At 55.5% G+C, this 70303-nt stretch overlaps 1 protein-coding gene across 2 annotated transcripts; it reads right to left on the bottom strand.

The window, feature by feature from the left end:
- Nucleotides 1–2871: 2871 nt before the first annotated feature.
- Nucleotides 2872–51490, bottom strand: TCERG1L (transcription elongation regulator 1 like). Of its 2 annotated transcripts, none has more exons than XM_050976552.1 (12): nucleotides 51275–51490; nucleotides 50192–50372; nucleotides 39492–39656; nucleotides 23456–23581; nucleotides 18761–18855; nucleotides 17592–17680; nucleotides 14859–15013; nucleotides 11687–11753; nucleotides 10527–10662; nucleotides 7577–7666; nucleotides 5820–5938; nucleotides 2872–3744 (listed from the first exon to the last, which is right to left on the bottom strand). In XM_050976552.1, the coding sequence occupies exons 2-12, from the start codon at nucleotides 50262–50264 to the stop codon at nucleotides 3588–3590; spliced, it is 1272 nt and encodes a 423-aa protein (XP_050832509.1). In that variant the 5' UTR covers nucleotides 50265–50372; nucleotides 51275–51490; the 3' UTR covers nucleotides 2872–3587. The 2 variants fall into 2 exon arrangements, with proteins under 2 accessions (XP_050832509.1, XP_050832508.1); XM_050976551.1 differs by having other exon boundaries at nucleotides 11687–11756; nucleotides 51275–51488.
- Between the last annotated feature and the right edge of the window lie 18813 nt (nucleotides 51491–70303).

The raw sequence follows: 70303 nt of genomic DNA on the forward strand, positions 1-70303 counted from the left end.
CCAGAATGCTCAGCTACCCAAGGCACTGGGGCAAGGAGATGATCTTTAAGGTCCCTTCCAGGCCAGACCATTCAATGATTTACCTTGAAAATTATCCTCAGAGTTCAATATTGGCAAATTCTTCACTTCTGTTAAAGAAGGAGAAGGAAAAGGGCTGGGGCTGTGGTCTGCAGTGGAGGTGAGAGCACAGGATCAGCTCTCTGACTGTTCATTATTTAAAAAAAGAACAAAAATAAAGCCTTGCTTCTCTCCCAAGGCCAAGCCCTGCTGAGCCCCTGGATGAGGAAACACAACAATCAAAAAGCACTTGGAGGCTCCTCCCTCCCTCACAGGAGAGGAGGGAAAAAAGTTCAATTTAGAGCAATTTTGACGAATGTGAAGCACCAAGTCAGGGCTGAACCCAGTTCCCTGTCTGAGAGGAACTTCTCACAAGCTCCTAAAAGCTCCAAGCCAGCTCCAGGTCCCTCTCTGGGAAGGGAAACTGGGAGAGACTGGGAATGCAGAAATGATGTTTTCCTTGGAAAGGGGACGGAGTTTTCACTCCCAGTTTCTCCCCTTTCCCTTCCCAGTGTGGAGATTTAAACCCAGCAGCCTGAGGTGGAAGGAGCCCCTGGAGAAGGGCCTGGATGCAGGAGAGCCCCGAGGATGGGGATGCAGTGGGCAGGGGCAGGAGCAGAGCAGGGACACTGCCCTGAGCTCCAGCCAGCTGGAATTGCTCCCAGCAGCACCCCCAGAGCCTTCTGTGCATCCAGAGCAGTGAGCTGCAGTCTCCTGGGAGCTCTGCCACCATTTGTGCTCATCTCTCTGACTTCATTTCTGCTGGGGATTAGCTCTCCCAGCAATGATCACAGCCACAGGGATACCTGCTCCCAGGGGGTGCCATCAAAGCAATATTTACCAAAGCAAACCCAAGCAAAGAAAGCAAAAGATGAAGAACTAAGCTAAGAAGAAAACCAAAACCAGTCACAAAGTACTTCAAAAAGAGAACCAAAATGACTTTAACTCTTGCTCAACCACTAAAAAGCCTCATTGGGAGGCTGAAAAGCAGAGAAAAAAACCATCCCAAGCTGACCAAAACCTCCCAAAATCATCCTTTGCACGTCTGCACGTTGCCCACATTGTGCACAGTTTGTTCCCTCAGGATTTTGCATTTCTCCAATGAAGTGAAGAAAAGCCACATTACAAATTTCCCTTTGATTTTTCCTCCAGTTTATCTCGGGTTCAGACCAGCCAAGGGTGCCAGCACACAAACTGCTCCTCACATCACCCAAGCAAAGCCATTGTCAGCATTTTATTGGCACCTGGAGCCAAAAGGAGCAAGCTCGAGCCCTTGGCAGCCCACTCCACCTTTGTCACCCACATGTTCTATGAAAAATCCTCTCCTTAGGATTTTTCCCTCCTGAGAGAGGCCTCAGGAACAAATGTAAACAATTCTTATCTGCTGCTGTGGGATGCAACGGGGGAATCTGGGATTGGCCTCGTCAGGCTGTTTCCAATTAAGGGCCAATCCCAGATCACCTGTCCAGCCAGTCTCGGTCAGAGACAAGACTTTGTTATTCATTCCTTTTCTATTCTCAGCTTAGCCTTGTAGTGAAATCCTTTCTTCTATCCTTTCAGTACAGTTTTAATATATTATTTATCATAAAATAATAAATCAAGCTTTCTGATACATGGAGTCAACTTTCTCGTCTCTTCCCTCATCCTGGGACCCCTGTGGACAAGACCACACACCTTAATGTAGCTTTTAATGCCAATTTCCCAATTTTCAGTGCCTCATCCTGGGGGAGGCAAACCCTGAGCTCCCTCTGGAGATGCCCTGGGCTCACTCTCCTCCCTCATGATCCAACTCCAGATGAAGCTGCTCTCCATGGCCTGGCCTGGCTGTCTGGGCAGCTTCCAGGGCTGCCTCCCAGGGCTCTTGGTTGAACTGAAAACCATTAAAAACCACTAAAAACCATTAAATCCATTTTTCCACCCTGAAAAAGGAACGAAATGCAGCCCCCCAGAGGCCCCAGGGCACTCACCTGAGCAGGAGCACTTCCAGGAGATCCCTCAGGGATGTGAAACCAGGGAGCAGCTGGAGCCTGGGGAGCAAGGGGAGCTCCTGAACTGGCCTGGGGCAGCCCTTTCCCTGGTCCCTGCCCACCCCAGAGGCAGGAATCCCTTCCCAGTGTCCCACAGCCCTGCCCTCTGGCACTGGGCAGCCATTGCCCCTGGTCCTGGCACTCCCAAGTATTCCAAGCTCATCTTTCCAAGGCAGCAGAAAGTTCCTTTATCGCCTTGATTATAAAAATATCCAGCACACACCCAAGTAAAAATTACTGGGAGTCAGGGAAAGTATCCCCCTCACTCCAAGCAAACAGAAGTCTGTGGATTTAAGGAGCAATAACTTAAAATTTAGGTCTCCTGAGGAAAAGAATCACAATCAGAGCATCTTTGGAGCAGCACAGGATCAGAGATCTCCTGATGTTCCTCCAGCCCCATCCTACCTGTGCAGCCAGAGTGACTCTTTTGTTCCCAATATCCTCAGATTTCCAGAATCTGCACACAAATCTTGACTGGCAGGAGCCCCCTCTGGTTTCCATCTCTCCAGTAAAAATCACCAGCCCTGTGTTATTTTCCCCATTATTTCCTGGAATCCCAGAGTGTCCTGAGCTGGAAGGGACCCACAGGGATCCAGTCCTAACCCCTGGCCCTGCACAGACACCCCAACAACCCCCACCCCATCCCTGACAGCATTTCCCACTTGAGTTCTGGCAAAAAAAAACCCAAACTCTTCAAAACTCTTCTTTGCCCCTGAAATCCCCCTGAAAACAGGCTTGAAATGCTTCTTAATTACAAAAGTTAAATATTTATTTATACAAATATGATGAGAAAAATCTCATGCAGACTCTTCACACACAGGAACAGAACCCAAATCCAACTGGGATGGCTTCACCACAGAACTGGGGTTGGAAGGCTGAGGGGAACCCTGCCCACGGCAAGGTCTGGGCCGGAGAGCTCTCCTACGGAACATGTGCCAGGATTTCCACACTCTTCACCAAGATTTACAAGGAATAGCTGATTACTACTACTCAGGGACTGGACAGAGACGGATGAGCAGCGGGAGCGGGTCCTGCAGACCACCAGACCCCACTCACTTGGTGGAAACGCAGAGGTGCCAAAAGATTGCTTGAGATAATTCCCCTAAATGATGGAAATGCCTTGAGATTGCTCTGGATGGCATCTGCTTCTGCTTAATTATAAATCTGCATCGGAGTCATAACTTGTGTATATTACAAGTAATTTGCATAATTAAAACAATTAAGGGATCGACATATCATGGCAATTAGAAATGCATCAAACTCTGGATGTTGTACAAAAGAGAGCTTCAATATGAAACATTAATTCTTTGAGAACAGAATATCCTTCCATTATTCCTGCAGAACGGCCTTCCCACTGCAGTGGGTGCTCCCCAAACTCCCTTCAGAGCAGCTGGCCCTGGGACCTCCCACTCCTGGAGGTGCTCTGGGGCCATTCCTCCTTCCCTGGAACCCCTTCCCACTGCCCAGCCGGGCACGTGTCTTTATGGCCAGCTCCACTTGCCCTTATCTCATTTTCCGCAGCCTTATCCTGTTTTCCTTGTCCCTCTTTTTGAGGATGAGGATGAACTGGTTGAAGAAATGCTCCTGGTCCTTCTTCTTCTGGACGAGGCGGAAGCGCTGGTCCCGGCCGTGCTTCTCGGCGAACTCCTTGAAGGTTGTCCTGTGGGCAAGGGGAAAGGGCAGTGGGGCTGTGCCAGCCCAGGCTCCTGCCCTGCAGCCACCCCAGGAACCAGCCTGGGGAGCGTGGGACAGGAACGGGGTGGAGAGTCCTCCTCCTCCTTCTCCTCCTCCTTCTCCTCCTCCTTCCTTCTCCTCCTTCCTCTCCTCCCTCCTCCTCCTCCTTCCTCCTCCTCCTTCCTCCTCCTCCCCCTTCCTCCTCCTCCCTCCTCACTGCCTTCCTCCTCTCTCCCATTCTTCTTCCTCGCCTCCTTCCTCCTCCTCCGTCCTCGCCTCCTTTCTCTCCTTCCTCCTTCTCCGTCCTCCTCCCTTCCTCCTCCGCCTCTGCCCCTCCGCCTCCGGCGCTTTCCCCGCCTTCCTTCGCCTCCTTCCGTGCCGCCTCCTCCTTCTTCGCCTCCGTCCACCTGCCTGCCCCTTCCTTCTCCTCCTTCCTCCGCCTCCGCCTTCGCCGCCTGCCTTCCTCCTCCGCCTCCTCCCTTCCTTCTCCTCCTTCCTTGCCGCCGCCTCCTACCTCTCCGCCTTCTGCCGCCGCAAAGGCTTCCTTTCCGCCTTCCTTCTCCTCCTCCGTCTCCGCCTTTCGCCTCCTCCTCCGTCTCCTCCTCCTTCCTTCTTCTCCTCCTTCGCTTACTTCCCTCCTCCTCCTCCTTCCTTCTCCTCCTTCCTTCTCCTCCTTCCTTCTCCTCCTTCCTTCTCCTCCTCCTCCTTCCTCCTCCTCCTTCTTTCTCCTCCTCCTCCTCCTGCTGCTGGGGTGGAGGAAGGCGAGCCCGCACCAGGGCTCTGGGCAGGGGGCAGCCAGCAGGGGTTAGGATGGCATTGCAGAAGGGTTGAGGCTGGCAGGAGCCTGCTGAGCCCTCAAAGCCACGCTCACAGGGCAGGGACAAGGAGGTTTTATTTCAGCCCCTGCATCGTTTGTATTTCCAAGGCGAGCTCTCTCCTAGCAGGGTTTCCTACCTTCATTGCCTTTCAGGCTGCATGCCCAGCTCCTTTCCCCAAGGTGACTCTTTGCTTTTTATTGGAAATATTTGGGATTTATTCCTCTCATTGTGTGCCTAAATCAAGGCAGGGAAAGGAGCTTCCTCAGTGCTTTGCTGCCACAGTCGGCTCCCAAAACCCTTCAGGGGTGAAATGCTCCTGGCCTCTGGGCCAGCACAGCTTTTCCCCTGGGCACTGGGAATATCAGTGCTGGAAGCAGAGTTTGGGAGGGACAGCAGCCCAGAATATCCCTAATTTCGTTGTAAAATGTTTCCTGTAATTAGAATTATTCCAGCCCCACGTGCTGTTTGCATCCGTGTGCCCACGCAGGTCGTGCTGAATAATTATCTGCATGTTTTATCAGAGACAGCAGTCATGTCTTTGTTCCAGCAAGTTAACAATATTTATAATATAAACCCCTTTATTTTCATGTACTTTACAAATGAGAAAGCACTGCCCTAAGCACTGCCACTGCCACTCTGTGAGTCTGGATCCATCACTAGAAAAACAAAGTAAGACATAGATTGTGCCTTGCACGCTGTATTTTAATTTAATCACAGAATTGTGGAGCCACAGAAGGGCTTGGGTTGGGAGGAATCTCACAGATCATCTTGTTCCAACCCCCTGCCATGGGCAGGGACACATTCCATGAATTTAATGGCGTGGCATTAACAGGAACTTTGAGAAATTATATTTCTCTTCCACCAAAGCCCAAGACTAAATGCAATTTCTGAGTAATTACACCTGCATGTGTAATATGGATGAGACTGAACGCTGTGGTACTGATTTTCCATAAGTAATGTGTGTTCTATAATCACTGCATATACAGGAATATAAAATAAATGTGCTGTGCAAAGTGCTGCACATTCTGAGGGAGAGGGGAAGGGACAGAGAGGGAGAGTGGGAGACACAGATGGAATATTTCCTCTCCCAGGAATACAACAAAATACTGGAAAATATCAGGCAAGAGATGCCACCCCAGCACTGGAACTGGCATCTTCCCCTTGCTAGGAAGAATTCTAGGCTGAAAAGCTCAGCCTAAATGACAAAGCTGAGCTTCCCAACCCTTCCTAAGGCAACACCCACCTTGGGGATAACTTGGATTCTTCCAGAAGCTTCTTGAATTCTTCCTTGGCCAACAGGAGCTTGTTCTTCTTCTCTTTGTACTCCTCCCTGACCCGGGTCTTGACAAACTGCTCGAAAATCTGGCCAGGGAAGGGAGCCAGGACAAGGAGTTATGGACAAAGCCTGGGGGGTTTGGCAAGCCCAGGGCCTGCAGTCCTCATCTGCCTCCCCAGGTGTGCAGGAGTTTTTATTCCATCACCTCCAAGGACTGGCCCTCTGGCCTGGCTGCAGGTGGGCATTTCATCAAAGGGAGCAGTGCTGGCATTGATCCCAGAGCCCCAGACTGGTTTGGGTAGGAAGGACTCAAAGCCCAGCCAGTGCCAGCCCTGCCACAGCTGACAAAATGATTCCATGGCTCCAGGGAATGTCTCTGACTGACTCATCATGCCCAGGTGTTGTCCCTGCCCATTCCCTGAAATAAACCCCAAACTCCCTGCTCAGGCTCTTCAGCAGCACTTTCCATCCTGGCAGCTCCTCATACTTTTTCATTCCTGTATATCCTTATTATTTTGGTTTGCTTTTTTTTCCTTAGGAAAGGGGATATTGGAAAGGGAGCAAATGAAGATGTATGTGCCCAGTCCTGTGGTAAATACCTACAGGAAGCTCTCTGGAGAACCACGGGACAATATGGAATAAGTTCATTTTTCATCCTGTTTATTTAAAAAATGGGTGATTCAATATTAAAAATTATTCCTTCTACAGGATGACAAAAGACTTTTAAGGGAAAGAAATAACCAGAGAACAGCACTTTCACCTTCTCTGCAAATCCCTACATCTCACCTGAATTCTGTAGATTCATCTGCAGACTTTGGAACCCTTGGTGATAATTAATGGCCAAATTGCCAAGGCAGCAGAACCCCACATCCCTTTGGAGCTCCCCAGAAAAACCCAATCCTTGCAGAGAGCCCCCAGCCAGGCCCCAGTGCCCTGTCCAGTGGGGTCAGCACCAAACCCTGCCAGACTCCTGGGAAAGGTCCCAAACAATGGAAACCCAGCAGTGTCTCTGCACTATCCCAATAATCCAGGGCAGAACCATTCCTCTGGGGCCATTTCCCTCCTACAGCCAGGTCCCCATTCCCAGGTCCCCCATTCCCATGTCCCCCATTCCCAGGTCCCCCATTCCCAGGAGCTGTTCCTGCACCCCAAAGGCTCCTGTGATCAAACCTTGGAGCACCTGCTTGTCCAAGGAGAGAGCCCTGGGAACCACAGAATATCCTGAGTGGGAAAGGACTCACAGGAATCACAGAGCCCAGCTCCCAGAGCCCCAAACCCCACAGAGCCCAGCTCCCACAGCCCCAAACCCCACAGAGCCCAGCTCCCACAGCCCCAAACCCCACAGAGCCCAGCTCCCAGAGCCCCAAACCCCACAGAGCCCAGCTCCCAGAGCCCCAAACCCCACAGAGCCCAGCTCCCACAGCCCCAAACCCCACAGAGCCCAGCTCCCACAGCCCCAAACCCCACAGAGCCCAGCTCCCAGAGCCCCAAACCCCACAGAGCCCAGCTCCCAGAGCCCCAAACCCCACAGAGCCCAGCTCCCAGACCCACAAACCCCACCCTGTGCCTGGTGATCATCCCCCCGAGGGGCAGAGCCAAAGCTGTGAGTGTCCCCAGGGAAATTCTGATGTGATGGAATTCTTTTGCCCTCGCAGGAGAACTGCTGCAGGACCCTGGCTGGTCAGGGGGTGCTGGCTGCAGCCAGGCCAGGCTGGGGCACTCACCTGCTTCCTCTCCTCGGGGTTGAGCAGGAGGTAGCGAGGGTCAAACACGATCTTGTGCAGCTCCTTCTCCCACGTGGAGAACGCCGACACCTGGGCACACACAGCAGGGCAAGGAGTGAGTGCTCCCGAGCTGGCAGCCCTGGGCACCATTCCTGGCACGGCTGAAGGTGGATTTTAACCTCTGGCAGAGCTCTGGTGGCCCCCCAGGGCCAGGATGGGTTTGCTCCTCAGCGAGGCTCTGGAGATGCTCTCTCCCCAGCTGTGCTGGTGGCACCTGCAGCAGGCAGGAAATGCCACTGGTGCTGCTCCTTGGGCAGCAGAGGCACCTGTGCCCATGAGAGGGACAATTCCAGCTCCAGAGCTGGAACTGGTCCCGGCTGAGGCACACAGGGAGAGCTGGCAGTGAACACCCCCAAAGCACCACAGCCACTGGGATGGGAACGTGCCATCCTGCAGGGCTGCTTCCAGCCTGGTGGAGTCATGGGATCACAGAGCACTTTGGGCTGGAGGGCACCTCAGAGAGCACCCAGATCCACCCCTGCCTGGGCAGGGACAATTCCCACCAGCTCAGAACATGCTACAGCATCCCTGCTAATTCACTGGTGACAGAAGAATCTGAAGGAAATAAAATATTCTAATCACTCCAACTAATTACAAAAGAGTGAATTCACTAAAAAAAAAAAGAAAGGATGTGAAGTGTAATTAAACAGTAATTAACACTCCAGCAGGAAAGCTCTGATGAAGCAAAGTGGCTTTAAGTGGACTCGTTTTCCTCTCAGAGTGGCTTGAGAGTGGAAAATCCAAAGCTCAGGCAGCCTTTGGGGTCTGAGACCTTTGGGGTACCCAGAGCCCAGGCTGCCTTTGGGGTCTGAGACCTTTGGGATCCCCAGAGCCCGGGATGCCTTTGGGGTCTGAGACCTTTGGGATCCCCAGAGCCCAGGCTGCCTTTGGGGTCTGTGTCCTTTGGGGTACCCAGAGCTCCCCTCCCTGTGTCCCCCTGTCCTGAGCTCTGGGGTTTCCAGCACCAGGAATTCTCTTTTCCTGGTGTCTTTCACACTCTCCTGGCCATCAGCTTTGTTCCCTGCACAAATCCCCCTCTGAGCTAGGCTAATTAAGCTCAGACTAGTTCATCACATAATCATTCCAGCTGATGATTTTGTGCTTAGCAATTATTACACTGCACATTTGGCAAACATCACCTAAAATAACCTGGTATTTCTGATTTCATTCCAGGTACACTTCACACACAAATCCCCCTCTCTGCCCAGGATTAAGAAGGGAGAACCTAGAGAAAAAACACCCTCTGGAATCCTTTCAGAAGCCTTGAGAGCAGCCCAGCAGGGAGAAATTTCCTGGAAATGCTGGCTTAGAATGTGGATATTTTGATGCTGGGTGGGAGAGGGAGCCAGGAGGAGCCTTAAATTTTCCTCTTCCTCTTAAATTTTGTGGAAACTTTGAAACTTCCAGAAGAATATCCAGATTACATTTTCACAGAGGAAAACCCACCCCAGACTTCAGAACAAAGAGTGCCTGTGTCTTGGAGCTCCCCCAAACCCCCTCTATTTTTAAAATGTTACAATAAATATTCTTCTCTTGACATAATTTCTGTAGGAAGCTGCAGAACTCCACTGGCAAACTCCATCTGCTTCGAGCTCTTTGTGATTCCATCCAGCAGCTCCTTGAGGAGGAAAGGGCAGGGGATGGCCATTAAATAATCAGATTTAAATGGCATTAATGGTCTCCCTGTGCTTCAGCCACGCCAAGCAGCAGCTGCTGAGCTGGACAGTTGGAAAATGTTCAGGGTAAAAGCAAAGGAACCTCTTCTCTCTCCATTTTTAAACATCAGCAAACCCAAACAGTGAATTTTCCAAATTTCTTTACTTTAGGAGCAAGTCTTACATAGGAACACCTGAGAATCCTGTTCTAGAACACCCCTAATCCTTCCAAATACTGACTCATTGCCCCCCGAGTTCCCACCTGCCAGCAAAGTCCTCACCCAGGGCTCCTTCATGGCCCTTCTGCATTTCTGCAGCATAAATAACAAGCTGTATTAATAAAGCAGCTCTGGCGTGGGATAATTCATTGCTGAGCTGCTGAAGCTCTAATTATCCCCCTTTAAAGCCTGCTGATTGCTGGGATAAATTTTATAGGCTTTAGTGCCTGACAAGAGCCACCTTGGGCTGTATTTCCTGCAGGAGTGTCATTCCCTTTATGGGATGCACGTGGCAGTGTGGGGAGGCAGAGGATCTGCAGCCACTGCTCGTTTTACACCTCCCTGTCCCCCCAAACCCAAACCCAGAGCATTCCCTGCTCTCAGCACAGCTGGAACCATCTCCAGAACATCCTTCCCCAAGGATCTGGACAAGCATGAATGGCTTTATGCTGCTAGAGGGTTGGGTTAGATGGGATTTTGGGCAGGAATTGTTCCCTGGCAGGGTGGGCAGGCCCTGGCACAGGGTGCCCAGAGCAGCTGGGGCTGCCCCTGGATCCCTGGCAGTGCCCAAGGCCAGGCTGGACACTGGGGCTGGAGCACCTGGGACAGGGGAAGGTGTCCCTGCCATGGCAGGGGTAGCACTGGGGGAGATTTGGGGTCCTTTCCATCCCAAACCACTCATGATCCCACGATTTTGGATGGGCAGTCAGTGAAATTGGCTCCCCAGAGCTGGAGTCCCCGGGTTTGTGGTGATGGACACCCCAGAGCTGACCAGGACAGCTCAGTGCCCACAGCCCCACGTCCCTCTGAGCCCCTGGCCTGTGGGAGAGCTGCTGCTTCTGGGCATCCCTGGGGTGTCTCTGGGATTTGTCCCAGTTCCCAGGGGTGGCAGTGGGGACACCGACGGTGTCACCAACCCCAGGGCTCAGGGACAGAACCCCAGAGTGGTTCCTGCCGTGGCTGGGCCAGGGCATGGCTCCAGGGCTGTGCTGTGTCCCAGGAAGGGCTGCTCCTTACCCCCCTCTCCAGCAGCATGTCCCTGAAGTGGGTGATCCTCTCCTCCAGGGGCGGTGAGATCCGCGGGGCCGAGCCTTCCTCCCCTGCCTGCTCCTCCTCAGCGCCGGCCGGGCCCGCGGCCTGGCACTCCTCTGTTCTGGACAGGGCAACACAGACAGGGTCAGCCACGCTCCCTGCACGGGGACTGCATCCTTTGGGTCCTTTACTCCTCCCTGGGACACCCCAGAACCTCCCACGCTCGCAGCTGGGCACCAAAGCCGGGCTGGAGGAGCTGCAGCAGCTCCTGCTGAGGCAGGGGGGTCCCCCGGGGCCACCAGAGGGACCTGACACCCACAAAGGGACAGCTTCACACTGCCCTGCCAAGGAGGGGGGACCAGAAAGGGGGCAGTTTGTCATGCCAAAAATCACAATAAAGGATCCAGTCCAGCACAGCTGTAATAACCCACTGATGCCTCAGGTTTGGCTTTTCTGTGTTTCCCATTCTGTGCTGCTTTAGTGAGTGGGTCTGGGTTCATATTATGGGATGGTGAGCTCTGTGCCCAGAGCAGGGAGACAAAACAATTCCTGCTCCAGCTGGGCACCAAGGACAAATGATCCCAATCCCAGCCCAGGAGCACAAACCCCGTGGGCTGGAGAGAGAAAAACAAGCAGGGTGGGAGTGCCTGGGCTAAAGCTGGGCTGGGACAATGAACTGCAAGGTGGGAATGGAGCAGAGCTGATCCCAGGGAGAGACCCCGTGCCCGGCCGGGCATTTTGGGGCCATTTTGGGTCATCTTGGGGGCAGCCCTGGCTGGGCTCTGGTGCTGCCCAAGGTGGAGCCATGGAGGAGATCCTTGGAATCAATCCCTGCTTTATTCTGTGACTCTGTCCAGCCCCTGCTCTTGGTCAGCCCTCTCGAGGCCTCCCCAGCACAAAGGCTGTGCCTGCCCCCTCAGAAGGACACCTGGCACAGAGCTGGGCAGCCTGCACAGCCCAGAGCTGCATTTTCATGGTGCCTCCAGGAGAGTGTGAGGGGAAACAGAGAATCCTGGCCCTGGTGAGGACTGGACACCCAGAGAATGCTCCCATCATTCACCCACACAGATCCAAAACTGCTTTCACTTGCCCTTCTTTGTACCAGCCCTTCCCACTGTTAGAGACAAGGAAACTTTAGAACTCACTTATTTCTCTTGGTTTTGATGCTCAGATCATCATTTTCATCCCCTGGACAAGAGCTAACACACTTGTCTGCTGAAAAGAAATAAGTCATTATCAGATTTGAACGAGATAAATGGGAATACAAATTCCTCAGATTGACTCCTCTTCCCTGTCTCTGCTGCTCAGTATTTCCTGGCTTTCACCCCCACAGAGGGTTTTAGAAATAACAAGTATTTTGTAAAATCCTCAGAATTGCCTTCCTCCAAATAGAAGCCACAGCAATAAAGTGACCGTTTCCAGTCAGCAAAATTCCTCATTTTTCATTCATGACATGATTGCTTTAAATCTTATTATTGTTTCACCTGACCCTCCCTCCTCCCTTCCCTTCAAAAGGCACCTGAAGACATTCCTGCAAAGACATTCCTGTGCAAGCAGCCTGAAGGATCTCCTGGAGGTAATTCTGTCCCATTTCTCCTGCTGGGATCAGCCAGTCTCAGGCTGCTTTCCCAGGAATTCCAGCAGCACCTGGCAGGGCTGGGGAGATCCAGCAACCCCCAGACTCCTGAGGCTGCAGAGCAGCTCCAAGGCCAGGCCACCCCAATGTTCACAGGTCCTTGAGGGACTCAGAGCTTGGATTTTCAGTCAGACAAGGGAAACAAATCTGAATTCTGAAACCTTTTCTGCTCCCCTCTACCCCTGCAGCTCTCACCAAAACCCCCAAGGACAGTGCCAGAAGTCAGATCCCTGCAGTGGCTGCACTGGAGGGTCCCCAGCACGTGGGCTGGCAAATATTCATGTGCTGGATCCAGGGATGGGCTTCAGCCTCTTGTCTGAGTCCAAAGGGCCCCAAATCCCTGGGGGAATTCAGTCAGTGACAGCAGCACTCCTGGTTTCAGGAGGAGTTCTACAACTGTGTCCAGGCCAGGCTGGACACTGGGCTGGGAGCACCTGGCACAGGGAAGGTGTCCCTGCCATGGCAGGGGTGGCACTGGGTGGGATTTGGGGTCCCTCCCAACCCAATTCCATGATTTGGTGACTCCATAATGTCCATTTTCTGTTCAATAGCTGGAAAATCCTCCTCAGCCCGAGCAGCTGAGGAAGAGAGCCCAGCAGATCAACTGCCCTGGGCCCTGGAGGAGCTGCCCTGCTCCCCAGCCCCACGGCACAGCCTGACGGGAGCCCATCAGGGAGGAGCCACATCAACCTCCTGGAACAAACACCTGGGGGAGGAGGAGTAATTGAGAAATGAGCAATTTCTCATTTATGCCCAAATTTAACAAGCACTTGATCCTTCAGCAGAGACAACCCCGAGCATCCCGTGGGTAACTTTGCTTGACATCTTTTTTTTTTTTTTTTTAAGATGTTTGATTTGAAAATTCTAATTAAATCTCAGCAGCAGCCACTCAGCTAAATAAATGTGGGAAGATTGTTGGGAACACGCAGCTCGTTTGTGTTATTTATTTACTGGAGATTACAAGCTAAGAGAAGAGGTAACAAATAATCCCCCTCACCTCAGAGCTAATCTATACTAATTATGAACAGCTCCAACCCTGAGCAACCACAGGGCCCAATTACAGCAGGGAGGATTAAGATATTTAACAACAATGGAAGTCATGGCCATAAAAAACCAGGAGCATGAATCAAATCTTTGTGGTAGAGATAACAAATGGAGAGGATGGAGCACAGCAAAAAATAGATTTTTGAAGTGGCACCTCTCAGCCCTGAGTTAAGACTCTTTTGTTAATTAATTACAGAGCAGGAACAATGATAGAGACCATGAACAATGACCCTCAGCTTTGTCTCTGGCCATCCCTTGGCAGGAATTCACTGAGCTTGCAGCTGATCCTGCAATTAAAAGCTCTGTTTTTCTCCTGAAGAACGAATTTCAGCAGATAGGCTTTGGAGGAGTTTCATCCACAGCTAAAGCTCTTCAAGCCATACACAAAAATTATACAGCAATGTACACACAAGCACCTGCTGTGGAAATTCAGAGAGGAAAAATGGAATTACAGGCTGTGTCATCTGGAGGACACAGACAGAACCCTCCTTGGAGCTGCTTTTCTGCTGACAGAGAAGCTGAAAATGGCTCACTTTTATCTCCCTGCATGCACAGTGCTGGTTCTGTGGGGTTTGCAGGGGTTCTGTGGGGATTATAGCAGTTATTTGGGGGTTTGCAGGGGTTCTGTGGGGTTTGCAGGGGTTCTGTGGGGGTTATAGCAGTTATTTGGGGTTTGCAGAGGTTATTTGGTGTTTGCAGTGGTTCATTAGGGTTTGCAGTGGCTCACTGGGGTTTGCAGGGGTTCTGTGGGGTTTGCAGGGGTTCTTTGGGGTTTATAGCAGTTATTTGGGGTTTGCAGTGGTTCATTAGGTGTTTGCAGTGGTTGATTAGGGTTTGCAGTGGCTCACTGGGGTTTGCAGGGGTTCACTGGCAGCTGTCCCCCTGGACCAAAGCCAGTGGCCACCCCTGGTGGCCGGGGGGACAGGGCAGGTCCTGCAGCAGCCTGGCAGTGCCACCACCCCCATTCAGTTACAAAACACAGCACTTGGAAACAACCACTAAAGTCCTGCTTTTTCCCCACTCCCCACCAAGGAACAAGCAGCAGCTGGAGGATGTGACTGTTCTGTCACCACCAAAGCCAGAACATCCGAGAATCCCGAGCAGCCAGCCAAGGGCAGGAGCAGTTGCAAGGAGGACAGCTGCCATGGCTGATGTCCCCAGCAAGGGACAGCCCTCCAGTACAGGCAGTGTGGGAGCCTCAGGGGCACTGACACAGACACAGCTCCCAGGAGCAGGGAGCCTTTCTCCCAAACCTCCCTGCTGGGATTTCCTGCTGCACAGCTTGGCTGGGTGATCCTCAGCCACGGGGAGCTTTGGGAGCAGGGAGTGATGCTGCTGCACACCCTGAACTCGGGCAGTGAAGCGCACTGTGCCTCCTGAGAGGGACTGCAGCCAGCAGAGACCCAGCTCCTGCAGGAGGCCTCCTGCTCCTTCTCTGCAGCAGGGAGGAGGCTCAGAGCCCAGCCCAGCATTGCAGGGAAAACAAGGAGTTTGTGACAAACCTCGATTTCCCTGCATGGGGAATGTCCCCAGGCTGCCCTCTTTAACTCAGGGTCTCACACCTCCAGGAGCACACCCAGCCCAGCTCCAGGGGCTCCTGGGGCTCGGGGAGAGGGGAACAAGGCCAGGTTGGTTACTTGCTGCAGCCTCCAGCTTGCGCTTGTGCGGGGGGTCCTCGAGCAGCCGCTTGATGTCCCCGCGGTGCCTCAGGTCCAGCGGCCGCTCCCACACTGACAGCTGCATGCTGGGGTTGAAGAAGAACACCCGGTCATCTCCAGTCCACACCACACACCTGCTCCAGGAGACACACCAGCCTCAGAGCCTGGCCAGAGACCAGGAGCGTGCCCACAGCGGGGGCACTGCAGCCCGGGGACACCTGGGGGCACCTGGGGGCACGTGGGGACACCCCAAGCAGACCCCTGGGACAGCCCAGGCACACCCAGAGCACACCCCAGGGACACCCCAGGGACACCTGGGGGCACGTGGGGATACCCCAGGCAGACCCCTGGGACAGCCCAGGCACACCCAGAGCACACCCCAGGGACACCCCGGGGACACCCTGAGCAGACCCCTGGGACACCCGGGGGCATCTGAGGGCATGTGGGGACACCCCAGGGACACCCCGGGCACACCCCGGGGACACCCCGGGCACACCCCGGGGACACCTTAGGCACACCCTGAGCAGACCCCTGGGACACCCGGGGACACTGCAGGGACACCCCGGGCACACCCCAGGGACACTCCATGGACACCTGAGGACAGCCCAGGGACACTCCAGGCACACCCCAGGGACACCCCGGCCTGGCCCTGCCCTGCCAGCCCTCCCCAGCAGCCTGGGCAGGGAGCTCTGTCCTCCCCCACCCACGGGCACAGGAAGGGCTGAATCAGCCCAGAAAAGGTGAAATATTCTGGCAGGGAAGGGCAGAAGAACCAGGGGGGCCATGGTGCTCCCTTGAGGATCCCCACAGGAAAAGGCATTCCAGGTTCCACGTTCCAGGGGCAGGAGCTGGGGCACTGTGTGACACCTGCCTGGATGCCATGGGCTGGCACGTGGCCATGGGAGCCTCACCTGCTGTGTGGTGGGGAAAGGGGCAACCACAGCACCCCCGTGCCATCCCCATGGCATCACCATGACATTACCATGGCAACTGTGTGCCATCCCATGGCATCCCAATGACATCCGTGTGCCCTGTGCCATCCCCATGGCATCCCAGCCAGCCCCCACCTCCTGTGGCAGGTGTCCCCAGCCCAGCAGCCTGCCCCAAGCGTTTAGGATGGAATTAGGGCTCTGTTTGGGATGTGCCAAACGTGACTGAGCTGTGCAGCCCCAGCTGCAGCCCCTGGGCTTGGCCAGGGCAAACCTGCAGGGCAGCAGTTCAGCTCCTGGTCCTGACATTCATTTGGAATCAGCCAAAATAATATGAAAATAACTATTGCACCATGCTTAACAGACATCCAAAAACCTGGAGATGTGCATCCTAAATTTATATGTAAATAAACAAACAGAATTTCCATCCCAGGCTGGTGCCTCCTGAATCCCAACGAGAGCTAAACCCCCAGCTAAGGCACACACACACTGCTGGGAGGAAAACGTGGCTGGCTTTGAAGCAAAAATACCTGGAAGCAACAAACCTTACAGTTACCAGCTCTGGTGCTTAGTTGTTATTAAAAGCAGGGAGCAAAGCTGGGTTTAAAAAGACCTGGTCCAGGTAAAGGACTGGAAACAGGAGAAGTGCTCCCTCAGTGCAGGAGGAGGAGTTATAAAATAACCCAGCACAGCCCCTGTAGGACAGGTGAGATCCCAGAAAACTGGCTGTACAAACCCATGGGAGGCTTGGCATCCTGGATTCAGTGACATGCATGAGGTAAATATCCTTAATCACCTTTCTAACTCATTATCTAAGGAACTCTATATAATACACAGTACTATACTATACTACTAGTACTATACTACTCCTGTACTATGCTGTAAATACTGCATGAACACTTCATGTTTCCTTCCCTGCACAAGGGTTTGGATCACAAACCCCTGGCTCTCTCACATGAGAGGTTCCTTCTCAGAACTGGAATGATTTGAAGAGTTCTGGGCTGTGGGAAGCTCTGTTCTCCCAGAAACCCTGAGCCCCTCCTGGAGAGCACCACGGGCATGGGCAGAACAGGCCAAAGCAGGCTCCAGAAACACCCCAGCTCTTGTGAAAGGAAGGGGAGATCCAGGAATTCAGGTAGAGAGCCAGGCTGGGCTGGCAGGGTCAGATGGATCCCTGGATGTGCCCACAGCCAGGCTGGATGGGGCTGGGAGCAAAGGACCCATGGGTGTCAGCCCCGAGGAATAAACTAAATGAACTAAACCAGTATAAACTAATTATTCTAGGGGTAAGGGAGATATAAATCCTCCTATCAACCATTCAGGCCACAAAGTGCAGAGAGGTTGGTCTGTTTAAAAATGCCACAAGAGCTTGACCCAGCTCCTGCTGTCAGTGCTCGGGGCATGAGGACCACGCGGCACAGCCTGTGTCAGACAGACAGACAGACAGACAGACAGACCCTGCACCATGCACGGCAGGCAGGGTCACCCACTGCCACCAAGGAGCTGGGACAGGCAGGAGCTGGCCCTGGAAAGCAGCACCACCTCTCACAAGTGCTGCTTTCCCCCTCTGCCCCAGCCCAGTGCCAGCCCAGCTGGGGCACACAGGGTTAACAAACCCTGCAGAGCCCGGTTTGGCTCCTGCTCCCTCCCACACCCTCCTCAGGCCCTGGGGGATGGAAAAGCTCTGCCAGGAGCTCCCAGCCATGCTGCTGAGGCCCTGGCAGTGCTGTCCCCCTGTGCCAGCCCAGGAAGGCTCCTGGGGAAGGGCCTGGCAGCTCCTCACCACGGCGATCCTGGCACTGGGGCCGATGCCACGGGCTTGTTCCCGCTGGGAGCGCTGTCAGCCTCGCTCAGGAGCTTGAAGGAGTGATCCTGGGGACACAGAGGGATGGGTCAGCAAACAGAGCAGGTGCACAGAGCTGCTCCGGGGGTACACATCCCCCCTGGCCTGCAGGGGGTCACCCTGTGGCCAGAATTGCAGGGGAGGCTTTATGGACAGCCAGCTGCCTCTGGAGCAGCCCAGATAAATGGGGATTATAAAAACGCCTCCCCACTTCGAGCAGCACACATGGAAAAGCAGCCAAGCAGTTCTGTCCATGCCAGCAGCTCCCATGGCACAGTGGGTGAGGGACAACCCCGAGGGTGGCACCCCCCAGGCCAGGAACCAGCCCAGGAGCAGGGGGTGCTCCCCAGGACCAGGGGGGCCCTGTGCCAGCCCTGCTCCTTCCAGCAGCTCCTCTGGGACATCACCATGGCAGGAGTGACTGACTGTCCCCCAGCTGTTCCTCTGTCCCCAGCACACAACAAAAACAATCTGGAGCTGCTGGAGAGAGTCTGGAGGAGGCACCAAATGATCCCAGGGTTGGAGCCCCTCTGGAGCCAGGCTGGGACACCTGGGGGGGCTCACCTGGGCAGGAGCAACTCCAGGGAGAGCTCAGAGCCCTGCCAGGGCCTGAAGGGGCTCCAGAAGAGCTGGAGAGGGACTGGGGACAAGGATGGAGGGACAGGACCCAGGGAATGGCTCCCAGTGCCAGAGGGCAGGGCTGGATGGGATATTGGGAATTGTTCCCTGGCAGGGTGGGCAGGCCCTGGCACAGGGTGCCCAGAGCAGCTGGGGCTGCCCCTGGATCCCTGGCAGTGCCCAAGGCCAGGCTGGACACTGGGGCTGGGAGCACCTGGGACAGGGGAGGTGTCCCTGCCATGGCAGGGGTGGCACTGGGGGGGATTTGGGATCACTTCCAACCCAAAGTGCTCTGGGATCCCATGGGGACCAAGGCAGCCCTGAGTGTCCCCCTGATGCCCTGACAGTGCCAGAGCTCCTGCACAGCTCCAAGGGAAATTAAATCCATGGCTCCTTAAATCCCACAGCAGGGAAGGATCCTGAGTGCCCAGCCCAGCCCTGACCCCAGTGTGTGCAGCTCAGGGTCCCAGGGGCTCTGGAAGAGGACACACCTTGTCACTGTCACTGCCTGTGGGGACACTCTTCCTCTCCGTGCGCAGGATCAGCGTCGGGGGGCAGGCAGCTCTGCTCGGGCCCTTGCCACGCTCTGTGAGGGAGAAGAGCTCTTTTAATGTGGAATGAACAAACCTACAACCAGCCAAAACTGCTGAACAAACCCCAGACTGCTGCCCGTGGCTCTGAGCCTCCTCCTGCCACTCCTGCCCTGTTACAGTCCCCGTGCCCAGGGTGCATCTCCTCTGGGGACACCCCATAGACACATTCCCAGAGCTCTGCACCACCCTGGCTGCTGTCCTGAGCCACCAGGGGACATCCTCTGGGACATCCTCCTCAGGCACGCATCCCCTGGGACATCCTCCTCAGGCACACATCCCTTGGGACATCCTCCTCAAGCACACATCCCTTGGGACATCCTCCTCAGGCACACATCCCTTGGGACAGCCTCCTCAGGCACACATCCCCTGGGACATCCTCCTCAAGCACACATCCCCTGGGACATCCTCCTCAAGCACACATCCCCTGGGACATCCTCCTCAAGCACACATCCCCTGGGACATCCTCCTCAAGCACACATCCCCTGGGACATCCTCCTCAAGCACACATCCCTTGGGACATCCTCCTCAAGCACACATCCCCTGGGACATCCTCCTCAAGCACACATCCCCTGGCTGCCCCTGGATCCCTGAAGTGGCCCAGGCCAGGCTGGACATTGGGGCTTGGAGCAGCAAAGGTGTCCCTGCCATGGCTGGGATGGGGATGGGGATGGGAATGGGGATGGGATTGGGGATGGGATTGGGGATGGGATTGGGGATGGGATTGGGGATGGGATGGGACAGGATTCCAGCCCAAACCACTCTGGATTCCATGGAGCAGAGTCACCTTGAAATGCTCCAATAATTATTTCAAAATTCCTGCAGGTACAGAACAGGGCCTCATTTGAGTCTGCTTCCCTTGGAATATCTCAGAATAATACCACATTAAATCCATGGCATTTTGCTCAGAAGATGGCTTTATGGGAGCAAAAAAGAAGATTTACAAACCAGAGCCCATAATTTCCACATTAAAGGAGCCAGGAGCAGGCAGCTGCTGATACACATCAAAAGGGGCTCAGAATTCATCTTCCCTCCCTGGATATCTGGTAATTGGGAATCAAAGCCTTCCCAGGCACTCTGGTGCTCTGGGCACAGGAGGTGACACCCGGTGCCAGTGCCTCCTCCTGCCTTGCTGCTGGGAGGGGAAGGGCAGCCCTGAGCAAGGCCTGGCACAGAGGGTGCCAGGGCCACTGCCAGGGGAGCAGCTGTGCCCCAGGAGCACTCAGAGGGCACAAGCAAAGGCCAGGGGTGCCAGGGGTACTTTCACACTCACCATTGACTTGAGAAGCAGCCATGATTTGATCCCTGTGAAATACAGGGTGAATTGCATCCCACAGGCACGGGGGCTCGAGAGACAGGAAACATTCCCTGCCTTGGGAGCTCTGATACAAATCATGGGGTGGTTTGGGCTGGAAGGGACACTAAAGCTCACCCCATCCTGCCATGGCAGGGACACCTTCCCCTGTCCCAGGTGCTCCCAGCCCCAGTGTCCAGCCTGGCCTTGGGCACTGCCAGGGATCCAGGGGCAGCCCCAGCTGCTCTGGGCACCCTGTGCCAGGGCCTGCCCACCCTGCCAGGCAGGAATGCACAGATGTCAACTGCAGATGGAAACTGAGACAGGAGCAGAGCCCAAAGCACAGAGCTCTGGCAGCTCTGGTTTGTGCAAAGGCAAGTCCAACCCAGAGCAGTTGCCTTGGTCACTGATCAGTGAGGGTGAGGACGAGGCTCAGAGCAGGGAGGTGCTGCTGTGGGCACAGAGCCCCTCTGCTCCTGAGGGGACACTGCTGCAGCACCAGGCAGCCTCTGCATCCTCCTGGGACAGCTCCCTCTCCTTTTCCCTCCTGGGAATTCTCCCTCTCCTTCTCCCCCCCTGGGAATTCTCCCTCTCCTTCTCCCCCCCTGGGAATTCTCCCTCTCCTTTCCCTCCTGGAAAAGCTTCCTCTCCTTTTCCCTCCTGTGAGATCTCCCTCTCCTTTTCCTCCTGGGCATTCTCTCTCTCCTTTCCTTCCTGTGAGATCTCCCTGTCCTTTCCCTCCTGGAAGGCTCCCTCCAGCCCAGCCAAGGCCCCAGGGACACCCCTGGGTGCTGCAGCCATGGTGAGCTCTGCAGCAGGCAGCTCCTCAGGCATTCCCGTGTGGAACACGCTGCCACAGCACTCTGGGCAGTCAGCACGTAGAAAAGAAGATGGGAATAAAAAAATAAAAAAAGAAAAAGCAAACAACCAATAAAATAAACTAACAAAGGGAAGCCCTGAAGGCCTGTGCACAGCAGGAGCCATTCAGTTTTACACCTGCAGTTGAACACTGAGTGTTTGCCCGCAGTGCAAGGAAAGAGGAAAATATCCAAGGCTGTTCCTCCCTCTCCAGGCTCAGGGATCCCCCCTGGAGGGGGGCTGGCTGGGCCAGGGAGGAGCCCCAGGGCCCCCCTGCTTCCCAAGGGAACCCCATGAGTGCCTCCCCCACCCCTGGAGACCTCCCCTCCTGTGCCCAGCAGCACCAGGTGTTCACTGGGCACCCCTTCACTCTTTGCTCATTCATTACCCTCTCCCCCACCCTAAGTGCTCAAACTGAGCTGCAGCCTGACAGTGGAGACATTTCCAACTCCTTTTTCACCCCAAAGTCGGGAGCACAGCCAGCACTGGTGAGTTCTGCTCGCTGCTGGAGGGTGAGGGTGAGATAAAGGCTCCTGATGAAAGAGGCTTCTCCCAGGCTCCAGGCAGCACAGGGACATGAATAATTCACAGCATGGCAAGCAAAGGTGAAGCAGCAAAACTGCCTTGGGTATTGCACAGAGGGTGTCAGGTGTGATCACAAACATCTCCTTAAATGCAGAATTAGAGAGGGAGGGGAAGAGGGAAGATGGATTCAATGCCATGAGGAGCTGTGGACAAGGCATAGTCAAAATTTGTTTTGTAAGAGGCCAAACCTCCATTAATCTCAAAAAAGATTAACTTTGACTCTTAAGTGCTCCCAAGCACTGGATTTATTAACTACACACATCTCACACTGGGGTTTATCCTCCCCCAGAATCTCCACAGGCCAGCTCTGCCTGTCCCCACAACCTCATGGCTCTGCTGTTTGAGATCAGCCCAAAACCTCCCCTGACTGATCCCCAGCCCCTCCTCTGCTGGCTCTTACTCAGTCCAAGTGTGGGATCCCAGCTCTGGTCCCACCAGCCAGGTCCTGTCCCAATCCAGGCACTGGGATCCCAGCTCTGGTCCCACCAGCCAGGTCCTGTCCCAATCCAGGCACTGGGATCCCAGCTCTGGTCCCACCAGCCAGGTCCTGTCTCAATCCAGGCACTGGGATCCCAGCTCTGGTCCCACCAGCCAGGTCCTGTCCCAATCCAGGCACTGGGATCCCAGCTCTGGTCCCACCAGCCAGGTCCTGTCCCAGTCCAGGCACTGGGATCCCAGCTCTGGTCCCACCAGCCAGGTCCTGTCCCAATCCAGGCACTGGGATCCCAGCTCTGGTCCCACCAGCCAGGTCCTGTCCCAATCCAGGCACTGGGATCCCAGCTCTGGTCCCACCAGCCAGGTCCTGTCCCAGTCCAGGCACTGGGATCCCAGCTCTGGTCCCACCAGCCAGGTCCTGTCCCAATCCAGGCACTGGGATCCCAGCTCTGGTCCCACCAGCCAGGTCCTGTCCCAGTCCAGGCACTGGGATCCCAGCTCTGGTCCCACCAGCCAGGTTCTGTCCCAATCCAGGCACTGGGATCCCAGCTCTGGTCCCACCAGCCAGGTCCTGTCCCAGTCCAGGCACTGGGATCCCAGCTCTGGTCCCACCAGCCAGGTCCTGTCCCAGTCCAGGCACTGGGATCCCAGCTCTGGTCCCACCAGCCAGGTCCTGTCCCAGTCCAGGGACACAGCTCCTGCCTGCCCATGCTGGTTTCCCTTTAACTCTTTCTTTGCTGCTCTGAGCACTCCTGCTGTGCCCTCCAAGTGCCCCTTTCCCCTCTCAGAACAAATCTCCTTGAGCTGAGCTTTTCTCCTTCCTGCAGCAAACAGTGCCCACCCTCCCTGTCATTGTTCAGGGCATTTGGAGTGGGAGCAGAGGAGCCCAGACAAATTCTGTGTTGGTGTGGAGTTCAGGACAAACTCATTCCATGGCTGGATTTCCAGGCACACAGCCACCCTGCCCACGAGCTGCTCTTTGCCACTGCCCTGGAAATCACAGAACCACAGCCTGGTTTGGGTTGGAGGGACCTTGAAGCCCATCCAGTCCCACCCTTCCACTGTCACAGGCTGCTCCAAGTCCTGTCCAACCTGGCCCTGGATCCCTGCAGGGCTGGGGCAGCCACAGCTTCCCTGGGGTGGAGGGTCAGGTGGGTTATACCTAAACTGGTCCCTGGAAACTCCTGACAAACACCTTTTTTCCCCAGAACAGGTCTGGGAAGGTGCCCTCAGGGCCCCGTGGTGCCTCCAAGGTGAGTGGCAGCCCCTCCTTGGCTGAGTGGCCCCAGGTCAGGCAGAGGAAGCAGCAGCCCAGCACACCCCAGGAGATCTGGGGGTCCCAGCCCTGCAGGACAGGGCTCAGCCCGGCTGCAAGGACACAGAGCATGGATCCATGCCCTCCCAGCCATGGGGACAGCACCCACCTGCTCGTGCCTGCTCCAGCAGGTTGGTGGCCATGAGGGTGACGGCGGGCGCGGCCACGGCGGTGACACGGGCGACCTGTGCTGGCACCAGGGGCCCCACGGCAGTGTCCAGCCTGGAGGCAGAACCTGTGAGCAGACCACAAGGGCAAAGTGGAATGTGCCCTGGTAAACAACAATTCCCTTTAAAACCCTCAGCTTTTGTGCCCAGCCCTTGGCACGCGAGGCCATGGCAGCGCTGGGCACGGTGCTGCACTGGCAGCTGCACTGGGGGATCTCAGGGAGCCTTTCCAACCTCAGTGATTCAGGGAATTCATCTGCTGAGCACATCTCCTGCCCCCACTGCAGGGTTAAAACAAGGTTTGTGCTCAGCTCAATTCCTGGCCACGATGCCCACGGATCTTCAGCCAATGAACAGCAGCAGAAATTTAAAATAATGAAAATGTGGCCCTGAAAGTAAGAATGTGCCAGCATAGATCAATGCCCTCCCAGCAGGTCACAGCAAGATCGGTGTTCTCATTTTAAATAACACTCCTCTGGTTTCCACTGTTACTCATCACAACTTCTTGGTGTCCCACTCTATCCACGGGAAATCATTTTGCCAATACTTTAAAAGTGCAGCTTTATCCAGGGCTTCACAGTCTGCTGGGACAAGGCCCAAAGCAGAAACTCTCTGATTTTTTCATGTGCATCATTCATGAGGAGCCAGGAACCCAGGGCTGCTGCTAGAAGCAGGCCAGTTAAACCAGGCTCTCAGTCCTGCAGAATAACTCCTGCCTGCTGCCACATCTGAGGTCCAGCCTGGAGCATTCATTCCCAGTGAACTGGGAAGTTTTCAGGAGCTGAGCCACACCAGAGCCACCCAACCCCATCTCCTGGCAGGGTAAGCCAGGTGGCCCAGCAGCAGTCCCCATGTCCCATTTCCCAGCCACCACTGCCAGTGCCATTTGTTGTACATTCATGGCTGTACGTCCCATCCCTGCTTAAGGCAGACAGGGAATATCACAATTCCCAGCACAGCCCAAGCTGCAGGATTATCAGACAGCTCCCATCCCAACTTCTGCACACCCTGGAATAGGATGGATCACTTCTGAAACCTTCAGTCTGTTACAAAAGCCCACTGACACACTCAGAACGCTCTCATGGATCTGTGTCCCCACAACTCCAGGTGCCACAGCACAATATTCCAACTCAGAACATGGAATCCCAGCCTGGTCTGGGCTAGAAAGGACCTCAAATCCCACCCAGTGCCACCTCTGCCATGGCAGGGACACCTTCCCCTGTCCCAGGTGCTCCCAGCCCCATCCTTGGGTTCTGTGAGTTCTCTACAGCCAAAACTGGAATGATTTCCATAACTTGCATAATTATCCCTGCAATTGCAGCCCGCACTGGAGACGAGCTCTGCTCCTTCCCCACCTCGGCTTCTGCCGCCTCTCAAACGTGACGTGCCATTATATAATTTCAGCTGCTTCTTTATGTTGATTTATTACCCAGCCCAGGAACAATATCAGTGCATCTTCTGATGTGATGGAAGCAATTATCCCACGGCTTCCATCCACACCAGAGTCAAGTATATATAAATATATATTTATATACACATAGATATGCATTTCATACATGCAGATGGAGCTCAACTGCTTATTTTAATTATAACTGCTGCTCACCAAATAAGCTGGAATGATTTAAGGCAATCTTAACCTTTAAGGAATAAATATTTATGCTTTGGAGCTCTTTGTGCTTATGAAGAGCAGTCTTTGCAATGGATGGCTTTGGAATACAAACACAGCCTGGATGGAGTTGAATGTCACGATGCAATATCAGCCTCTGCTCTGAACTGAACATAACCTGGGCTGGAATTACACCTGAGTGTGAACCCACACTCTGGTGCTTTATGATTAAATTCAGGCCGCTTTTACTCTAAAACAATCCTGAGGAGGGGGAGGGAGGAGGAAAGTGTTGTTCCCTGTGAAGTTCTGGGTGCTTGCAGAGCCAGGCAGGCTGATGAGCCATCACTGCCTCTGGAGAACATCTGCCCATTCCTGGGATCCTTTCAGCCACTTCCCTGCATCTTCCACACACAGCCACCCTAGGCACAGGGGAAGAGGTGACAGGGACAAGCTGAGCAGGGACAGGAGGTGCTGACAGGGACAAGGTGGGCAGGGACAGGACAAGGTGAGCAGGGAGAAGAGGAGGTGAGCAGGAAAAAAGTGAGCAGGGACAGGAGGAGGTGACAAGGACCAGGTGGGCAGGGACAGTTGCCTGCCCCATTCCCCAGCCCCTGGCCATGCTGGCATTGAGCTGCAGGCAGTGAGGTGGCTGAGACTGGGTGCTGGGCACTGCCCCAGCCCCTCCTGGCACCGAGCTGCAGGCAGTGAGGTGGCTGAGACTGGGTGCCGGGCACTGCCCCAGCCCCTCCTGGCACCGAGCTGCAGGCAGTGAGGTGGCTGAGACTGGGTGCTGGGCACTGCCCCAGCCCCTCCTGGCACCGAGCTGCAGGCAGTGAGGTGGCTGAGACTGGGTGCCGGGCACTGCCCCAGCCCGTGGGATGTGAGGAGTGCCTGTAAGTGCCAGCTCTGCGTGGGGAGCTGCAGGAGGCAGCTCCAGGAGCCAGCATGCCCTGCCTGGTGCTGCAGGGAAAGCGCAGCTCCTCACAAGCAGAAGTGCCAGCATTCCCCGCTGCAGTCACTCCTGCTGCCTCTCCAGGGCCCCCGTGGGAGCTGGGCTTGAGCTGGGAGGAAGAAGCAGGGCAGAGCTCAGAGTGCTGCCAGAGAGGAGAAGAACCTTGAGCACTGTGTGATGAGGGTGAGGCATCAGCACAGAGCCCCTGCCCGAGGTGAGGCAGCCCCACAGAGAAGGCCAGCCTGGTGTGGGGAGGGATGTTCCAGGCACAGGAGAGCAGAGGAGAGAGGGCTGCAGGGTGGGGAATGAGGATAAATCCATATCTCGTCCAATTCTGGCACTACTGGGACATCACAGGGGAGGAATTTGTCCATCCCCACCCCCAAGGTGGGGGACAGCAGCACCAGCTGGGATCAGGAAATCCCACAGTCACTACAGCTGGAAAGGACCTTCAAGACCATCAAGTCCAGCCAGCATCACCACCATGGTCACCATTAAACCATGTCCCCAAGTGCCACATCCACTCTGAAATCCCTCTAGAGATGGGGATTCCACCATTCCCTTCTCCAGTGCTTTACAACCCTTCCATGGAAAACCTCCCCTAATTTCAGACCTGGACTGCCCTGCTGTGGCTGGCCTGCCCCTTGAGAGGAGCCCCCAGCTCACCCTGGTGGAAGCCCCTGTCCCCAGGCACAGGGAGGAGGAGTTTGGGACATCCTGGGACATTACCAGGCAGTCTAATGGGAAGGAGCAGTGAGCTCAGCAATTGCAGCCTGTGTCTGACAGGCAGGCCCAGAAATGCACCCAGTCATTTTTATTAGTGCTGCTGTCACCTCCTGACCCCAGAAGGTGCTGGAGATCAGGGCCCAGGGACTTGTTTCATTTAGAAGCACAGTCCATCCTGATTAGGTAATTCAGGGCAGTCCTGCCTATCTGCAAAGGACAAAAGAATACTTTTTTGCTTGAAAAAAAGGAAGAACTGAGCAGTAATAAAAAAAAAAAAAAAATCAAACTACTTTTTCCCAAGCAGGCAGCATCCTTCAGCTCCACACAGCCCCTCAGCTCTGCTCCCCCTTCCCCTCAGGACACACCACGCTCCTCCTCAAGGCAGCTCCTGTTGGGGAAACACGAGGCTGCCCAGGAGCCACCTCAGAGAAATTTTCCTTCCTTCCTCTGTTCCTTTGTAAGGCCCAGACACGTTCATTAAAACATTCAGCACTTTCTGAATGTGATTATGCCCTTCCCTGTGCCTCAGACCTGGGAACGTGTGGTGCTTCCTGAGCAGCAGCTGCCCTTGGCTGCCTGCACAGGCACAGGGCTGCTGGGGAGAACATCCTGGCACAGCTGGCACAGCTGGCACAGCTGCTGCAGGCTCAGCACAGCCACCCTGCCCCACTGCCACCCCAAGCTCAGCCCCAGGGTGAGCTGGAGCTCAGCTGGCTCTCCCTGGGGGATGGAGAGAGCCCCAGCAGTGATTTGGGAGCCCAAACCCACCCAAGTGGGGCTGGGAATGGCCATCCCTGCTTGCCCTTTGTGCTGGGACCCAGCCCAGGGGTCACAGGGCACTGGGCAGGGATGGGCACAGCTCTGAGCCCTCAGTGCCAGCTGGGAACAGAAACAGCAAAGCCAGCAGGGAGGGAGGGACACACCAGGCACACACAGCACTTACACCCAGAGCCCCAGAGTGCCAGGCTGCTGTGGGCTGGAGGGACCCTAAACCCCACCCAGTGCCACCCAGGGACACCTCCCAGTGTCCAGCCTGGCCTGGGGAGTGCCCATACAGCCCAGGGGCCACCTCCATCAGCAGGGAGGAAAAGGGAGGAGAATTTTATAAATCAGACCTTTCTGCTCTCCTACCCAATCAGAACCCACCTCGAAATCAGCATCGCTGCCTTTGGCACAATGACCCAACTGCTTTGCTCTCCTTCATGCAGCTTTCCTGTGCTTTGTGTTTGTTTGGGTTTTCCCATTTTCCAATTGAAAAAAGGATACAGAAATTTCTGCTGAAGAGCTCCTTTCCTGCTGCACTGGAAAGTGACAAAAAGAATTCACTCCTGCCCTGGGGTGGAGCACGGGAGAATGACAAGGAGCTGGGAGGTGAGGGGTGGCAGCAGCAGGGATGCTCATCCCTGGCAAGGCAGAGCAGGGATGGCACAGCCTGGCACTGGCACAGGGGACTCGAGGCCATCACAGGGACTGGGAGAAGCAAGATTTTGGCACAGAAATGCTCTGGGTTTTTTTAGTTTAAAATTGATGGTGTAGAAGCCAAGTCACCCCACCAGATTCCATCAGATGAATAAATTGCCCTGGAAGGAGGTCAGAAAATTAGTGAGGGGTCTTCTGTCTTTGGTGAGATGAAAAATCAAAGCATGAGGCACAGAAGTACAGCTGGAGAGAGATTTATGCCCAGATAAATCAGTGTGCAGCAGAACACAAATACGGAGAGACATCACCGGTCTGTTCCATGGGACACTTCCCACCCTGGCAGTGCCCAAGGCCAGGGCTGGAGCAGCCTGGTACAGTGGGAGGTGCCCCTGCCATGTACTGGGGGGATTTCAGGCCATCCCAACCCACTCCATGCCTGGATCTCCAGCAGATCCCAACCCCTGCAGGCCCCCAGCCCAACCCCAGCCCCTCCCCAGCAGAGCAGGAGCTGCACTTTTGTTTCTGCAGGGTCATTTGGAGCTTTCATTTCAATATGCATTGCCATAACCACTTCAGGAACTGGTGAATGCTGGAGTAAATTGCTTATTGGAGCGGGAAGGGAAGAAAGTCAGCAAGAATTCCTGAAAATCTGCAGAGTCAGGCCTAAGTGGCAATGAGCACCTTCTGCAGTGAGCTGTGCTGAGGAACATTTCCCTCTCCAATTTCTCCTCCTTTAACAACCTGGTTTTTTGCAATTTCCACCAAATGAGCAGTGAAATGAGGGAAGGCACAGCAGCTTCAAAAGCAAAGTGAAATCAAAACAAATCAAATCCCCCCCCAAAGGCTGGAGTGTCACATTAGCCATTTCTTACAGTCCTGTCCTGTACTACTGGTGTTTGAAATATCCCCTGTAAAAACCAGCCAGGGAAACACTCCTCCCTGAGGGAGGGGGACGTTGCAGGGGGTGGGACAGGATGACCCTTGAAGGGCCCCTCAAAAATAAATTATTCCATGATTCCATGGGAGTGACAGCACCAGCAGAGCCCACACCCCAAACCTGCTGGGTTCAGGGGCATGAAATATCCCCCAAAGCCCTGTGAAGTGTCCTGCTGCTCCCTGCCAGGGATAATCCTGGGAAGCCACAGCCCTGATCAGCCTTCAAAGCCCTGCTGCAGCACTTGGGACACCTGGGGAGTCCCAGCTTAAAAATTCCTCAGAGGAATCATTTCAGACAGGGCCTATCATCCCCATTTCTTCTCCTCTGGGGGAATGGTTGCTCAAGGCCCTGTGCCCATCCCAACAAAGCCCTTGTCCACCCTGACCTCCTCTGGTGCTGCCCTTGTGATCCCAGGCAGGAGTTCCCCCCTTTGTGCCAAATCCCAACATTGGTTTTAACTGGAAAAAAAGAAGTTCAAACTGAAGCAAGAAGTCTGTGAGCAGCAGAAGCTAAGAGAAAGCATTTCCCAACTTTTAATGAGATTTCTCATCACAGGAGCTGTAAGAGCAGGACTCACCATGACGGAATTGAACCCGACACATTTAATAACAAAAAGAGCAGGATTATTAAACCCCATTCAAGCCTTGCTTAGAAAAGCAAATGATGCAAATCCTGGCAGGCTCAGCTCGTGTCCCTGGGTGACTGCAGAGCTGAGCCCTGCTCCAGACCCTGCTGGGCTCAGCCCCTTGGCTTCAGGCTGCAAATCCAGCTCCTGCTGGAGGCTTTCTCTGCCTGCTTCTATTCTGGAAGAGGAACAGTCAGGGAGTGTTTGGGCAAGGCTCCCAGGCATGGGGCACTGCTGGGTGCCTGTGCCAGGCCAGGAGCTGGGCTGGGCCCTGGTGGGTCCCCTCCAGCTCAGGCTGTGCTGTGATCCCAGGGTGAAACTCACTTCTCACTTATTTCTAACTGCCCTGATATGGAGCTGAAGTGTGAGACCTTCCTGCTCTGGGTGCCCAGGGAAAGCAGAGCCCAGGGATGGCTTCTCCTTGAGCTTCCTTTGTGCCAAGAGGCACTGGAGAGCAAAAGGCACCAGAATTTATACTGAGAAGCACAAACCATTCCTTTAGGGACACTTCTGGCATTATGTGGAATTGTGACGAGGTGCTCTGAGTTACTGAGCTGCTCTGGCAAGGTGGGAATGGCACCCCTGCAAAGGGATCCATCACTTCCCAGGACAAAGCAGTTATCACCATTTATCTGTCTCACATCTGCTGCTCTTCTTGCATCAATGCCTCTCTAGTGAACATCCCCCTGAATTTCAAAATTCTGCACTGAGACTGAGGCATCGAGCTGGCTTTACTCATTAAAAAGAGATCTTGGCAGAACTGTGCCCAAAAATGAGACAAATCTCTTCTCTCCACCTGGGAGACCCCGTTCCCAAGTGACAATGACAGTGACATTTTACACACTGTGAACCAGTATTGAAACAAAAACCACTGAAATCTTCCCCGGCTGAACTGGGCTGCAGAGAAAAGACAGGGAAAATAAAAAGACAGGGAAAAAGAAAGGAAGAGGGAAAATGGTGAAAAGCCTCCAGCAGGGAGAATCCTCCTTGGCAGGACAGAGCCCATCAGGTGCCCAAGGTGCCACCAGGCGTGGGGAGAGCCTGGACATCCCTGGGGCTGCAGGCTGGCACCAGGGGTCAAACCACAGTCCCTGCCTCCCTCCCTGTGTTATCTCCACACAAGGGACGAGATCACCACCAGGCAATCATTGATTAAACAATTAATTAATTCCCTGGGAGCCCTGCAGAGACATTCACCACGGCAGTGGCTCCCCCAAGCCATAGGTCAGTGAGCTCTGTCCTTCCCAAGCCTCTGCACCTCCCAAAGCCCAGCAGCCCCAGGAGCTGCTCCTCTGGACAGCAAACACTGAGGGAATTCAGAGACCAGAACCCAAAGCCTGAGGGAATGCAGAGACCAGAACCCAAAGCCTGAGGGAATGCAGAGACCAGAACCCAAAGCCTGAGGGAATGCAGAGACCAGAACCCAAAGCCTGAGGGAATGCAGAGACCAGAACCCAAAGCCTGAGGGAATGCAGAGACCAGAACCCAAAGCCTGAGGGAATGCAGAGACCAGAACCCAAACCTGCTGCTCTCCACTCCCTTCCTCTGCAAAGGAGTGCTCCTGCCAGGCACGGGCAGCCAGGAGCTGGATGTGGGATTGTGCAGGGGCAGGGAGAGCCTCCCTCCAGGCAGGGGAGTGCCCCAGGCTGCCCTGGCTGTGGGGCTTGCAGAGCCCATGGAATTCCACCATCCCCTGGAGTGGCCACCCCCATGAGCAGGAGGTGAAGCCAAGCCAAGCTCTGCTGCTCACTGGGGGAAAAACCCCAGACTGTTTATCTTGCAGCCTCAGAACTCTGATCCTCTCCTGGGCTTTGTTTTAAATCCTTTGGGATCATGCACTATCCTGAGCTGGGACCCAAGGATCATCCAGGCCAGCTCCTGTCCCTGCACAGACACCCCAAAATCCCACCTGGGCATCCCTGGCAGTGCTGTCCAAAGGCTTCTGGAGCTCAAGAGTGTAAAACTGCCCTGAGATCTGCCTGGGCCCGCTGGCTCCTGCTGCATTACAGAGCTTCATGGGGCCTCCAAACTGGGAAAAAAGCTTGATTGGATTTTTGGGCAGCTTCTGAGAGCAGCAGCTCCTGACCCGGGTGACCTCCCTGCCCTCCCAGCAGGGCAGGTGGCAGCCAGCCCGGATCAAAGACTCCTCCTGAATTATTCATGGAGCCATCAGTGAATCAGAAATCAGAAAATTGGAAATAAGGCTGGAGGTGCCCAAAGGCAGAGCAGGGATTTGTGCTCAGTGTGGCTGGAGGGACTGGGGGGTCTCCTGGGCTGTGACAGAGCTTCTCCAAGCCCAGGGAGGGGAGGTGGGACCACCCTGCAGCCGAGGGAGCCTCTGCCCACAGCAGGAGAAAAGGGGGGGATGGGGCTGATGAGGATGGTGATGGTGGTGATCACCCCACAGCCTTCATCTCCCACAGCCCTTCTCACTGCTCTGCCCAGTCCCGTTTCCCAACCTTTCATGATTCTTTTCCAGCCTCAGACAAAGTCCAGCAGCAAATTTCCATCTCCTCTCTGGACAGGATGTAATTGTGAGAGAACACACTGAATTATGCAGCATCAGACCCCCAGAACCTCCCCTTGCTCCTGTCACAGCACTGTAATTATTTCTGCATGAACCACTCCTTTGTGTTTTGGAGTGAAATCTTCAAGCACTCATTTCTGGGAGGCTTTGAGTCAAAAATTAGATTTGGAAATTTGAACCCAGCCAGGCAGAAACCTGGAATGTGACCCTTGTGCTCCATTTTTTGGTGGTTTCTGAGTCAGGTTTAAGGTCCCAGGTTCTTGACACCACAGAGGGAACTCAGTGTGGAGCAGGGGCTGGCAGGAGGGATTTTCTGGGGATAACAGAATGCCAGCCTGGTTTGTGCTGGAAGGACCTTAAAGCCCATCCCATGCCACCCCTGCCAAGGGCAGGGAACCTCCCACTCTCCCCAAGTCCTTCTCCTTTTCCCCTTCCACATCCCCACATCCTGCATGTGCCAACAGAGCTGCAAGTGCAATAAAATCCAGGAAATTCCATTTAGTACCCTGGGGAAGCTCCTGTGGCACACTTAAAATTGGGAAATGTAATTAAGTTCCCTTATTTATATTCTGGCCAAGAAGGAAGATTCATTTTACCTCATTTCATTTCTTTGCACTTTAGTGGGGCCTGACTAAGGAACGGGGGAGTCACCCAGGAAACATCCACAGCTCCAAAGCAAAGCTGGGAACAAACACCAGGAAAATCCCTGTGCATCTGGTTCCCACCATCCAGGGGGCTGAACAGGAATGGCTGCTTGATTGGAGGCATAATAATAATAATAATAATAATAATAATAATAATAATAATAATAATAATAATAATAATAATAATAATAATACAAACCCTGAGCTCTTCTCAGCCTCACAGACTCAAAGACCCCCCCATGTCATGCCATGGTGCCCTGGAATTTCTATTCCCTCATCATAAACTCCCAGTCAGGTATTTCTATATTAATTTTAGTTTCCAAGATGAAGTGCAGCAGCAATTTGAATGATTCACAGGATGGTTTGTGGCACAGGGCTTGCTCAGCTCTCAGTCCCATTGGACAGAATGTCTGGAACATTCCAGGGTCCCCCCCTGCTCCAGGGAATGATGAGATTATCCCCGTGCCCAACACACCACGATGAGAATTGCAGCAGGAGGTACAAGACCCTGCAGATGCAAATCCTAAAAGTGGATATTAATCCACTGGGCTCATGGAATTTCCTCCTCCATCAGGTTTAGTTTGGCACTGAGTTTACCCCACATCCAGCCCTGGTTCAAGCCAAACATTGGGAATATATTAGTTGAAATCCAGTCTGTGATTTTACACTCCACTCTTCATTTTACAGCATCAAAGCCAGTCCCCAAATAACTGAATAATAAAGTTGAACACATAAAAAATAATGTCTGCAAAATGCTTTTTTTCCTCACTAATAAGCAAGACAAAAGCACACAAAGCAACCCCACTCCTGTCTTTAACAGGGCCCTCAGCAGGATTTGCTGCCTTGTTCCTCTCTCCAAGTCCCCCAGCATTCCTGCTGGGCACCCCCAGGCAGCACAAAAGCTGGGCCTGAACACCCCCTGGGAATTCCTTGGCATCCCAGCACCCTTCCACCAAGCCTTGGCCACACCTGCAGAGCTCCTAATGCTTTAATTGCATAAATAAATTTCAGCAGCAGCCGCCACCACAAGGTGTTCCCTCAGCTCTGATTAAAACTCAGGGGATTCTCCCAGGAATTCTCATCCATTCATCTTCTTCTGGAGAGAGACAAGCAAGGGCTCCTCGTGGAACAATGCCATTATCCTTCCAAGGCTCGTTCCTTTCCTTCACTCAGTTTGGGTTTTCCTTCTAAGACTTCTGCTCCATTTCCAAGAAATACACCCAGTTTAGTGAGAGCTTTTTAAGCTACACAAATCTCAGTTAATCCGAGTCTCTAACAGAAAGAAAAAGAGCCCAGCCTGCCCCGTGCAGCCCAGGCTCCTGGGAGGGACCAGGAGGACAAACTCCAGTGTCACTGTGACCCCCAAGCCCCAGCAGTGCTGCCAGCCCCAGCCTCACCTGGCTGGGGAAAGCCCACCTGGCAGGGTCTGAGCAGAGCACCTGCTGCTCCTGGGAGTGAAACCTGACTGAAACACTGCCCAGCACTGCACTTCCCACAGCAGAACCCAGCTGAGTGCTTCAACAAGCAGTTACAGACACAGTAAATTAACTCTGACTTTCATGACATTTACCAAGAGCTGGGCACGACTGAGAGGATTTGGGTTGTTTGTCTTTTGTAACTGCCACTGCAGTATTGATATTTTTCCTTTTGTCAATACCTTGCTATTACATCCCAGGCACTGAGAGCCTCTCCTGGAGCACACCGTGGGAGCAGCTGCTTAACCATGAGCCTGGCCTAAGCAGGACTGAGGTGGGGCCTCTTCCTGATGTCCAGCCTGACTCTTGGGTCCTGCCCCTGCTCCCCAGACATCCCAAAGCCTTGGGAATCCCTGCTGGCGCCAAGTGCACTGTGATCCATGAACCCAGTCATGCCCACCATGGATTTGCACCAAGAAACTGCCCATGACTGCCTTTGGATGGTGCAGGAAAATGTGCAGTCCCACAGAGCTGTGCCTGACCTCACCCTGCCCACCCTCCTCCTGCCCTTTGCCTTGGTAACACAAACAGGCTGAATTGTCACACTGAGAGCCATCGCCCCATTGTCACAGGGTCCTGAGTGGGCAGCTCCAGCTCCCAGCAGGGACTCACTGTGCAGGGAGGAGGGAACTGGTACCATTTCAGGGGGCTCTGGGCATTATCTGAGCCCCTGTACCAGCTCACCTTCCCTCTGGTGTGCCAACACAGACAGGGAACCAACACGTGATTTGTGCTGAACGTTAGCCCAGGCAGGAAGTTATCACTTTAATAACTATAAACATTCATTTGCTCGCTTCGTTAGCCAGCATTAGAGCTGGGCACAGCATTTACAGCCAGCTCCTCAGAGCCACCCAGCACTCCCAGGCCAGCCTGTGCCAGTGCCAGGCACGGGGCACACCCAGCAAGGCCAGGGGAGGCTTCCCCAGGAGGGGAGCACCACATTCCTGCCTGGAACTTTGGCTGTCCTCCCAAAATCATTCCTTTGTGCTCACCTATGCCGTGGGGTTCCTGTGCAGGGGAGCTGGGCTAAGGTGAAGTGAGAATTCCCACAGAGAGGATCCCAAAGGGTGGAGGTGAGCCCAGCAGAGACCCAGCTGCAGAGCCAGCAGGAGCCACCCCTGGCCAGAGCTGCAGGGGCTTCCCAGGCTCTGACTCACTGGATTGCAGATGTTAAGGAACTGGGAGGGAGGAGGCTGGCCAGGAAACATCTGGGGAAATGCTGGACCACCAAGGCCAGGCTGGACACTGGGGCTGGGAGCACCTGGGACAGGGGAAGGTGTCCCTGCCATGGCAGGGGTGCCATGCACTGGGTGAGCTCTGAGGTCCCTCCAAACCAATCCATCCTGGGCTCCTGTGATGCCCTGGGGACCTTAGGCTGAGCTCAAGGGCTCAGTGGGACTAACCCCACAGCCCTCCCCAGCCCTGGACCCCTCCCAGGCCCTGTGGCCATGCTGGGACAGTCTGTGCCTCTGCTGGGAGGAGCACAGGGCCCTCCCCAGCCCATGAGCCAGCTCTGAGTGTGCTCTAGCCTGGCTCAGTCAGCAGCCCTGCTGAGGAGGGACTGACAGACACGGACAGAGCTCGGGCACAGAGCTGGCACCGAGAGCTGCCCTTGGCACACAGCACTAAGGTGCTGAGAGGAAAAGGCTCAGTCACTTCCCAGCTGCTCCGTGGCAGCCTAAACCGCCACATTTAAACCCTTAAATAATGCTGAGAGCCAGGGAACAGGTGGCAAATGGATTCCATGGCAGATGGTGCCTTTTTTAATATTTGTGCTCACTGCTAATTTACAGAGTCCATAAGCACAGATTCATCTCTTACCTTCTTCACTGCTACCATTAAAAACCTGCATGTGAGGAAAATAAACACCCACTTCTCTATGCAGGAGCTGCAGAGGGGTATTAGAGATTACCAGACACCCCATTCCTTAATTACTGCAGGTAAGTGCTGGTGCTTGCAAATTTAATGCATTTAGGGTTTCCTTGAGCCAGATTTCAGAGCCTTGTGTGGCAGTGCTGGGAAATGCAGTTTCCTCCCCCAGCAGGGCCCAGGAAGATGCAACACAGTGAGGAGCTGCATCTCCACAAGCTCCTGTTTAGTCTTTATGTTAAACCTGGCACAAAATCCACACTCACAGCCAGGCTGCCATGAAATATTTAAGGGAACATTTGCCTGGGAGATGCACGAGCAGCACCACCAGTAGATGCAAAATGAAGAAAGGAAACAAAAGCAATACTAACCCAAAATGGGGCTGCAATTGCATTGCTGGAGCCTTCTCTGTTCCCCTCACTGGTGTGGGAGCAGAGAGCACAGCAATGTGGGGCCAAGGCCCCTCTCGCTGCACAGAGCCTGAGCTGGAGCCTCTCCAGCCACAGATCACTCCATGGACAGGTTCCTCAAGCTTCAATATTTTATTCCATATAAAACAGCGTTTTATGTTGCTATTAAAACCAGGACTTTTATGCTGCCTCTCTCCCACACGTTTATTTCATCATTACAAGTTTTTCCAGGCTCAGCACAGTGACAAAACAATCCCCAAGAGCACCACTGGCTGCAGAGCCAAGGCACAGCAACCTGCAGCAGCCAGCACCTCCCAGCCCTGTGTGCTCAGCCCCATTCCCAGGGATCCAGCTGGGATCCTTCACAGCCTCCTGCAGGAAAAGGCTGCTCACGCCTTTAAATTCCCCAAATATCCTCTGCTCTCTTATAGCTTTGCTTCTGATTTTCCTTCCCAAAATGTGAAATAAACTGTATCAAAAGTGAATTTTTAAAAATGACCACACTGCATTATGCCCACTCACAGTTCCCCCAAATTCCTGGTGATTTGCTTTGAGGGAATTCCAAGGAATTTCCTCTGTGAGGACAGAAAAGCAGCAGAGCCTGGATACCCACCTGCCCTGTGCCCTTCCCAAACCTCCCACCTTGTCTTAACACCCTGCTATTAATTCCCAGAGCTATTAATTAGACTGCCAGGAATTTACTGCAAGGCTGCAAAACTAACCGCAATCAAAGGTCTAAAAAAATGAATATTTACTCCTAAGACTATTGATCAAATTGAGCAAATCCCTGTGATTGAGGCACAGGACCACACAAGGCAGGAACAGGACACTGCTCTCTAACAGAATCAATTAACAGGGGATAATCAATTAACTGGGCTAACCACACACACAATGCTCAGCCTTCCAGGCACCAGTAAACATGGAGATTGAAGTTGGGAATAATGTCATTTTGGGGTTTGAAGTTCATTGCTACTGCATGCCCGTGGCCTTTCATAAGCTTCAGACAAGGGCAACATGGGAAGGTCACTAACCCCAGGGTCACAGTCACTAACCCCAGGGTCACAGTCACTAACCCCAGGGTCACAGGTCACTAACCCCAGGGTTACAGTCACTAACCCCAGGGTTACAGTCACTAACCCCAGGGTCACAGTCACTAACCCCAGGGTCACAGGTCACTTACCCCAGGGTTACAGTCACTAACCCCAGGGTTACAGTCACTAACCCCAGGGTCACAGTCACTAACCCCGGGGTCACAGTCACTTACCCCAGGGTTACAGGTCACTAACCCCAGGGTTACAGTCACGAACCCCAGGGTCACAGTCACGAACCCCAGGGTCACAGTCACTAGCCCCAGGGTCACAGTCACTAACCCCAGGGTCACAGGTCACTAGCCCCAGGGTCACAGGTCACGAGCCCCAGGGTCACAGGTCACTAACCCCAGGGTTACAGGTCACTAACCCCAGGGTCACTTTTTAGGTGGCACGTGGATTGGGACAAACACAGCCTGTGCCCATCCCCACCCTGAGTGCCACCTCCAGGGGACACCTCCAGGGATGGGCACTCCAACCCTCCCTGGGCAGTGCCAGTGCCTGAGCCCCCTTTCCATGGGGAAATTCCTGCTGTGCCCACCCTGAGCCTGCCCTGGCCCAGCCTGGGGCCGTTCCCTCTGCTCCTGTCCCTGTTCCCTGGAGCACAGCCCGACCCCCCCGGCTGTCCCCTCCTGGCAGGAGCTGTGCAGAGCCACAAGGGCCCCCCTGAGCCCCCTTTTCCTTCCTCTCCTCTCCTCTGGGCCCATTTGCTGCTCCCAGCCCTGGTCCCCCAGCCCTGCTCTGGCAGGAAGGGAATCCCTGGGACCCATCCCTCATTAAAGCTCTCCCACCAAGGCCAAACCAGAGCTGCACCCTCTGCACAATTCAATCTCCCTGTGCCTTGCTGCGCTGCACCTCAATTCCCAAAAAGATGGAAGATGCACCCTCATTTACATTTTTCACTTAATTGGCAGATAACTGTTCTAAAAATAGCCCCAGGCACCCCAGATGCAGTTCCAAACATTGCCCTAAAGGCTCCCGACCAGCAGGCCTGCCCAGCCAGGCAGGGATGCCCCCTCAGCTGCCACCTTCAGAAAGGTTCCACTCAGCACCCAGGAAAGAGCCACTTCTGCAGGCACCAGCCACACCTCAGCTCTGGGAAAGGCCCAGGCCCAGCTCTCCCAGCACGCTTGTAACTAAAACCACTCAGAGGATCTGCTGGGGACTTCATCAAGTGCTGTCCCACGGTGTGCAGACCCTCGTGAGAGCCTGTTCCAGCTGAGGACAAGAACGTTCCAGCTGAGGACACGAACGTTCCAGCTGAGGACATGAACGTTCCAGCTGAGGACAAGAACGTTCCAGCTGAGGAGGGTGAACGTTCCAGCTGAGGACATGAACGTTCCAGCTGAGGACACGAACGTTCCAGCTGAGGACACGAACGTTCCAGCTAAGGACAAGAATGTTCCCGCTCAGCTGTGACCACACCACCATAACCTGAGGGTGGGCTGGGGGCTCAGAGGTTTGCCCACAGAACCCCCTCAGGTGAGGGAGGAACCAGCTCAGCTGGCCCCAAATGTCGCAGGGACACATCCATGACAAACATCCCAGAGCTCTGAACCCACACCCAGCCCAGAGGACGCCTCCAGACTGCTCCAAGACCCCCAGTTTAACCCCGGCTGTGCCACCCGTGCCCAGCACTGACCACCACCCCCCGTGCCCCCTGTGCTGCCCAGCCCCTCCCCAGCCCACGGGGACCTTACCTGGGCAGGGCGAGGCCAGCAGTGGCACTTTGATGGGGGACAGGCTGAGGAGCTGGCAGGGCTGCAGGCCCGGGCCCGGCGCGGCCTGCGGGGCCTCGGGCTCCAGGGCCACCAGCGCCAGGCTCTGCGTGCCACCCACGGCTTTAAGGCTGCTCTGGCACCCACCTGTGGGAGAGACAGAGAGAGAGGTGAGATCTCGGGGTCTCTGCTGCTCACAGTGACCCCCAGATGTGTCACAAAGTCTCTGTTCCCAGCCCAGTGCTCAAAGAAGGAGTCAGAACTCTTCAGGTCTCGGTATCAAGGCTGTTATTGTTCCTTATCTATAAAATTCTCTCTCCTGTCCAGCCGAGGTCCCCTCAGCAGGACAGCCCAAGGCACTCTGCCTGCCCTGGGGCAGTGTTATCTCTTTATACTACAAACTACGTGTACAATATTTACAATAACTCCCCAGTACCCATCACCTGTGTCAGACACTGAGCTTCTACCCTAAACCCACCCAAAAGTGCCACCATCACAGCAGAAGGTAGAGGCCAAGAAGAAGAAGGAGAAAGGCTGGACATGCCCAGATTCCTCCACCTTGCCCCGTGAACCCCCATGTTAAAAACCCCAAAAATCTATTTTTCACCCTGTGATAAATTCACTGTCATTCTCCTTAAACTATCATAGCTTGTAATCCTTCATACAAAGTTAGCAATTGTTTTTTCCAAGGGTTAAATCAAAAGCACAAGAGTTTTGAGCTCTGTGCCAAAGTCCCTGAGCCCTCTGGGCAGGGGCTCGAGCCCTCTAAAGCAGCCAGAGGGATTTCCAGGGTTCTGACAGTGAGAGGCAGCTGAGGGGAGAGCAGTGGGGCTGGGGCAGTGCTGTGCTCAGCACTCTGGATTTGGACACTGCCTGGAAGGAGATGGAGCACGCCCCACCTGGCCCTGTGTGCCCCCGGGACCTGAGCAGGGGGGATGTGGAATAAACCTGTCTGGTGGGCTCAGCTCTGGCCTCCAGAGCTCAGGAACCACAGAATCATTTACAGTGGAAATGACCTGCAGGATTATCAAATCTAAATCCTGACCAGCCCCACCCTGTCCCCAGCCCAGAGCCCTGAGTGCCACCTCCAGGGGACACCTGCAGGGATGGGCACTCCAACCCTCCCTGGGCAGTGCCAATCCCTGAGCCCCCTTTCCATGGGGAAATTCCTGCTGTGCCCACCCTGAGCCACCCTGGCCCAGCCTGGGGCCGTTCCCTCTGCTCCTGTCCCTGTTCCCTGGAGCAGAGCCAAAGGAAGAAAGTCAAGGAGCTACTGGAGAGGGTCCAGCAGAGGCCACAGAGATCATTTTGGGACTGGAGCATCTCTGAGATGAGGAGAGACTGTGGGAGCTGGGCCTGGTCAGGCAGGAGAAGGGAAGGCTGAGAGGGGACCCCATCAACCCCCACAAATCTCCCCAGGGGCTGCCAGAGGCCGGTGCCAGGACAAGGAGCACTGGCCAGGAGCTGAACCACAGCAAGTTCCACCCCAGCGTGGGGCAGAACTTCTTTCCCTGGAGGGGCAGAGCCCTGGAGCAGCTGCCCAGGGAGGGGCTGGGGTCTCCCCCTGCAGAGCCATTGCAACCCTGCTGGACACGTTCCTGTGTCCCTGCCTGGGCAGGGTTGGGCTGGGTGATCCCCGAGGTGCCCCAAGCCCAGCTGAGGGCACTGAGACATTTCTGAGGGACCCAGAGCCCCTTTGGTGCTGATGATTCCAAAGCCCAGCTGGTGGCTGGAGCATTTTCTGCCGTGGAACCCCACAGATGTGAGCACATAACCCACAGGGAAAAGGCAGCAGTGACTCACACGCAAACTGTGCAGAGTTATTACATTTAAATGAAAAAACTTAATTAAAAAGTCAAATATTTGAACACAGGGAACACAATCATTCTCAGCTTTCTAAAGTGTAACTGTCTGATGGCAAATCTGAATTTATTCCTTGCTATATTAGGCACCCACTGCTCCTTGGCCAGCCTGGCTGCTCTGCTGTATTCTGCACACAAATCCCTGAGTTTGATAAGCTCTACATCTCATCTCCTTCATCCCAAAAACTCAGCAGGACACTTCATGGAACTCCTGAGACTGGAAAAGCCCTCCCAGCCCAGGGAGTCCCAGCTGTGCCCCATCCCCTCTTTGTCCCCAGCCCAGAGCTCTGAGTGCCACCTCCAGGAATTCCCTGGACACCTCCAGGGATGGACACTCCAACCCTCCCTGGCAGCCCCTGCCAGTGGAACCCAGGGATGTCCCAAACTAAGCTCAAACACCCTTTAGCTCCGGCACGATTCACTGCCCAGCCTGACAGTGGCAGGGAAGACCTCCAGAGCTCAATCTTGGCTAATTATGGTAAATAAACAAGAACAGGAGTGCAAAACTCTTGAGGAGCAGAACAAATCTGACAAACAGCAGCTGTTCCTGCCTCCACCAGAGCTCAGGATTCAAAAATTAAGCAATCATCAGCTTCTTGTGGCATCCAGCAAAGCTCAGCCCAGGTGCAAACCCTGCAGGCACTGGGAGACAACTGAGGCTCCACAAAGGCCCAGCTGATCCCTCTGCAGGCCTGCCCTCACCCTTTCCATGGGCATCCCCGGAGAACAGGGAATGGGAGCTGGGGAGGGAGGCTGTGGGGTGGGGGATGCACCCCCTGAACAACTCCAGGCAGGAGAATCCCAGCAGGGACCTGGGGTGAGATCACAGCATCAGGGAATGGGTTGGGAGGGACCTGGAAAATCACCCAGTGCCACCCCTGCCATGGCAGGGACACCTTCCCCTGTCCCAGGTGCTCCCAGCCCCAGTGTCCAGCCTGGCCTTGGGCACTGCCAGGATCCAGGGGCAGCCCCAGCTGCTCTGGGCACCCTGTGCCAGGGCCTGCTCACCCTGCCAGGGAACAATTCCCCATTCCCAATATCCCATCCATCCCTGCCCTCTGGCAGTGGGAGCCATTCCCTGGGTCCTGTCCCTCCATCCTTGTCCCCAGTCCCTCTCCAGCTCTCCTGGAGCCCCTTCAGGCCCTGCCAGGGCTCTGAGCTCTCCCTGGAGCCTTCTCCTCTCCAGGTGAGCACCCCCAGGTGTCCCAGCTTTGTCCCAGCCCTTTACAAACAATTCTTTCCCAACGAAATAAGCCCTGCATTAGCAAAACAGAAGTTTAGTGTTTTCAGTGTCACCAAAAAAGGTCCATTATTTCCACAGTCATTATTCCTCCATGCCAAGGAACACCTGCAGATGCACTAAGTAACAGGCACACAGGCCAAACAAACCCCACAAATATTTAAGTTTTGATCATTTGGCAATGGATAAATGAAAACAGATTTTTTCCTGCCAGACCAACTGGCAGAAATTAAAAAACAATAAAAAAAAACCAAACCGAAACCACTGTGTCCAACCAATCCAAGTGTTAAATGGAAGCTCATTGTTCATTCACCTGGGAAGTGGAACAGTCCTTCAGGGGGGTCAAACACCTGCCCTCCAAGAGCCTGTGCTCATTCCAATTCCAGCTGTCTGCTGCTGGAGAAACCCACAAACCATCTCCTGCAGCTCCTGTGAAAGCTAATGCTTCTGCAAACACGACTTTGCTGTGCCTTCCTGCAGGGCACATGAGCAGGAAGGTTGTTTACTTCTCATTTGATTCTTTTCTTCTGGAGAGGAGGATGTGATTTCCCCAAAGAGGGCAGGAGAACAGGAGAGTGATGTGAGCTGGGCAGGCACAGCCTGCTCTGAGCTGGGCTGCCTCATTAAACTTGCATCAATGCCCTCATCAAAGTTTCATTGCTCAGCTGAAAGGGAAGTTTGGGTGGTTTCCCCTCCTTTGATGAAGCTCTCTCTCCCTCTCTCCTGGTGAATAACTCCAGGGAGGAAGGGCCATCCCTGGGGGCTCAGTGCTGGGGAGAGCACAGGCAGGGCTCAGCAGGTCCTGCTGTGCCTCAGCTCAGCAGCATCCCCCAGTCCAGCCACCCAAACACAGCCCAGCCCTGCCCAAGGCACTGCCAGCTGGGCCAGGACTCCCCCAGGGCTGGGGGCACGCACCTGAGAAATTCTCCTCACTAACAAACCAGACCTTGCTGTGAGTTCTTTTCAAAAAGGCCCTGAAAGGGTTTTAGAGTTACCATTAATCACTCTGCACTCACAGGGGGAATTTCAAAAGTCACATGCCAGAAAACAGGAGTCAAACTCCATCACTGATATTTCAATGAGGGGAACTTGCAGGATTTTTTCCAGCAATGGTGTTTTCCCCAGGGCTGGTTTTGCCAGGTCATGGTACACCCTGGCAGTGAGGTGCCATCTTCTCTGAATCCCAGAGCCACTGGTGCTGGAAAAGCCCTCCAGGATCAGAGTCCCAGCTGTGCCCATCCCAAACCTGTCCCCAGCCCAGAGCTCTGAGTGCCACCTCCAGGAATCCCCTGACACCTCCAGGGATGGGCACTCCAACCTTCCCTGGGCACATGCAGAGTTCCTGTTCCCAAAATCACCCTCAGCACCAGCCCTGCTGCAACAGGAGCCCCCAGTGCTGGGCCTGCATCCAGCCCAGCCCCTCACAGCCCAGCTGATGGCTTTGAGCAGAATTTTCTGTATTTTTGAGAAGGATCCTCTGCATCATTCAGCTCTGATGTCTTTAAGCAGAATTTTCAGTGTTTTTAAGTTGGATTCTCTTCATCTTTCAGCTCTGATGTCTTTAAGCAGAATTTTCTGTATTTTTGAGAAGGATTCTCTGCATCTTTCAGCTCTGATGTCTTTAGGCAGTATTTTCACTATTTTTAAGTCGGATTCTCTGCATTTTAAGCTCCAGGACTTAAGGCAGAATTAGCTGTCCTTTCCTTTGACCTCAGCTGCATATGGAGCCCGATGGTGCCACTGTCACCCTCAAGCCCCCTGTGAGTGCAGACAGAAGTTCCAGTTGTGTCAAACAGGTGCTGCTCAGTGTGCTGAAAGCTTCTGTGCTTTACAGCCTGCTGGGCAACGTCCTGGCACCTCCTCCTGGCACTGACCTGGCCTTCTGGAGCCTGAGCTGAACCTCCCTCAGGGCTGAGTGGGGGGCACCTCCCCACAGACACCAGAGACCCCAGAAGGGCCCAGGCAGGCACAGGGACACGTGTGAGGTGGAAGGATTCTGCAGCAGGGGGTGATGTGAAAATGTGAGAGAGACAGAAGGGGTGTGGACACTTCAGTGGATAAATTCAGATTTGAAATTCAAAAATTTCATCTCATGTGGAACAAAAGTCTCCTTCTCAACCTGACTCTGTGCCTCTGTTCAGAGTTCCTAAAAAATACTGAACACCCTGATATCCCTGCACAGGGAACAGACACAGGGACAGCCCTGCACAGGGAACAGACACAGGGAGAGCCCTGCACAGGGAACAGACACAGGGAGAGCCCTGCACAGGGAACAGACACAGGGACAGCCCTGCACAGGGAACAGACACAGGGAGAGCCCTGCACAGGGAACAGACACAGGGAGAGCCCTGCACAGGGAACAGACACAGGGACAGCCCTGCACAGGGAACAGACACAGGGAGAGCCCTGCACAGGGAACAGACACAGGGAGAGCCCTGCACAGGGAACAGACACAGGGACGAGCCCTGCACAGGGAACAGACACAGGGAGAGCCCTGCACAGGGAACAGACACAGGGAGAGCCCTGCACAGGGAACAGACACAGGGAGAGCCCTGCACAGGGAACAGACACAGGGAGAGCCCTGCACAGGGAACAGACACAGGGACAGCCCTGCACAGGGAACAGACACAGGGACAGCCCTGCACAGGGAACAGACACAGGGACAGCCCTGCACAGGGAACAGACACAGGGAGAGCCCTGCACAGGGAACAGACACAGGGACAGCCCTGCACAGGGAACAGACACAGGGAGAGCCCTGCACAGGGAACAGACACAGGGAGAGCCCTGCACAGGGAACAGACACAGGGAGAGCCCTGCACAGGGAACAGACACAGGGAGAGCCCTGCACAGGGAACAGACACAGGGAGAGCCCTGCACAGGGAACAGACACAGGGAGAGCCCTGCACAGGGAACAGACACAGGGACAGCCCTGCACAGGGAACAGACACAGGGAGAGCCCTGCACAGGGAACAGACACAGGGAGAGCCCTGCACAGGGAACAGACACAGGGACAGCCCTGCACAGGGAACAGACACAGGGACAGCCCTGCACAGGGAACAGACACAGGGATACGCCCTGCACAGGGAACAGACACAGGGAGGCCCTGCACAGGGAACAGACACAGGGAGAGCCCTGCACAGGGAACAGACACAGGGAGAGCCCTGCAAAGGGAACAGACACAGGGAGAGCCCTGCACAGGGAACAGACACAGGGAGAGCCCTGCACAGGGAACAGACACAGGGACAGCCCTGCACAGGGAACAGACACAGGGAGCCCTGCACAGGGAACAGACACAGGAGAGCCCTGCACAGGGAACAGACACAGGGAGGCCCTGCACAGGGAACAGACACAGGGACAGCCCTGCACAGGGAACAGACACAGGGAGAGCCCTGCACAGGGAACAGACACAGGGAGGCCCTGCACAGGGAACAGACACAGGGACAGCCCTGCACGGAACGACAGGGAGCCCTGCACAGGGAACAGACACAGGGACAGCCCTGCACAGGAACAGACACGGAGGCCCTGCACAGGGAACAGACACAGGGATGCCCGCACAGGGAACAGACACAGGGACAGCCTGCACAGGGAACAGACACAGGGAGAGCCCTGCACAGGGAACAGACACAGGGATGGCCCTGCACAGGGAACAGACACAGGGAGAGCCCTGCACAGGGAACAGACACAGGGAGAGCCCTGCAAAGGGAACAGACACAGGGATAGCCCTGCACAGGGAACAGACACAGGGAGAGCCCTGCACAGGGAACAGACACAGGGATATTCCTATAAAGGGAAACAAACACAGGGACAGCCCTGCAAACACAAACAAACACAGCAATAGCCCTGCAAAGGTAAACAAACAAACACAGGGATATCCCAGCTTTCCTGACATCCCAGCCTTCCTGATATCTCTGCTTTCCAAGGGGAAATCAGCATCTGGCACTGCCACTGTAAGCCCAGTAAATGCCAGAAACAGCCCCGCTCACTTTCATGTGCAGTAAACAGAAATCCCTGGCTGCTCTCAGACAGCCCTGCCCTGCAGGCACCAAGAGCTGGATTTATTCACACGGAGCTCCCGGGGTCAGGAGGGATGATGTTATGGAAAGGTCAGAACAGCAGCCTTGCCCATAAACACATTGTCCGTGGGGTTATTTCTGTCATTTAGGTGGGAAAATAAACTTCACTCCATGTTTCTCTTGATTTGGGGAGATAATGGGAAAAGCACCAAAAAACCATAAACTTAATGAGCAAAACAAAAACTTTGTGAAATCTGTGGTTAAAGCCAAGCATTCCCAGACCTAATAAAGCACTTGGCTGGCAGTGCTTGAATGCTCCACAGACAAAGAGAGGTTTGATGGCTTTTCGGGGACATGAATGGGGTCCTGCTGTGCTATTCTCTGTCCCCAAACAGGGAGCCCCAGCACACACGCTTAAATACAAGATAATCCAATTTGGGAAGCCAAAACCTGACTGCTTGTAAATGGAGATGTGCTTCAAACACAGAGCTGTGCTTGGGAGACAGAGGAGGTCAGAGGTTCTGGGTGGTGTACTTCATGAGAAAACAGAACCCAAATTCAACAGAGAGCAGCCCTATTTCATTCAGAATCTGCAAATGGAATTAGCTAGCAAGCTGGGCCTGTGTTTGGGTATCTGCCCATCAGTGCTGACGCTGTCTTGGTTCTGCCATCAGGAGAAAGGAAAGACGTGAATGAGAAGGATCACAATGTAATTTCCTTGGGATGCCCCACCCGACACCCTCATCTCCAGGCAGGAGACACGTGGAACCAGATGAGCTTTAAGGTCCATTCCAGCCCTAAACCTTTCCACAATTCCATGAAAAGCTTCCCAGACACAGGCATAAGAACACCCCCTGGGCAGGGAGCACTGGTGGCATGGTCCTGACACCAGGAGTGCCAAACCACCCCAGCACACCTCCCAGTGACACCAGTGAATGTCCTGTGCCACAGGGCTCCATCTTCCACCTTGGAGGGTTGGAACCCACCACGGGGCCCTGCCAGCCCTCCCTCACCCCATCCAGCAGCCACTGAGCTCACAGGGATGTGCAGGACACCCAGCTGGCACAGGCACAGGTGGCACAGGGCACCTGGCCAGCCTGTCCTCACCCACAGAGCGCAGGAGACAGAAACTTGAATCCTTCCCTCCCAGAAATACCCGTGCTGCCTGTGCAGAAACATGAAATGCTGCCTTCCCCCCAGAGCAGCCATGAGGCAGGCGTCACTGCCAGGGGCAAAGGCCACCCTGCTCCTCAGAAACACAGCACAGAGCCCATAACTCATGGCGGGCACCTTGGGAGGGAGCCATAACTGCTGCTCCTCACAGCAAAAACACCTTGGAGTGGCTGGGGCTGCAGCTGGTAAATTATGCACATTAGCCTTGCCGGGCTCCGGGCTCACTCCTGGAGCTGAGGAAGGCTGCAGCTCCATCGAGAAAACAATTCTATCATTGCTGATTGCTGGGGAAGGCAGAGCTGCTGCCACAGCGGCTCCGGAGTGAATGCTGCACAGAAACCTGATTAACTGCCCTCATCCCACTCCACTGAGAACCTGCTCCCAGGATCCCTATTACTGCTCACATCAAGGGCACATACTGCTCAGGAAACTCTCCCAGTGCTGCCACAGCACCTGGGGAAGCAGCTCCTGGCTCTGCCTGCAGGACAGGGATGGGGCCACTCTGCAGGAATGGCTACAGGTCCCTCACGAGCTCTGGAGCCCCACACAGCCTGGGATGGGATGGACTGGCACCAACAAGGACAGGAAGGAATTCCTGACTGACCCTGGCACAGGGTGCCCAGAGCAGCTGGGGCTGCCCCTGGATCCCTGGCAGTGCCCAAGGCCAGGCTGGACACTGGAGCTGGGAGCACCTGGGACAGGGGAAGGTGTCCCTGCCCTGGCAGGGGTGGCACTGGGTGGGATTTGGGGTCCCTTCCAACCCAAACCATTCCAGGATTCTGTGATCCCATTATTTACAGAGATGCTTGGGGGAACTGAGCTCCTCTCTGCCCTTCTGCCACCCCAAGGGAGCTCAGCTGGCAGCCAGCACTGAGCCAGCTGCTGCAGGAGGAGCAGGGTCCAGCTGCAGGGCTCCTGAGCAGACAGCCATGGGCACGTGCACTGACCAGGGGGAGGAAACCCTTCCCCTCCCGGGGCTCCCTGCAGCCCACAGAGGTGGCACCAGGCTGGCAGTGTCCCTGTTCTGCCTGGCACTGCCCCTGAGCTGCTCCCAGGAATGCTCTTGCCTTATATCTGCCATTCTGCATGTGATAAAATACATTTGTGCACGTTTAACATACTGAAATATTTTAAAACACTGAAGTCCTTAAAGGATGCAGGAACAGGAGGGGCTGTGGCTGCCGTGCCCAGACCCCCTCCCTCAGCAGCACACCCATCCTATGATTCCCTAGCAGCCTGGGCATGCTGCTTCTGTGTGTAAAAAATACCAATAAATGCTCTAATAAACAGAAATGAATTCATTCCAGGGTTTCCCCACAGCACTGACCCCTCCAGCTGAGCCCTGGGCAGTGCTGGCAGAGGAGAGGAGGCTGAGCCACAGCTCTGCTCAAACACCAAAATACAGACCCAGGTGAAGGGGCCAACACGTGCCAGGGCACCCCCTGCTAATTAATGAGGCTGGTAACGAGCCCAGGAGCCAGGATCTCCTCCAGCACACTCTGAACCTCAGCACTGATGGCAAATACCCCATCCTGGGTGCTGCACAGCTCTGAAATGCAAACTGCTTCTGGGGAGAGCCTGCAGAAAGGGGAGCTCTGCTCTCAGCCCCAGGGTCAGCACCTTGGCTCTGAGGAAGGCAGGAACACCTGGCAGCAAGGCAGTAATTCCAATTCCCAGTTTAGGAGTGTGTTTAGGGGCTGAAACACCAGTGGCACTTTTCTCCTCAGCCTTCTGGATAGAACTGCTATTTTAATTTACTCCTGCAGCCACCAAACAGAGATGCAGCCCTGCTGGAATGCAGGGTCTGCTCTTGTCCAAGGATAAATGCTCTTTACCAGGTGTAAATCTCAGTTACCTAAAGCACCACAGAATATTTACACAATTAATATTTATAACTTTTAGTTCTTCTGTTCAGTTATGCAGATTAATGGAACTGATTTCACAAATGACTGAGCCTTAATGAGATGATGGATCCAGTGCTCCTCTCCTGCTGGCTGTCTGCACACACCCCACCAAACTGCAAACGAGCAGCCAGCAGAATCCTGCACGGACTGTGCCACAGAACCACAGAATCACTGAGGCTGTCAGCGATTTCTGTTTGAAAAATAAACTCAGTGGGTGGGGAGTGGTTGGTCCTTTCCTGGCAGAGGCCACCAAGCAGCTCCAGAACAGCCTGGCACAATCTGCTGTAATTACACAGGGCCCTTTCTTCCTCTCAGTCATTCAGAGGGTGAGCTGCACTTGGCCATCAAGGCTCTGCCCAAGCAAGGGCTTGCAGCTGAGTGGAACCAAATGTGTGCTTTAGAGAGCAGCTGTGCCTCTCTGGGGGATGCATTAAGGGAAAACCACCGAGAAACAGGCAATACTTAATTATTGATGTACTCATTTCCTGACCTGGGATCAGCTGAGGGGCCAAGACGAGCATGGGCAGTGACCTGGAGGCAGCAGCTGGCCTGGCCACAGCCATGGCCACTTGATTGCTCAGCAGCAGAGGCTTCTCAGCCCCCTGGAACAGCCTGGACTCCTCAGGCTGGATCCAGGCCGAATCCAGGGCAAAGGCATTGTTCAAGTAGATCTGTCCAACAGAAAGAAAGAGAAACGTTACACTCTGAGATCCCAAACTCAGAAATACAAGTGAGAACAAAGCGTCTTTAACTCGATATTTCAACAGGCAGAGCCTCAGCTGGGGACAAACTGCCCACGCCAGGGTCCCTCAGTGCTGAGGCTGAAGTGAAGTGACCACTTAAAAATTAACTGGCTTTGACATGACAGATCAGCTGCTGCAGCAGCACAGGAGGCCAGCAATCCCTGGAGGCAGAGCTGTCCTGACACAGCCACTCCGGGTGCTGACACGGCCACTCCTGGTCCTGACACGGCCACCCGGAGTGACCCCGTCAGCACCGGGGACTGCAGCCACCTCCCCAGCCTGGGGACACAGGGGTGAGGGACAGGGGGGACAGGGCACAAAACCAGCTGGGGGACAGGGGAGACAGGGCACAAAACCAGCTGGGGGACAGGGCACAAAACCAGCTGAGGGACAAAGCACAAAGCTGGTGTTCAGCACTCAGGTGGCAGAGGGGCAGATGTGGGGACCAGAGGTGGGATGGGGCCACCCTGGCACCAGGGATGTGGCAGTGCCCACAGTGACACCGCTCTGCCAGCACTGGACTGTGGCTTTGGGACAAACAGTGGGAAAACCAGGGATAAAGGGAAAATGGAAAACCCCCATATTCACATCTCATAGGAAAATGAGAACATCCTACTCAAAGGAATAAATATCAGCGACATTTTAGTCCTCTTAAAACTTGGGAACAGTGAAGCTGCAACTGCTGCTCCACCACCTGCCCCTTCCACAGGCTTCTCCTGACGAACATCATCCTCTCACACCGCTGAACCCACAGCACTCTGCAGCTCGTGTATTTGATGTAGTCCAGAAAAAAGCCCCAAAACCCCTCGGCAGGCCAAGCTCGCACTTACTTTGCAGCTGGGCAGCCTTTTCTCAATCCAGCCCTTGCCGGCGTGCGGCGGCACCGCGGCGGTGTACACGGGCGGGAGCACCGGAACGAATTCCACGCTGGAAGAAGGGGAGAATCCTACCACCGGCGAATGAGCTCCAAATATCCACTTCGGAGGGGACAAGAAAACCAAACAAACACAAGAGGGGGAGTTAACAAAAGGATTTTACCGATGCTTTCCATGATTTCGTAATTACGCGACAGATGAGCACGGGAAATGTCGGGAATGTCCCTTCAGCCCGCCCAGGGTTCGTGTTTCGCTGGGCACGGCACGGTGGGAGCCGGGAGCGGTTCGGGAAGCCCAAAGCACAGCCTGGAGCAGGGCACACCGGCAGCCTGGGCTCCTCTGCTCACACTGAACCGTACAGCGCCAGCAAGAGCCTGAAAATGCGTCGGGAGAGCCAAAGGAAACGCAGAAATGTATTTTTTCTCAACTTAAATTCGCCTGGCAAATGGGTTCCCACAGCAAAACCACCTCTGCAGGTTCGTCGAGCGGTCTCCCGCTGGGGAATAATTGATGTTCCCGTTTCCTTAGAGCAGCACCGACTGTTTTCTCCCGAACCACAAGAGACGCTCGAGCTCGAAAAGCCTGGAAATCATCACACGGAATCGAGCGGACGCCACAGCGCTCGCGGCTCGCGTTTATTTTTACTTCTGTCCACCAAAAAACATAAAGCCAGGGCAAAACTGTGCGCACGGCTCCGACCTCTCCGCTGAGAGGAGCGAACACCGGCTGAGGGCTCCGCTACTGCGAGCAGCCTCACGGCAGCAATTAATAATTGAAATATTCATCAGGGAAAGCACTGGCGCGACACGCTGGTTCCAGTGACACGGCTCAAAACTTTCGTCTTCATAAATATTCACAGAACGCTCGGCGGCGATGCTGCCCCGGCGCCAGGAGCATCTCTCCCGTTCCGGCCGCATCTGCGGAGAGCGCATCCTGCAGCCGGCGGGAGCTCAGCCCCGCCGGAGGGACCCGCAGCCCCCTGGCAGCCCCTCTCCTCCCGGAGAAATCGCCGCCGCACGGTTCCAGAGCCGCTGGAAGTGCCGCGATCCGACACACGCGGGGCCGCGACCGAGCCCGCGGGGCGCGGAGCGTCGGGAAGGGGGTGCAGAGCTGGGGGAAGGGGGTGCAGAGCTGGGGGAAGGGGAATGCAGAGCATCGGGAAGGGGGGGATTTGGAACCCGGGGAAAGGGGAATGCAATGCTTGGGAAGGAGGGGATGCAGCGCCCCGAGGGAGGGGGATGAAAAACCCAGGAAGGGGGGATGCAGAACCTAGAGAAGGGGGGTGGTGTAGAGCCCCGGGAAAAGAGGGATGCAGCGCCCGGGGAAGATAGGATGCAGAGCCTGGGAAGCGGAGGATACAGAGCTTAGGAAGAGGAGGATGAAGAGCTCAGAAAAGGAGGATGCTGAGCTCGGAAAAGGAGGATGCAGAGCCCGGGCAGCCCCCGCCGCCCCGCGGGGTTTGTCCCGCCGCCTCCCCACACCCCGCGGCGGGGGTCTCGGTGCCGGCGCCGGGCAGCAGCTCCGGGAAAGTTGTGTCCCCGCACGGCGGCTCCGCCCTTACCTGGCCGTGCAGGAGCGGCTCGGCGGCCGCGGGCAGCAGCGGCAGCAGCGGGGGCTCGGCGGGGCCGCGCCAGCCCGGCCCGGGCCGCACCAGCGCGGGGGGCGGCAGCAGCAGCGGCGGCGGCGGCGGAGGAGGAGGAGGAGGAGGAGGGGGAGCCCCGGCGGAGGCAGCGCCCACCCGGAGCAGCCCCGCGGCCGCGGGCAGCACCCAGGCCCAGGGCGGAGCGGGGGGCTCGGCGGACGGCGGCCACAGCAGCGGCGGCGGGCGCGGGGCGGCGGCCGGGATCATCCTGCATGGCCCGGGCCGGCCCCGGGGCCGGGAGCGCCGCGCTCCGCTCGCCTCCGCCGCCCGGCGCAACTCCGAGCCCGCGGCAGCGCGGGCAGGCTCCGCCCGGCGCGGGGCGAGCGGGGCGGGGGCGCGGCGGGGCCGCCCCGGGGAGGGGGAGGGACGCGGGAGGGACGGACGGACGGACGGACGGAGGGGGCGCCGCCGCCCCCGTGCAGCCCCCGCTGGGAGCGCGGCTCTGCCGCGTTCGGTGCAGGAGCAAGTGGGATTCTCGGGTGATCGGCGGCGGCCGCAGGTGCGGAGGCAGCCCCTGCCCGCGGGGCATGGCAGAGGAGGCTGGGCTGGGCTGGGCTGGGCTGTGCCGGCACCCCTGACACCCCCAAGTTCCCGGAGCCCCCCTCCCCACTAAAACCCCCCAGAGCTCCCAACACCTCCGACCCCCGGAGGTCCTCAACCTCCTGGCCATCCCCAGAAGCCTCAACCCCCAAACCTCCCCGAGACCCCCGATCTCCCCTTCCCCAGGCCGTGCAAGTGCCGCGGCATCAGCGAGTTCAGGTATCCCAGGTATCCCACGGCTGCCCCTCAGCCGAGACCCTTCCGTCGGCAGGGAAAATAGCGTGGGTTGAAACTGCCAGAGGGCAGGGTTAGGTGGGATATTGGGAGGAAACTCTTCCGTGGGAGCAGGGGGACAGGGTGCCCAGAGCAGCTGGGATTGCCTTGGAACCCTGGCAGTGCCCAAGGCCAGGTTGGACATTGGGGCTTGGAGCAGCCTGGGACAGGGGAAGGTGTCCCTGCCGTGGCAGAGGTGGGAATGGATCCCTGGATGGACTTTAATGTCCCTTCCAACCCAGACCAGGCTGGGGATCCTATGAATTTCCTGGCAGACAAGCAGAGAGGAGCCTGGTGCCACTGCTGCTGCCCGAGGGCAGCTCCCTTGTCCTGTCCAGCCCAGCCCAGCCCAGGTGATTCCAGGCTGAGCCCCCCAGTGCCAGCAGTATTCCCTTACAAACCAGTGGGTTTGTCCCTCACAACCCGTGGGTTTGTCCCTTCCAGCCCCTGTTTGTCCCTCACAACCCGTGGGTTTGTTCCTCCTGCCATCTCCTCCCTGCTGTGAAATGAAGGAGCTGAACAAGCCTCTGCTGACGGCATCACAGCTTCCAGCAGCTCCAGCAAAAAATTAAAGGAATGAATAACGGCAAAATGGGCCAAGCCTGAATTCACACCACACACAAATGTTTCAGCTTCACGATTTAAAATCGTTGCAGAGGAGTTTGATTCTCATGGCAGCAAATAACCTTAATAAAGGTAATACTCCAGAAGTTTTGGAATCAGATGATGATGATCTGTGGCTAAACAGGAGATCAGGGAAATGCATTGCTTCTAATTACCCTGAGAGACACTGGGAGATGGAGATTGGAGTAATGCACAAAATGACAGAAATCAGATGAACAGAGGATCACTGCTAAATGTTTCAGTGTGTGGCTGTTTGTAAAACTCAAAACCACATCCTGGTAATTGGGACTGAGCAGAGGAACGGAAACACCATGACAAAATCAACAGCAAAAAAACAACAAACAGCAAAAAGGCTGTTTCCTATGAAATGCAGTGGTGCTCCAGGAGCTGGGCTTGGATGCAGTGTGGGAAAAAGCACCTGAGACAGCTGATCAGTGTCACCTCTGGTGCACACCTTGGCCCTTGAATACTGCAAAGAGCACTTTAGGCAGCCAAAAAGCCAATTCAGCGCTGAAATAAAAGGTTTAGACCCATCATCTTCATTTTTAAGTCTGAAAAATGAGTCTGAGCACTCCAAAGAGACATGCTTTTTGTTAATATCTACATTATGGATTTCTCTCCCTGAGGACATTCTTCACCACTTTTCCTCCTGCCGAGGCTGTCTGGTGAGACAATATCGGTAATGCCCAAACCCTCTGGTGCTGATGCACGAATGACTCAGGGAAGGGGCGCTGTGGATCTGCACCATCGCCGGGGATCCCTTTCATTTGGAGTGCTGGCCGCAGACCGCCCGTGTCCCGCAGCCCACTCTGAGCATCGCGGGGAACCCTGAGCGCAGCTGCACCTGCGGCTCCTGTTTGAGCCTCTGGAGGTGCCAACGGCGTGAGGAATCCTGGCACAATCCCGCGCTCAGCCAAGTCCCAGTGATTAAATCCCTGCCCGTTCCCAGTGAATAAATCCCTGCCCATTCCCATTCCCAGTAAATAAATCCTTGTTGATTCCCAGGGAATAAATCCCTGCCTGTTCCCGGTGAATAGATCCCTGCCCGTTCCCTGGGAATAGATCCCCCTGCCCGTTCCCAAGGAGTAGATCCCTGCCCGTTCCCAATGGATAAATCCCTGCCCGTTTGCGCGCTCAGAGTCGCGGGGCAGCAGCAGCAGGGACCGGGAATCTCCTCGGCCGATGGTGCGGGACAGAGGAAGGGTGAGCACATCCAGATTCCCCCCGAGGCACCCCCGATCCCACCCCAGCCGTGTGCGGAACTCTGATCCCGCCGGGCAGCGCTGGCACAGCCCCGGCCGCAGAATGACCCCGTGGGCACCGAGGGCATCATCGCGGGCAGTTCCCGGCCCGACGGGCTGTCCCGGGTTAATCCCGATCCCTGCCCGCTCCTCGGCTCCCAGCAGCGCTGAGGAGCGAGATGCCAGGACGGACCAAGGAAAGCCGCGCTGCCCCAGCTGTGCGGGGCATCCAGGGCAGCGAGCCGAGCCCAAGCCCGAGCCCGCCGGGAGCGCCCCGGGGCCTGGAGCTGCCCGTGCCCACGGCTTCCATCCCAGCCCTGCTCCTGCGCTCCTGCACAGCTCCTCGGAGCCTTGGATAAATCCCCTCTTCTGCCTTTGGGGATCAACCCCCATATCCCAAACCAGTGCGGGCTCCCGTGGCATTTCGGGGCTCCCGTGGCATTTCGGGGCTCCCGTGGCATTTCGGGGCTCCCAGGGGATTTCGGGGCTCCGGTGAGGTTCTGTGGCTGCTGAGGGTGTCCGTGGTGGGCGCTGCAGCAGCTCCCACCGCTCCTCCGAGCACACGTCCAGCCTCCACTGAGCAGAGCCCCAGGCAAACACACCAAATCAGAGACTGACAGAAAATGACCCCTTGTTTCGGCTCCTGGCACGTGAAATGCCCGGCCTTTGATGTGATTTTTGCTGAATTCCATCGATTTCCATGAGCCTTGTTACAGCCCCATTAAGAGATATCAAAAGAAGAGGAGGTAAATGAGGCGTAGCTCCAGTGCAATAAAAATCACGGCAGGAACACCTGTGTGGTGCAGGGCTTCAGCCTCCCCAGGAGCCCTTTCTCACTCTCTGGGATGGTGGGAATCGCCCTGGGCTCCTCGGGAGGCTCTCCCAGCTCTGGGGCAGGAGGTCACCTCTGCAGACTGGGTGGAAAAGGAGACAGCAGCATTCCTCCTGGAAAATTCCTTCTGTAGAATATCAGTTTCCTTTCTACTGGACTCAATCAATTTGTTTCCTGGTATTTATACAATATTCACGAGCTGGTTTTATCCAAAGTCGGAGTTATTGATACCAAAAGTTCAAACTCTGGTAATTTAGGAAGGAAAAACAAACGAGGGCTCACTGCTCTTCAGTTCCTGGCAGCTGAAAGCAGGGCAGGAGGGCACAGGCAAATGCAGAATCCCAGACTGGTTTGGGGTGGAGGGACCCTAAATCCCACCAGGGACACCTTCCCCTGTCCCAGGTGCTCCAGCCCCAGGGTCCAGCCTGGCCAGGGGCACTGCCAGGGGTCCAGCTGCTCTGGGTAACCTCTGGATCCCTTCCCTCAGATCCTCAGTTTCCTCGAATCCCGTTGGATACAGAAGTTGAAGACACTTTTCTTCTTCAACACCAGCCCAGGTGCAGGGTAAGGCTCGGCAAGGTTTGCACACAGAAAGATCACTTTGGGTAGCTGGGAGAAGAAACAGAAAACGTTCAAACCAAGAGAAGTGAAAAAAATACAAAAAAGAAAAAAAAAAAGAAAAAGGCATCTTTTGTGTGTGCATGAGAGGAGAGGCTGGAAACATTCTCTTTGTGAATTGGAGAACAAAGAGCACAGTCAGTCGGGGAGGGTTTGCTTTGGACCAGCTGTGGAATACACCTCCAGTGCAGGGATTTAACCCTTCTGGGGAGCCAGCCCCAGTGCCACTCCTCAGCAGCAGAAAGATCAAAGAAAAGCAGGATAAAGATATCAGCCTCTGCCCCCCTTTGTGCCAGAGCTCTCCTGAGAGCACACACAGCTCTCTTGGATCCAGGCATCCCCTTAAAAGCCTCCCAAAAAGTTTCCATGCTCAACTGGGGGCTGAGCAGTCACAGATGCAGCAACTCAGCTCCCCTCTGCATCCAGGAAAAGGGGGAGGACGGCTCAACCCAGCCTCAATGGAATTCCAAATTCCCAAAATACCCCGGGTGATGCCCCAGGGGCGAGATGCCAGGGAGGTGGGGGCCTCCCTCAAACACTGGCATTGCTGGCACAGGGTGCCCAGAGCAGCTGGGACTGCCCCTGGATCCCTGGCAGTGCCCAAGGCCAGGCTGGACACTGGGGCTGGGAGCACCTGGGACAGGGGAAGGTGTCCCTGCCATGGCAGGGGTGGCACTGGGTGGGATTTGAGGTCCCTTTCCAACCCAGACCAGGCTGGGGCTCTCTCACTCCATGGATCTGCTGCCCTGGGGCTGCCCCAGAAGGGCCCCAGGGCCAGCACCTCTCCTGTCCATGGCAGACTCTCCTGGCAGGCACTGCTGACCACAGCAGAAGAGACAGATTCCCTGATTCCCTGATTCCCTCCTCCCCTCCCGTTCCCAGAGGCTGCAGGCTGGCTGGAGGACTCTGTGGATCTCCAAGGAGACACTGCAGAGACACAGCGTTCTCACTCACACCTCCTGGCCCTCCAAGGCTCAGGAGGGGCACCAAGGGCTGCAGGAGATGCTTTGCAGCTGCCTCACCCCGGCTGTTTCCAGGGGTGCTTCCCTCATTCCCATTCCTCTGCCGTCCCTGCCAGCCTGGAGAACTGGTCCTCTGCACCACCACTCATCTCATAAGCATTCCAGGAACCTCAGGGAGCTAAGGAAGAAATTCTGAGCATTGCAGCTTCTCAGTGGAGCCAGATCAATGAGTTCACTCCAAATAACTCGTCTGGAAATTAACTCTTTCATGAGTTTCAGCAGAACGTTTGTGTGAGGAGCTCCAGACATCCTGCTGCTCCCAGCATGGACAGAGACTACAGCTCATCCAGGGATGGTCATGTTATCACAGTTCTGGAATCCTCAGGCTGGAAAAGCCCTCCAGGATCACCAAGTCACCAGTGCCCACCTTGTCCCCAGCCCAGAGCTCTGAGTGCCACCTCCAGGGGACACCTGCAGGGATGGGCACTCCAACCCTCCCTGGGCAGTGCCAGTGCCTGAGCCCCCTTTCCATGGGGAAATTCCTGCTGTGCCCACCCTGAGCCTGCCCTGGCCCAGCCTGAGGCCGTTCCCTCTGCTCCTGTCCCTGTTCCCTGGAGCACAGCCCGACCCCCCCGGCTGTCCCCTCCTGGCAGGAGCTGGGCAGAGCCACAAGGGCCCCCTGAGCCTCCTCTGCTCCAGGCTCAGCCCCTGCCCAGCTCCTCAGGGATTCTCCAGCCCCTTCCCAGCTCCTCAGGGATTCTCCAGCCCCTTCCCAGCTCCTCAGGGATTCTCCAGCCCCTTCCCAGCTCCTCAGGGATTCTCCAGCCCCTTCCCAGCTCCTCAGGGATTCTCCAGCCCCTTCCCAGCTCCTCAGGGATTCTCCAGCCCCTTCCCAGCTCCTCAGGGATTCTCCAGCCCCTGCCCAGCTCCTCAGGGATTCTCCAGCCCCTTCCCAGCTCCTCAGGGATTCTCCAGCCCCTGCCCAGCTCCATTCCTGCCCTGGCCATGCTCCAGCCCCTCAGGGCTCTCCAGAGATCCCAGGATCCCAGACCCAGCCTCAGGAGTTCAATCCATGAGTGCAGGGGGAGGATTCTGGGCCCTGGAGTCTCACTCCTGCATTTCATTCGTTATCCCAAGGTACAACACATGGCTTTGGCTCCTTAATTAGGTGGTTTTACCTCCCCACATTAATGCAATTATGTCCAAGCTGATTGCAAGTTTTAAACTTCACTTTATCAGCCGAGCAATTACAGTTTTATGGGCTTTATCCTCTTTGCAGTAACTTTAATACACTTTTGTTTCCTAATTATTTCCCTCCCCAGATTATTGCTCTTAAGTAACATCCCCATGACTGCGGGTTCAGGGCTGGAGACAGGGCCCCAAATCCCAGAGCACCCTTCCTGCACAGCCCTGCAGGAGCCAGGGGGCAATGGCAGGGGCAGCACGCAGAACGAGCTACCAAGAAGCACTTACTCCATCTGGAGCCCTTCCAGTGCATTTCCCCAGCACCCAGGGCCTGGAATGGCTGCACAGCAGGGCTGGGATGGGCTCTGCTCTGTTCCCACAGGAGAACCCCAGGATGGAGCCCCCTGTCCCTCCCTGCCCAATGACCCTCTGCAGGGAGGGCTCTCCTGCCCTTCCTCCCAGCCCAGGCTGGGCAGGCCCTGGAGCAGGGCTGGCACCTGCCTTGGGCTGCTGTGGTCCAGAGCTTGCCTGCTCCTGGGGAGCTCCAGGGAGAGCTGGAGCACGGGGACAGCATGGGGACAGCACGGGACAGCACAGGGACCAGCACAGGAGAGCTCAGAGCCCTGCCAGGGCCTGAAGGGGCTCCAGGAGAGCTGGAGGGGGACTGGGGACAAGGATGGAGGGACAGCACACAGGGAATGGCTTTAGCTGACAATGGGTAGGTTTAGATGGGATACTGGGAATGAGAAATTGTTCCCTGGCAGGGTGGGCAGCCCTGGCACAGGGTGCCCAGAGCAGCTGGGGCTGCCCCTGGATCCCTGGCAGTGCCCAAGCCCCATGGCAGGGGCTGGAATGTGATGCTGCTTTAGGTCCATTCCAACCCAAACCATTCTCTGATTCTGTGATTTTTCAGAAAACATTCCTGGTTCTTGTGGCTTTGTTTGTTTGGGTTTTGTTTGTTTGTTTTGGGGTTTTTTTGAGGAAATGCCCTCGAAGCCACTGAAAGAGTCCCAATCACTGCTCAGCAAGGACTCGTGACTGGCCTCAAGCGTTCCATCCCCCAGACCTGAACACTGCAAATTTGGGACAGAAGCTTTGCAACAAAACACCACAGCCCAATCCAGCCCCACGCCTGGCTGGCAGACTTCTTCCTCCCCTGCAAATGGGACAGCTGGGGATGGGGATCTGCCTGCCCTGGGCTTGGGCTGTGAGGAGGACCAATAATGACTGAAATCCTCCCTTCCTATCAGAAAATTCCTCTGCTCTCTTTCATTTAAAAATACCCCGAGCAACTGCTGGTAGTGCCATTCTACTGGAGAGGAAAAAAACCAACTCAGTTTCCTTTTAGGATATTTTTGAGCAGATGAAAACTGAAAGAAAAAAGAAGTGTTTCAATGCAGGCAAAGCTCAATCGACAAGAGAAGTCCTAAAGGAAAAGGGAATCAATTCCAGAGGGTCCTGCTGGCAGCTGACAATTCCATCTGCCACGGGAATTCTCCTTGGTAATGAACTTCTGGCTCTCCTGTTGTGACCCTCGAGAAAGTGGGGGAGGTCCCTGAGGTACCTCAGCCTTTGTGGGCTCCTTTGGGCTTTGGCTCTTTTGGGCTTCGGCTTCTTTAAGGTTTTTCATGGGTTTTTCCAGAGAGAACTCAATGTAAAAAATACCCAAACATTTACCACAGAGGGGTTTGGTTCCCCAAATCCCTGAGGTGTCACCAGGAGGAGCAGTTCCTGTACCTGCCCAGGTGTCCCAGGTGTCACCATGAGGAGCAGTTCCTGTACCTTCCCAGGTGTCCCAGGTGTCACTCTGAGGAGCAGTTCCTGTACCTGCCCAGGTGTCCCAGGTGTCACCCTGAGGAGCAGTTCCTGTACTGCCCAGGGGTCACCCTGAGGAGCAGTTCCTGTACCTGAGGTGTCCCAGGTGTCACCCTGAGGAGCAGTTCCTGTACTGCCCAGGTGTCACCCTGAGGAGCAGTTCCTGTACTGCCCAGGTGTCACCCTGAGGAGCAGTTCCTGTCACTCAGGTGTCTCAGGTGTCACCGTGAGGAGCAGTTCCTGTCACCTGCCCAGGTGTCCCAGGTGTCACCCTGAGGAGCAGTTCCTGTACCTGCCCAGGTGTCCCAGGTGTCACTCTGAGGAGCAGTTCCTGTACCTGCCCAGGTGTCCCAGGTGTCACCCTGAGGAGCAGTTCCTGTCCTCAGGTGTCACCCTGAGGAGCAGTTCCTGTACTGCCCAGGTGTCCCAGGTGTCACCCTGAGGAGCAGTTCCTGTCACTCAGGTGTCCCAGGTGTCACCCTGAGGAGCAGTTCCTGTACTGCCCAGGCTGTGGGGAGGCCCAGCCTGCCCCAGGCAGGGCCAGGGGAGCAGGGGGTGCTGCTGCCCTGCAGGGCTCTGTGCCAGGGCTGGCAGGGCTGGTCAGACACAGCAGAGAGAGCCCCGAAGGACAGGAGAGCACCCAGAGCTCCTGTGACAGGGAAATGGGGCTCTTGAGGCAGCTGCTCTCAAAACCAGCGCCAGGAATGCATTCCCAAGCTCTCCAGTTTGCTCAGGTTCTGTAGCACAAACTGCCAGGAGCACAGAACATTTCATGCTTTCATCTCCCAGAAATAATTTGACAGTACTTGAGGATTTGATGGCTCTGATTACATTATTATTGTTTGTTGAATACCAATAAAAGCTTTAAAAAACAACTTCCCACAGCCTGCAGCAGCAGCTGTGCCGTGCTGGGCCAGCACAGGGACATGGGGACAGCTCCTTTCCCATGGAATGAGGATTTTCCAGCAGCTCCTTGGGCCCCCAGGGCTCCACTGCTGCTCCCGTGTGTCCCTGGGCAGCTGGTCCTGATGGATCTGAGATGGAGCACCCCAGAGCAGCCCTGGGCTTCCCAGAGCTCACTCTGATCCTCCAGACCTACAGAACCATGGGATGGGTTGGGATGGACCCCAAATCCCACCCAGTGCCACCCCTGCCATGGCAGGGACACCTTCCCCTGTCCCAGGTGCTCCCAGCCCCAGTGTCCAGCCTGGCCTTGGGCACTGCCAGGGATCCAGGGGCAGCCCCAGCTGCTCTGGGCACCCTGTGCCAGGGCCTGCCCACCCTGCCAGGGAACAATTCCCCATTCCCAATATCCCATCCATCCCTGCCCTCTGGCACTGGGAGCCATTCCCTGGGTCCTGTCCCTCCATCCTTGTCCCCAGTCCCTCTCCAGCTCTCCTGGAGCCCCTCCAGGCCCTGGCAGGGCTCTGAGCTCTCCCTGGAGCTGCTCCTCTGCAGGTGAACTCCCCTCTCACAGCCCACAGGGCTGGGATCTGCTGGGCAGGCGTGGAAGATGTGTCCCAGGTGTCCCACTGTCCCACTGCCCCAGCAGGGCTGTCCCCAGACACAGAGCCACGCTGGCTGAGGGCCCAGCTGCCCAGGCCAGACAGAGACCCTGCCCTGCCCCCTGCCCCACAGACAAGTGACAAGTGACCAACTCCCAGGGTTCAGAGACCCCCACCAAACACCCTGACACCTCATCCTCCTCTGAGACCCCTGCAGGAGCCAGGCCAGCTCCAGCATCCAGGAGATGTTCAGCTCAGAGGAGCTCTGAGTGCAGCCCCAGCCCCCAAGGGAACCCCCAGAGCCCCCCCAGCCCCTCTGAGGGAGCCCCCAGGGTCCCCCAGCCCCTCTGAGTGAGCCCCCCAGGGTCCCCCAGCCCCTCTGAGTGAACCCCCAGCCCCAGCCCCCTCCCCAGTCCCTCTGAGTGAGCCCCCCAGCCCCAGCCCCTCCCCAGCCCCTCTGAGTGAGCCCCCCAGCCCCTCTGAGGGAGCCCCACAGGGTCCCCCAGCCCCCTCCCCAGCCCCTCTGAGGGAGCCCCCCAGCCCCTCCCCAGCCCGTGGCTCTGTGAGGAGGCTGCAGCAGAGGCACGAGCCGTGGGATCACCCTCATTATTTCCTTCCTGCAGCATTAATTTCTCTCCCCAAGCCAGGCAGGGCTGTGTGCAGTTATTAAAGCAGTTTTAATCCAATCAAACACGAACAGCACGGATCAAAGGAGGCCCCCAGGCGCGGGGGGCTCGGCTGAAGTTCACCCAGCAAAGGCCAGGGCTGCTCCTGCTCCCACAGCAGCCAAGGTGGGGCTCTGCAGGACGTGTGTGCCCCCCAGCCCCTGTGCCCCAGGCTGGCAGTGCCACTGGAGCGCCTGGCTCAGCCCCAGGGAGCCGCTGCAATTAATTCATTAATTCATTAGCCAGAAGGTGAGATCAGCCTCGAGAGCTGTAGCCTGTGCTCAGAGGAAGCCCCGATGGCTGCAGGGCCCAGGCAGCCCTGGATGGAGCCGGGAGAGGAGGCAGAGCTGCCCCCCTGCCCCCCCAGCCTGCAATCAGAATGCAGCAGGTGCAGCCATGGCCTCTGTGAAATCCAGAGCGGATCAATCCAGGACTCTGGGCCTCGGGGATCACTGCGGGCTGTGCCAGGGCTTGGAGTGGCCGTGAGAGCCCTCCCCAGGCTGCTTCTGCCCCAGCCTCACCCTCCCCTCACAGGTGATCTCACCTGAGCCATGTGCCAGGGGTGCCCAGAGCCCAGCACAGCCACCGCCCCTGCCACCCCTGCCGCCCCTGCCACCCCTGCCACCCCTGCCGCCCCTGCCGCCCCTGCCACCCCTCAGCTCCTGTCCCAGCCAGAAGTTGATCTGGAGCCCCAGCAGCCCCAGCAGCCCCAGTTCCTGGAGGACACTGGGCCCAGTTCCCCTCCCAGCTGGCGGGGAGGTGCCCGCAGCCCAGCCAGCCCTTCCTGGCACACTGCTGCCCCCAAAGTGCTGCTCTGCTCTGAGGGAAGATCCCAAAGCTCATCTGGGGCCATCCTCACTGCACAGGCACAGCCCCTGGTGCCCTGCCATGGCCATGGCACCCTGCCACCCATCCCATCTCCCCCATGGTGCCCTGCCATCCCCTTGGTGCCCTGCCATCCCCTTGGTGCCCTGCCATTCTCATGGTGCCCTGCCATTCTCCTGGTGCCCTGCCACCCCCGTGGTGCCCTGCCATTCTCCTGGTGCCCTGCCATCCCCTTGGTGCCCTGCCACCCCCATGGTGCCCTGCCAGCCCGGCTCCTTGGGCACACAGTGACAGGACCAGCCTGGGCACAGGTCCTGTGGGAAGGACAGGGCCAGCCAGCCATGGAGAGTGGGCAGAGAGGGACAGAGGTGGCACAGGGCAGCAGCAGGAGCTGGGACACGCCACTCCTGCAGTGCCAGGGCAGCTTTCCCAGTGCTCCCCATCCTCCTGGGGTGTCTGTGCCCACAGGGCCCCTCCTGACCCCCAGCACCTTGGGGCACCCAGCAGGGCTGAGCCCCTGTCCCAGCCCTGGCACCCTCTGGGGGCTCCTGCAGAGCCCAGCACCCCCATCCTGCTGGGACAGCTCCAAACCCAGCCAGAATCCCCCAGGGAGAGCCCTGCTGAGCCTGCCTGCTCGGGAACAGCTCCAGGGGCACTGGGAACAGCTCCAGGGGCACTGGGATCAGCCCCAGGGGCACTGGGATCAGCCCCAGGGGCACTGGGATCAGCCCCAGGGGCACTGGGATCAGCCCCATGGCACTGGGATCAGCCCCAGGGGCACTGGGATCAGCCCCATGGCACTGGGATCAGACCCATGGCACTGGGAACAGCCCCATGGCACTGGGATCAGCCCCATGGCACTGGGATCAGCCCCAGGGCCACTGGGATCAGCCCCATGGCACTGGGAACAGCCCCAGGGGCACTGAGAACAGCCCCAGGGGCACTGGAACAGCACCAGGCACTGGGAACAGCCCCATGGCACTGGGATCAGCCCCAGGGCACTGGGATCAGCCCAGGGCACTGAGAACAGCTCCATGGCACTGGATCAGCCCCATGGCACTGAGAACAGCCCCAGGGCACTGGGATCAGCCCCAGGGGCACTGGGATCAGCCCCAGGGGCACTGGGATCAGCCCCATGGCACTGGGATCAGCCCCATGGCACTGGGAACAGCCCCAGGGGCACTGGGATCAGCCCCAGGGGCACTGAGAACAGCCCCATGGCACTGGGAACAGCCCCAGGGGCACTGGGATCAGCCCCATGGCACTGGGAACAGCCCCATGGCACTGGGAACAGCCCCATGGCACTGGGAACAGCCCCAGGGGCACTGAGAACAGCCCCATGGCACTGGGATCAGCCCCATGGCACTGGGAACAGCCCCAGGGGCACTGAGAACAGCCCCATGGCACTGGGATCAGCCCCAGGGGCACTGGGAACAGCCCCATGGCACTGGGATCAGCCCCAGGGCCATGGGAAGGTGTCCCTGCCATGGCAGGGGTGGCACTGGGTGACTTTTACTGTCCCTTCCCACCCAAACCAGTCCATAACTCCAAACCCCCAGCTCTGGTGGGGCAGCAGAGCAGAAAAGTGTTCATTCCCCACCCTGAATAATCCCATTTCCTCGTTTTGAAAAGCTGAGTTAAAAGAGAAATTCAGCCTTTTTCCCTTTGAATTTCCCTTCTGATCTCTGTGTAGGAATATTTCAGGGGTTGCACTGAACCAACTGGAAAGTAATCACATAAAGCTCCTGTCAGAATTTCTTAGTGCTCCAGCTAATGAAAGGACAAATAAAATACCAGCATTATTGCCAACCTTTGAAAGTTGCCTTTCTGAGGAGTCCTTTTTAAGTGCTAATTAATCAAATCAGTGATATTTTTCCAGGGTCAGTGACTCATTACTGCTGCACTTGCTGGAAGTGAAGAAGGCTGAAATATTAAACTGAATAGATCATAATTCTTCCATAGATGGCCAGGCTGTGTTTGAGGCAGGAGCAGCATTCCCTTGAGTCAAACCCACTCTGAATCACTTTCTCCTCCCTCTCTCCCTCCTTTTGATGGCACTACAGAAGCAGGAGGTGACATCAGGGGAATTATTCCATGATCTGACCAGTGAGTGACCGGTGCAGAGGAGCAGCTCCAGGGCCACCCTTCCCTGATGGCAGGGCTGTCACCCCACTGCCACCACGGCTCAGCTCTGAGCTCACCCCCTGCCCAGCACTGACAGCTGTGGAGGGCACAGCTGGACCCCAGGCTGAGGCAGAAACTGGATTTTTGCTCAGTGGAGAACAGGGAGAGGAGGAAACCTCATTCCCAGGGCTTCCCTCTGCCCTGGCACTGCCAGCTGCTCCAGCTGTGCATCCAGAAAGGAGAGCTGGGAAAGGCGTGCCAAAAGGAGATGCAAAGAGAGCAATGATAGGAAAAGGCAGAGAGAGGGGGCTGATGGAAGATTCCAGAATGGTTTGGGTGGGTTGGGACCTCAAATCCCACCCAGTGCCCCCTCTGCCATGGCAGGGACACCTTCCCCTGTCCCAGGTGCTCCCAGCCCCAGTGTCCAGCCTGGCCTTGGGCACTGCCAGGGATCCAGGGGCAGCCCCAGCTGCTCTGGGCACCCTGTGCCAGGGCCTGCCCACCCTGCCAGGAAAGATTTCCTCCTAAAATCCAAGCTTGTCCCACCCTCTTCCACTTAAAGCAAATCACCTGTGTCCTGTCCTGCCAGCAAGAGGGGGAAGGAACAGAGAAGGGTAAATAAAGCAGGGGAGAGGCAGACTGATGGATAAAACCTGTGAGAAGAGGTGGTGGAAGGAAAATAACGAAACAAAGGGGACGAGGAAACTCAGTTAAAAATGTTTTAAAGCATCTCAGAGAGGAACACTCCTTACTTGAGGAGCCCAGGCTGGACAGAAGCAGAGAGCTCCAGAGGAATCTGCCCTGTCAGCTGAGCTGTGCCCAGGAGAGGCGAGTCCCAGGCTCCCAGGAGGGAGAGTTGGAAGGGACCCAGAGGATGGAGCCCAGCCCCTGGGCAAAGGCAGCTCTGGAGAGCTCCCAGGCCAGCTGAACTCGGAGAGGAGCAGCAGCAGAGGGGATGGAGCAGCCCATGAACCCAGAGCACATTTCCAGCTGGGTGGGGTCTGTGTGAGCCCAGAGCCTGGCCCTGATCAGCTGCACAGGTGTGGGCAGCAGCAGCCCCTTTAATCTATCATCCTACTGCAGAGGAAGCAGGCTCAGACATTAACCCACCCCGCCGAGCACGGCGAGGATTTGTCTTCATCAACAAATGGAATATTCAAGGTCTCCCAGAGCCTCTGGTGGAGGAAAACCTTTGTGTAATCTCAATGCCAATCTCAATGCCACAGAAACACAATTTAGGGCTTGACATGATGAGTTATTACAGGCTATTAGATGGGTTTTTTCATTTCTTTTGTTAACTAATGCCTGTCCTCAGAATGAAAATTATATGCAGCAATGTCTCTCCACAATTGCATGGGGATGATCTAGAGATTGCCACCAAACAAAAAGGCTCCGTGGGGTTTTCAGGGCAGCAAACAATGCTCAAATTCTCCAGCTCCAACAGCCCTTGTGGCATTCCAGAGTTGCCAGAGGCTCCACAGCACCCCAGGGAACACACAAGGGACAAACATGGAACCCCAGCCTGGTCTGGGCTGGGAAAGGACCCCAGATCCCACCCAGTGCCACCCCTGCCTGGCAGGGACACCTTCCCCTGTCCCAGGTGCTCCCAGCCCTGTCCAGCCTGGTCTGGGACACTCCAGGGGAATCCACAATCCCTCAGAAATGTTGTTGTTGCTGTTCAAAGCTCAAGCACTCAATGCTTTGCTGTTTCTCCATCTCAGGGCAGAAGGCTGTGCTGGAAAGGTCCAAAATCCCAAATCCATGCACTGTGTGCCCTGGGGTTCCCGTTGTGCCCCTTTCCAGCCCGTAGGAAGGGGCTGAGCACCCCGGGCTGGCAGTGCCCAGGTCCCCTGTCCCTCCCCTGGGCTGTGCACTCAGCTTTGGGCAGGGGCTGGGGGGCAGCAGGGACACCTCTCTGCTCAGGGAAAGAGAAGCCCCAAGCCTTCCCAGGGGATGCTTTAAAGGAAATCTGCTGCCCCAAGGCCCAGGAGATGCTGTACCTGCCCATCCAATGGATCTGTGCCCCAGGAAGCCACCCATGAAGTCTGCTTGTGTTTGGGGGGCTTATTTTATATACAAATATATAAATATAGGGATCATCAAGTCTATAAATATATAAATGTATGTACTAAATAGTTCTATATTATATATAAATGTGTATATATTACATATATAAAGATGTAAATAAATAAATAAAATATAAAATTAATAAATACGTATTTATGTATTTATAAATATATATATAAATGTATGTATTAAATAGTTCTATATCATATATAAATGTGTATATTTTATGCATATAAAGATATATAATAATAAAGAAATAAAATAGAAAATATATATTTATATATTTCTAAATACATACATAAATGTATGTATTAAATAGTTATCTATTATATATGAATGTATATATATTATACATATAAATATATATGTTAATAACTAAATAAATATTTTATATATATATACACACACATACATATATATATGTGTATATATATATGTGTGTGTGTATATATATATACATACATATATATATATGTGTGTATATATATATGTATATATATATGTGTATATATATATATATACACACACACACACACCACACATATATATATATATATATATATATATATATATATATAAATTTAGGTTATGGACCAGAGCCTTCATTTCTCCCCCTGTCCCAGACCTCAGTCCCAAGTGCTGAGGAGTCTCCCAGTCTGCCCTGGGTGCTGGGTGCAGCACTCTCCCATGGAAACAGGAATTAAAGGTTTTCCTTTGCCAGGGACAGTTGAGGAATGACACCCCCCTTGTGTGGCTGAGGGGTGACTGTTTTTAATCAATAATCATTTAAAATCTGTATAAGGACTCAGATGAGCCAAGTGAAAGCAGGAAGGGTTTGGGTATTTTCCAGGAGGGAGCACATAAAAGTTTGCTTTTGGTGGAGAAGAAATATTGGCAATGCTAAAGGCCCCCTGCACCCCTGTGTGAAGGCAGATTGGAAAGGACTGTTAAAATTAAACAGAATGTACATATCCCCACTGCCTCTGCCACGATGATTCAAAGCCCTGGAATTGTTCTTTCTGGGTTTATTTCTCCCCAGGCCTGTTGGGAGCAGGTTTGGCTGCAGGCACTGAGACATTCCCACAGACCCCCATGCAGACAGTGCCAACGTTCCCTCCACGGGCACAAAGCCCCTCCAGGCTCTGCACACTCACCAGTGGCAATTAAAGGATTCAGAAAACCTCCAGGACTCCACCCACACACCCCAGAGCCACATGGCAACCTGCTGCTGCTGAGCCCTGATAATGGCCTAATTAATTTCCTGGAAGAGAACAAAGCTGAACAATCACCTCCACAGACCTGCTCCGTCCTTGCTGCTCCCCCACATTCCCAGGGCTGGCAGGGAGGATGGACAGATGCCAGGCTTGGGCTCCAGGGCTGGGGTTGGGCAGAGTTTGGGGAATGGTGACCTGTTCTTTCTCCAGGCCCAGCACCAGCATCACCCAACCCCAGTCTTGGAATGGTCTGGGTGGGAGGGATCCCAAATCCCCCCCAATGCCACCCCCACCATGGCAGGGACACCTTCCCCTGTCCCAGGTGCTCCCAGCCCCAGTGTCCAGCCTGGCCTTGGGCACTGCCAGGGATCCAGGGGCAGCCCCAGCTGCTCTGGGCACCCTGTGCCAGGGCCTGCCCACCCTGCCAGGGAGGAATGATGGGGATAAAGTTCTAATGCTCTGGAAAGAGGGACTGACCCTGCCCCTGCTGCTCCTGCCCAGATTGCCCAGGGGTCACTCCCAGCTGCCCCCTGGACACGTGGCACCCCAGGGTGTGGCTCCCCGAGGCTCCTGGGCACGGGGCACCACAAGCTGGGCACCTCACCAGGAGTGATGGGCAGGGGCCAGGTCCAAAGCAGCACAGAGTGGGAGAAGGAAAGCCAGGCTGGGATGTTGGGATAACTTAGAGCAGCCCTTCCCCTGGCCCTTCCAATGGCCCCTATCTGCTCTCCAATCTGCAGAGGGAGCAGCGGCAGGGAAGGGATGAGAGCTCAGCTGGGTGCTGTAGGGCAATGCTGTTCTGAGCAGGGCTTATCTCCCTCAGCACAGCCTGCATGTTTTCATAACTAACTG

The sequence above is a fragment of the Serinus canaria genome, chromosome 6 (assembly GCF_022539315.1).
Source record: "Serinus canaria isolate serCan28SL12 chromosome 6, serCan2020, whole genome shotgun sequence".
NCBI classification, from domain to species: domain Eukaryota; kingdom Metazoa; phylum Chordata; class Aves; order Passeriformes; family Fringillidae; genus Serinus; species Serinus canaria.

Bases quoted from the DNA above. Each gene is read 5' to 3' on its own strand.
- TCERG1L (XM_050976551.1), bottom strand. From the start codon at position 50,264: ATGGCTGTGGCCAGGCCAGCTGCTGCCTCCAGGTCACTGCCCATGCTC. The intron at 39,657-50,191 runs GTCAGGAAATGA...TCTCTCCCACAG, and splicing joins GGCCCCTCAGCTGATCCCAG to GTGGGTGCCAGAGCAGCCTT. The intron at 3,745-5,819 runs GTGGGTGTTGCC...CCTTGCCCACAG, and splicing joins GAATCCAAGTTATCCCCAAG to GACAACCTTCAAGGAGTTCG.